The following is a 72089-nucleotide window of genomic DNA, read 5'->3' on the forward strand; positions in this document are numbered from 1 at the left end:
TGAACAGCAAGGTTTTCACTGTGTAGACAAAAGCTAGCCAAGACGTACAGGCATGCTATGAACTGGGGCATCCACAGAGAATTTCAGTATACTCTCTCTGCATAGCATTTATTACTGCATTTATTTATCACACTGAAAGAGGTGGGGAAGTAGAACCAGTATTCAAAGCCATATCCATAAGGACAAGTAATGCATATTAGCACTCAGAGCTAAATATTTAATAGACTAATAGAGAATAGGCTACTGATTATAAGGAATGATGTGTGTATCTGTCAACAGAGGTGGGGAGGTTACTTTCAAAATGTACTCTGTCACAGATAATTGATCGCCCGCTCAGAATTGAAATTGGTAAATTAATCCAAACTAAAGCTGCTACATATAGAATTGTTAAACATCAATGTATCAATGTCAAATTAAAACAATGTCAACAAATGAGACCATGGTCCAATGATTCGTAGGCTTTGGGCTCTATTTTGGTCAATAATGATCTCACATCAGTGGTCTTGATGCTATGTCCAAAATTAAGACTGCGTAGAACAATGTACTAATAGCTTATACTGAAGTAGAACCATACTGTAACTGTAGTAGGCTACATTACTGGTTCATTTGAACAAAACATGAAGAATAAGAGCAGCTTATGGAATTTATAAATGTCCTTTGTAACAGCAGTGTAGAGACTAAATATCTGCAAATGACATCTCAAAGACAGGATGCTGTTGAGAAATATTTGAGGCTCTCTTCAATTGTGCTAAAACAACATTGGAGAGCTTTGTGCAAAGAACATACAGGCACACTGTTCATTAATATTGGTATCCTATTTTATGGTTAAGTAGCCTATATTTGCATGCTATTGGTATTGTTATTTTTTTTTTTATTGGGAGTAGCCTACTCACGAGTCTCTCAGGGCCTGTGTACACCTAGCGTCTTTTTCAGACCGTTAAGCGCTGGGGAGCGCTGATCTCAGCGCACAATATACAAGGAAGCAGTGTGAAACTAACGTTAGTTCAGTGCGGTAATAGCTTGATAGCTGACAGCTACCATTAGCAAACAACACACACAGTGATTTAGCTCAACACTCACCAGAAATATTAAGTGTCTAGCCAATCTGCTCCCACAATTGAGCCTTTCTGTCTCTGTTGCAATAGTTTCTCCATATGATTAGTTGCCAGAAAAGGAGCACCCGACACCAGCGTCTTTCTGAAAAGTTCAAATATTTTCAGCTGGAAGCGCTGGGAGTCGGGCGCACAAAAACGCCGGAGCGCTCTGAAAATAGACGCTGGGCGCTGCTCACTTTCTCTAGACGGCCATGTGCGCCCGCATACGCTCTCCCCCCATTGGAAACAACTTAACACATTGAATGCCAGCCATGTTTTCATTCCTGTAGGTAAGTTGTGCCAGGGGTGTTTTTGACGATTCTGGCTCATTTTAGAACAGCCGAGGATTCTTTTCTGTTAAGAATTCATGAACATCAATCATCTAAAAATAACTAATAGAATGTGTGCTTTCTCTGTCTAAAAGAGTTAGTTTGCAGAGTTAGTAGTTATGTAGATATTAGCCGTTGAGTACAGCATGGTTTCAGCGTCTGGAAATTTATTCAGAGATAAATGGCTTTTTGTGAAACAGTCACTTTAACCATTCATTTTTGGCATCAGTAAGACCGTCAGACATTCTAAACAATAGTTTTGAACAGTAATTTCCTCCATAACAACAGGAAACACCCCTCTCATTCAAACTCCTCCCTCCGTGTGTCTTCTCCTCCTTCCTCCTGGCTCTAACAGCGGGCGTGTCAGAAGCGCGTTGCTGCTGCCTGCCTGCCTGTCTGCCTGTCGGGCAAGACGAGTCTGAAATGGATTACTGTAAAATCGCGTCGCCATTTCCTTGAATAGCTTGCTCCCGCGGTGTGTGTGTGTGTGTGTGTGTGTGTGTGTGTGTGTGTGTGTGTGTGTGTGTGTGTGTGTTCGCGCGTTGCTGCGCGGCTCTGGGGGGAAGGGATCTCTGTCCGTTCTGTGTGTGTGTGTCCGGGCTTCTGACTGTAAAATCGCCAAGCCATTTCCGCGGGAGGCGGCTGCTTTTGTGGCTTTTGGGTCCCGTGGCTGTGACTTCTCTCGGTCTCTGTCGCCACTTAGTGGTCGGTAAAATAGATTACACACATGCTCTTGCTCCAAATAGTTATCTCAAAGATGTAAAAGGGGTTGATTGATGTCCCACCGTCAAAAAAAAAAAATCTTTATGTAAGACGAGTTAGTCCGTCCTTGGCACTTAAGCGCTGGATTATGTAAGACGAGTTAGGTCGTCTATGGCACTTAATGAGTTAAAATAGACGCCAGAGCTGATGAAAAGACGCTAGGTGGACACAGGCCCTCAGGCTGCAGTAGTGTCGTTAAGTGAAGTTAACAAGCAGCTGGGTGCAAGCCGGTGCGAGCCGTGGCTCTCTCTCCCACCCCCGCTCTCATGTATCGTCTCTCTCTCTCTCTCTCTCTCTCTCCCTCTCTCTGTCTCTCGCTCTCTCTCTTTATCTCTCTCTCCCTCTCTATCTGCCTCGGTCTCTCGCGCTCAATCTCACGCAAATGCGGGACATCTACGGTAAATAGTTTATTATGTAGAAATAAAATAAAAAATAATCTGGCAACTAGGGGTTGCACGTGCATCCGGTGCACCAACGTATAATCGCCAGTGTGATCATGGACTTAATGTTGATGTTAATCAGAAAGTGCCACACTCTGTAACGTTAAGGTGTGTTTGACCTAATAGAAAGAAATATTATAGTGTTAGTGTTTCTGACTTCTGACTGGTTTAGCTGTGAAGCTAATGTTAGCTTAGCTGTGAAGCTATTGGAGCTTTGAATAACGTAGTTCAGGAGGAAACGTTCCTGTCACTGTGTGAAAATGAAAATGTCTAAAGTCCAGAGAAGCCTTGCCTCCAGTCTAGACATCCAGCAGCTGTTGGTTATGTTCCCGCTGAGCAGCAGGAGTGAAACTCCAGTCCGGACATTTCAGTTCCAGATGTAGCCTAACCTAGCTGTTAACATTACGGTAACGTTACGTCAATGCCATAACCCACTATCATTAATGTTATTATTATCTTTCTTATTATAGTATTACTGTAACAGGCATTTACGTGAGATTACCGTTAACGTTATTGCAATTCAGAAACTGACTGATAGACTGAGACCTGACATACCGTTAACAGCTTATATCATATCCCAACGTAAATACAGCTGAGATGGGTTACTGTACAGTCCTACATTAGTGCAGTAGTAGTTGGCAGTATTGGTTTTTGAATTCTAACAGGCTCATTGATTGTGTTTCTGACTTGGATTGTGGTTTGATTCATCAAAACTTTCAAAATCCTTTAGGGATGCACCGATATGAAAATTTTGGCCGATGCCGATAACCGATATTAACTCATTCATGGCCAGTTTAGGACTGCCAATATTTAGCACAGGCCAAAGATTTTCATAATTGTTGGTCATCTTTCAAGACCCACAGTAAATTATCTATTAGCACCAAAGTGATTTGCAATACCTCAAAATGAAGATGTACGTCTCTGGGTTCACCAGGAGAAAAAAAAGTGAGCTTTTAGCATGTTCTGTACTCTACTTATAGCCATTTATATACACCCTGTTTTCACCAAAAAGGTCTCTCGGAGAAGAGAAACAGCAGAAAAGGCAATTTTTGTAAAAGAGACAATCTCAGGCAGAACTCGCTCTCAATTCTTTTATTTTGAACTGTATTGACATCAGATATGTAAATATTATTCATTATGACACAAATGACAAAAAAAAAAATATATATATATATATATACAGTGTATATATACAGTGTATATATACAGTATATATATACATATATACATACATATATGAAGTGCTTTTTTTACATTCAACAACACAGTTTACTCAGTGTGAGTGAGTGTGCAGACAGACAGACAGACAGACACACAGACAGACACAGACAGACACACACACACACACACACACACACACACACACACACACAGAGAGAGAGTTCTGTCCACATCTGCTGCTGGATCGCACCTCCTTCCCCCGCAAATTAGCATAGGAGGGGAACACCAAACTGGTTTGAGATCAGCGTCTAGCCTCCTCTGCCTCTGCTCGTTTTCCTCCTCTCGTTCGGGCTGGGACGAATGCTGCGACACGACACAGGAACGGGTCCGGCTTGGCTTTGGGACCAGGCGCTGGAACCGGATCGATCATGTTCGTCACGGGTTTGACTAGGCAATCCAGGTTCGCCCTGCAGCAAGGCGAGCAGTGCAGCGCGCCGAGGGGCGTTTCAATGGCGTTTCTCCTCTCTACAAGGAAGCGCGTTTCTCTGTTTTTCCTCCTGCTCATTTCAAACAACAGCTGCGGTATGTGTTTGATCGCGTGTTGTCGGCTTGACTTTGAGGCTAGGGACCTGAAAACATGTCACAGGCTGGGGAAGTGTTTGAACTACGCGCTGCACTAATAAAAACAAAAACACGTCAAACACGTCTTTGGCGTGGATGGCTATTTCTGATAACACGTCAAAGACGTCTTTGGCGGTGAATGAGTTAACATTGCTGTTATCGCCGATAACCGATATTTACCGATGTCGATATGATCTGTATAAAACCACATTTTTATGATCATCACATTTTGTACATACTGAAAAACACATGTTAACACGTTCACTGCCGTGGACGAGTTATCTCGTCAAAAAAAAAAAAAAAAAAAATTTGGACGGTGGGACGTGGATCAAACCCTTTTACATCTCCTATAAATATATGGGAGCTATTGAATGTGTATAACCTATTTTACCGACCCACTAAGTGGCGACAGTGCTCTCCAGACTAGAGGAAGCCGAGCAAAAACACCAGGAAAAAGCGTGAGGAAGCCATTCTCATGAAAATAGTTTGGCGAAAACGCTTTCGCGCTGGCGCACAATGGTGGGCGATTCCAAAAATACACTGTGTGCAACACACTTTGAAACACCAGCAGAAAGCCCAGAATCGCACGCAGCTTCATCCCACCACACAACCGAAAACCCAGAAACGAACGAGCCCCATCCAGACTCGCCCGACGAGCGGCCGCCAGCAGCCAGGCAGCACAGATAGAGAGCAGAGACTCGCCTGTGACAAACGCTGCAAAGCCACCAGAGACACACCCACGGAGGGAGGAGTTTGAAGGAGAGGGGGGTGGGGGTGCTGTTATGGAGGAAATTACTGTTCAGAACTATATTGTTTAGATGTCTCACTGATGCCAAAAATAAATGGTTAAAGTGACTGTTCTGCCTGTTCTATCGAATCACGCACGCACACACACACACACACACACACACACACAATACAGTATACACACTTGCCCAAGGGCACCCATAATCACAGGCACGTGAGGTGGTTCTAAAAATCCATTTATCTCAAAACTCTCTGAAAATCTCTGAAACCATGCTGTATTCAACTGCTAATGCCTACATAACAGAACATGATAAAAAACTAACTCTTTTAGACAGAGAAAGCACACATTCTATTAGTTCTTTTGAGATATTTTGTGTTCACAAAGTCCTAGCAGAAAATAATCCTCGGCCCTTGAAAGATGAGCCAGAATCTTCAAAAAAAACCTTGGCAGAAGCTACCTACTGATTGGAAAAAACTGTTGGCAGTGAATGTGTTAACACTGAATTTGAAAAAGTTATGCATTTCTTTATTTATGATGGGGGGTACGGTGGCGCAGTCGGTAGCGCTGTCGCCTCACAGTCAGAAGGTCCTGAGTTTGATTCTCGCCTGGGACACTGTGGGTGCTGTGGTTTTGTTCCCCCCCATATCTTCAGTGCCTACTGCCCAGGTGGGGTATCTCGTCATAAGGGCCTTTCTCTCTGTGTGGAGTTTGCATGTTCTCCCCATGCTCCCCCAGGGGGTATATAACCCCCCCACTAAAAACATGCAGAAGATCAGATCGTCAACGTCATCCGACCAGTGACGACAACATCCGAAGTTGGTCCCCGGGCGCTGTACGAGAAAGCGACCACTGCTCCTGGCCTGCGCCCTGGAGGAAAGGACATGCCTGGATGGGTTAAATGCAGAGGACACTTTTCACCGGCCACCGTCAGCATGAGTGTGTTGTGGCCGCATGAATGTATTGTGGTGTTCGTGTGACAATAAAAGACGGGCTTGCCCGTTACGAGAGAGAGTTACGAGAGTTTTTATTTATTTGCAAAGCTTTTGGAAAAGCCCATAAATCATAGATTTACTGCATTATTTCATATCAATGTGAAGAATTTGGCTGATAATGATAACCGATATTAACATTGCAACATCTGACCGATACCGATATGACCGATATGTTAAAAAATGACTAACATCGGCCGATACCGATATGATTGCCGATATATCGTGCATCCCTACTGCTGTAGGCTACTGTCCAGTAACAGTGACATCAGGCGACAAGCTGAAATGTTAATTTTTCTACCAAATCTAGGTAAATAGTAGTGTCCCGTCTTGTCTGAGGTGAATGCAAGTGAACTCGTATTTGTCAATCCTGTCCAGACTGTCTTTTAATCAAATGTGTACAGTGTGTTCTACTTGAATACCATGTCTCTGTTCCCTCATTTATGTTTACAATGACAAATAATCTGTATGGTTTATCTGTTGGTATTTCCTTGGGTGATATTCCCTAGTTGTCACTCATTACCTAGACCTACCCTGCACTTTCTACAAATTGGGCTACATTTTCAATGGTAGTAAATCAAAGCCACATGTGAGATGTCACAAGTAATTTTATTAAAACACCAATCAAAATAAAATGCAAAGAGAAGTTTCCTTATTGGTGCTTTCACAAAAAATACTTACACAATGAGATTTTTCTAAAAATAAATAATCATCAATAATGTGGATATAAAGACTTGTGGGTAAAATGACATGATGACACCTGGTGCAGTTGCTGAACTTCGTTAGAGGACGTGGGAAAAGAAAAAAACCATTCCAATGCAGTCCACCTGAAGCTAATCCCCAAGGCCTTCTCAGCACCACGGCACGCTGTCACCCAAGATCCACACTGCTGTCGGAGTAAAATAAAAATGTTAATGTTGTTTCACGGGAGCTAGCTGGCCATATTTGTGTCCCAATATTTATATGCTTAGTATGTTATAATAGCTATAATGTAAATAACAGATACATCTTGGGTTCAACTTTTATTGTAGTTTCGTGTTAATTTAGCCTACCTCAACGTAACGTGAATGTGGGATGACTCTTCACTGCCTCACGGACCCGACCGGAGCAACGGGAACAGAGGTGGATGGCCTGGATGTAGCCCATAGCATGTTAGCTAGCTTGTTAGCAGTCTGACCTAGCTTCAGCTAGCTTGGGGAACTTCCACTGCGAGCTAAGGTGGGCGTGTTTGTCAGCACGCAAGCTCACCCCCATAGGCTATGCTAATCGGTGCTCATCCCACGCTCCCACAATCTGTCCATCTTTTATATGTCTATGGTTAGGACATGGTCGCCTGGCTCTCGGCCCACCTGCGGTACCTCCACAGCCCACCATCATTAGTTTAAGAGAATGATGTAGTCTACTGTGTCTTTGTTTCACTGGAATTGGCTGGAAAAACTCCACAAAGGTTTTGTGGACTAGAAAACGTCGCCCAACCTTCCACCGGCATTGGGGTGAGTCAGAGTAGATAATGACTGGATTTTCATTTTTGAGTGAACTTATCCTTTAAGAGTAAAAATACACTGTCTACAAAATGTAGTGCTACACCGCTAAACCTGGCAGCAATAATGCTCCACTCATTTTTTTTCATAATCAAAAAACACACACACACACACACACACACACACACACACACACACACACACACACACAGTGCTTCACCGACTTGAGTTCTGCCCCTGCATCTGACTGTGCCACTGCCAGTGAGGGAGGAGAAGCAATGGACTTTGAGACTGTCCTTTACAAATCTATTTCAGACCGTTTGGACTGGGTCTGCTTGACCATCCAGACACAGTTCATCTCCCAGGGCAGTGGGGGTTTAGGTTTCATTTCAATTCTCTCTCTTTTTTTATGTGTGGAGAATTCTGCAGGGCTCATAGGAGCAAGATTCACTGTGCAGGTAGGAGAAGAAAAGAAGCCATTGCTTGCGGCAGGGGAAACAGGGGACCTTTCATCATTTGGCTAAATACTCCATTTTCAGAGCTTGCTAGCTCCACAGTAACCGGGCGTTTCTAGAGTGTCCAGGGTGCCACCCCTGAAATCTAAAGAAAGTATCATATCAAGAAGAAGAAAAATATTGAGACGAGAGAACGAGTCAAATATCAGCAAAGCCAAAAAGACATCTGTGTTCACTTGATGGTACTCTTCTCTGCTTTTATTCAGTTCCCTCTGGGGCAGCCCAAGCTAAAACGACATGATTTATGGTAATGTAAAGTGCTTTCAATTACAATGTCCAGCAAATATCATAATTATGAGGGTGTGCAAAAAAGTATCTTGCATTATAAGTGTATGGGTGGCTGAGCCAACTGAATACCGTTTACCCACAGAGCTGCAGGATTGAATCTGACATGTAGTTGTGCTGCATGCCATGCTCTCTCCCTCTCTCACCCAAGACCAGATTTCTAGTTCATTCTCATTAATAATTTATTAATCTAGAGGCATATAATACAATCTACAAAAAAAAAAAATACTATAAAAGGTCACTCTTAAATTTGCATAATGCTATTGGCCTACAATCACTCAACATTTTTTCTTTGGATTTCCCCCCGTTTTCTTCCCAGTTGTACTTGGCCAATTCCCCCTGCTGGGGCTGTGGAGGTCGTTGCTTCACCCCCTCTGCTGATCTGGGGAGAGTTGTAGACTAGCACATGCTTCCTCCCATACATGTGCAGTCACCAGCCGCTTCTTTTCACCTGGCAGTGAGGAGTTTCACCGGCAGGACGTAGCCCAGTTCCCCCTCCCCTCAATTAAACTTTTGCCAAATCCACTCGGAAGAACTGCAAAAACTTATTTTCCGCAGAGAAACGCCGCTAGTGCGTACTCTTGTTCTTGTTTAATTGTTGTTATTGAGTCTATTTATGGCTATTACTAGTGTTAATGTTACCGCTCGTTGCTTCGAGAGAGATGCCATTACAGTTTGATTGGCGCCAGTTACATTACGACACAGTCTCTGATTGGCCCGGTTAGGTTACACAGTCCCTGATTGGCCCGGTTAGGTTACGCAGTCACTGATTGGCCCGGTCAGGTTACACAGTCCCTGATTGGCCCGGTTAGGTTACGCAGTCACTGATTGGCCCGGTTAGGTTACACAGTCCCTGATTGGCCCGGTTAGGTTACACAGTCCCTGATTGGCCCGGTTAGGTTACACAGGCCCTGATTGGCCCGGTTAGGTTACACAGGCCCTGATTGGCCCGGTTAGGTTACACAGTCCCTGATTGGCCCGGTTAGGTTACACAGTCACTGATTGGCCCGGTTAGGTTACACAGGCCCTGATTGGCCCGGTTAGGTTACACAGGCCCTGATTGGCCTGGTTAGGTTACACAGTCCCTGATTGGCCCGGTTAGGTTACACAGTCCCTGATTGGCCCGGTTAGGTTACGCAGTCACTGATTGGCCCGGTCAGGTTACACAGTCCCTGATTGGCCCGGTTAGGTTACGCAGTCACTGATTGGCCCGGTTAGGTTACACAGTCCCTGATTGGCCCGGTTAGGTTACACAGTCCCTGATTGGCCCGGTTAGGTTACACAGGCCCTGATTGGCCCGGTTAGGTTACACAGGCCCTGATTGGCCCGGTTAGGTTACACAGTCCCTGATTGGCCCGGTTAGGTTACACAGTCACTGATTGGCCGGGCTACATTGTAATTTCAGGAAATAGATGTGGGCGGCTGGAAGGTTGTGTGATCAGGATGGTCTTACAGGCTAACTGAATGCTCCCAGGAAGCTTTGATTGTGTGAAAAGCAGATTATTGTTGGTCTGGCAATACAAGGGTTAAATGTTAAAGGTCCCATTATGTTTGGTTTTTGTCTGTTTTAAACATTTGTCAGTGGTCTTTAAAATAAGGTCATGGATTATGTTTGGGTTTTGGAGACACCTCGATTTTTTTTCTTGTATTTATCCTCTGCAGCTCAGTATAGACCTTATTCGCTAACCCCGGACGGCGCCATATTGTTGACATACCGTCCTGCAGCTGACAACTATAGTAACGGCCTTATTGTCGTTTCTGTTCTATTACAAAATATCGATAGTGATGACAGCAATAAAAACCCCAGAGTTGTTGTTTGTATGCTGCCGTTAATGCCTGTAATAATAAACAAAAGAAAAAACGAGGTGAACAGACTTTGCTGTGAGGAGCTGTCAGAAAGTTTCACCTGTCTCTCCTAACTATCCACACCTCTCCTGTGCTGACGTATCCTCAGTCTCGCTCCCTTCACGTCGTGGACGGTAGAGATAGAAACAAACCACGGGGACTTTTTGCTGTCATTACTACAGCCATGTATAACGCAGGTCACCATCCGAACACAATTGGAACGATACAGGTAACGCTAACGGCGGCTAGCTTCCTATAAACGCTGCTCTCACATAGGTTGTCACTTAAGAGCTGAAGCGCTATGTCGAGAACATGGCGGCGGTGGGCGTGCCCATACGTGAGTGACGTCAATCGAATAAGGTCTATACTCAGTTTTGGCTGCAAAGGCCCTGCTCTGATTGGCCGATGAGGCACTCCGGTGAGGCGCCCCTCTGATTGGCCGCCTGATCTGTCATTTAAAGCAATCCAGCTGTGCCTGTATGCTGCCTATAGCTACCTTTAGCTAGCTGCACTGAGCTAAAGAGTCACAAAAAAAGAGTGTGAAAGTGAGACCGTTTGAAACAGATTCGGATTTAGAGGAAAATGAACAGTTGAGCGGACGCCATCGGCATTGCTGGTTGTCGGCATAGTGAGTTTCGGTGCGGTAAGTGTGTTTTTATCTTAGCTTTGGCTTGTGTAGCTAACGTTAGCTAGCATAGTAAGCTTGCACAACTACAGATTTCCTTGTCTGTCACGTATACTATCCTGGATGGTCTCTCTTGTCCGGAGGTACTCGCTTGACTAGGGGGGGTGGGGTGGCCTTGTATGTTGACACTGCTTTACAATGTAGACTGATTAAAAGCATGACAAATACTGTAGAAAATATTATGGAATGTCTAACAATTGAAATCACTGTAGAGAATTCCAAAAATATAGTTATTAGCTGTATATATGGAATGCCTGGATCCTGTATAGATACATTCAATGATCATTTAGCAGGTATTTTCGGCCACTTGAAAAACAACAAGGTGCAAATTGTATTTGGAGATATAAATATTGACTAAATACTAAACCCACATGGAAACATAAAAACAACAGATTTCATCAACTATGTATAGCAACCGTCTTTTTCCTGTAATCTTAAAACCAAGTAGAATAACACTAGACACAGCCACGCTGATAGACAACATATTTACCAATACACTTGAAACAGAAATAACTGCTGGGCTATTGATAAATGACATTACTGATGATCACCTTCCTGTCTTTGCGATCTTTCATCACTTCTTAAAAACAATAAAAGAAAGCACTATTAACTTTTGTAACTTGTCCCGACACAAAACACCAGAGGCCATCGCTGCTCTCAAGGTGGACCTTGGGAACCAAACCTGGAATGATGTTTATGCTAATAACGACCCAAATAAATCCTATTAGGCCTTCCTAACCACTCTACTAGTACTGTATGACAAACATTGCCCTATAAAAAAGATGACTAGAAAGAAGAATGATGTCGGAAAACCTTGGATTACCAAGGGAATTGAAAATGCTTGTAAAAAGAAAAATGTACTTTATAAATTGTTTCTAAAACACAGATCTAAGGAAACAGAAACTAAATACAAAACATATAAGAATTAATTAATACGTATAATTAGAACAAATAAAAGAGATTACCAAATGCTACTAGAACAGCATAGGAGCAATATTCAAGGAACCTGGAGAGTAATAAACACTATAATTAAAAAGGGCTCTGAAAAAGCAGAATACCCTAACTACTTCCTAAAAGATAAAACAATCAGAACAAACAAAAGAATTTGCTAATGAATTCAATAAGTACTTTACTAGTGTTGGTCCAAATTTAGCAAATGAGATTGTGGAGCCGAGAGATAAAAATGGCTTGGATTAAACTCTAATAAAACTTAACACTCATTCAATATTTATTAATGGCGTAATTGAAGAGGACATCATTGATATTGTTAATAAATTCAATAATAAAAAATCCACTGACTGGATGGAATTCGACATGTCACTTGTAAAAAATATAATAGAATCCATTTCAACTCCATTGACACACATCTGTAATCAATCCTTTCTAACCGGCATCTTCCCTACCAAAATGAAAACTGCAAAAGTCATTCCCATCTTCAAAAGTGGAGACAGACACCAATTCTCCAACTACAGACCGATCTCTCTACTCCCACAATTCTCAAAAATACTTGAAAAACTATTCATACAAAGGCTGGACAATTTCCTTAACAAACACAATATATTGACCGACCATCAGTATGGTTTCCGATCCAATAACAAGCTGGTCTACAACAGGTTTGACTCGGAACCCACCAGAGACTGTCCTGTTTCTGCCCCCTTTGCCCCACCCACCCTCGTCCCCTGCAGCCCCGACACAGCGGCTGACCCCCCTCTTTTGCCGGCTGCCCCCTCCACCTTCACAGTGGAGGAAGTGCGGGCGGAGCTGAAGAGACTGTGTCCGGGGAAAGCAGCTGGTCCAGACGGGGTGTGCCCTGGTCTACTGAAGACCTGCGCTGACCAACTGGCGGAGCCGCTTCAGAGCCTGTACAATGACAGCCTGCAGACGGGGAGGGTCCCGGTCTTGTGGAAAACATCTTGTCTCGTGCCGGTTCCCAAGGCGGGGCGGCCGGCCGAGCTCAATGACTACAGACCGGTGGCCCTCACGTCTCACATCATGAAGACGCTGGAGAGACTGCTTCTCCGCCGACTGAGACCGCAGACCCAACATGCCCATGACCCCCTGCAGTTCGGGTACCAGGAGTGTATGGGAGTGGACGACGCTGTCCTCTACATGTTACATCGAACCCAGAGAGCCGGGGAGCCGGGGAGTCATGTGAGGATCATGTTCTTTGACTTCTCAAGTGCATTTAATAACATACAACCACTCTTGCTGAGAGAGAAGATGATGAAGATGGGGGTGGCTCCCCTCTTCATCGTGTGGATCATAGACTACCTGACGGGACGTCCGCAGTTCGTCCGGCTGGGGAACTGCGTTTCGGAGACGGTGGTGAGCAGCACAGGGGCCCCTCAGGGGACTGTCTTTGCTCCCTACCTGTTCTCCCTGTACACGGCAGACTTTCAGTACAACTCGGAGTTCTGCCACGTCCAGAAATACTCTGATGACACAGCCATCGTGGCGTGTGTGCGGGGGGGGGGGGCAGGAGGCGGAGTACAGGGACCTGGTGGGCGCCTTTTGCGACTGGAGTGAGCGGAACGGCCTCCTCCTGAACACCACTAAGACCAAGGAGCTAATCGTGGACTTTCGCAGGACAAAGCCTCCTGTGGAACCGATCTGCATACGGGGCAGCAACATTGAGGTGGTGCAGACCTATAAGTACTTGGGTGTGCACCTGGACAACAAGTTAGACTGGTCCGCTAATGTGGATGCGATCTACAAGAAGGGCCAGAGCCGGCTGTTTTTCTTGCGGAGGCTCAGGTCCTTCGACATCTGTGTGGAGATGCTGCACATGTTTTACCAGTCGGTGGTGGCTAGCGCCCTTTTCTATGCTGCTGTCTGCTGGGGTGGCAGCATCACGGACAGAGACACCAGGCGATTAGACAAGCTGGTCAGGAAGGCTGGCTCGGTGCTGGGGAGGAGCCTGGACCCTCTGGGGACTGTGGTGGAGAGGTGCACGATGAGCAGGCTGTTGGCTATCATGGACAACGACACACACCCTATTCACCACATCCTGGAGGTTCAGAGCAGCGGCCGCAGCGGGCGGCTTATCTCCCTGCGCTCACGGACGGAGCGACACAGGAAGTCCTTCGTCCCCACGGCCATCAGGCTGTTTAATAAGTCTGTTGATGGCAGGAGATCGTCGGCACGCAGCAGGACTATAAGGTGAGACTGCGTGCCTCATGGGCGATGGGGACATGCGGGCTGGGGCCCGCCAGACCAGTAGTGACAGTAGGGGGGTCTGAGTGCTACTCAGACGCTGCTGTGGTCTAGGTATGGGCATTGTGCAATTTGATCTGACTAGATATGGGCACTGTGCAATTTTGGACAACTAGTATTTTTAGTATTTCAGTTACCGTTCAACTGTGTCTTAGTATTGTATGGGGGTCGGAGCGTCACTCAGATGCTGCTGTGGTCTAGATATGGGCATTGGGCAATTTGACTAGATTTGACTAGATATGGGCATTGTGCAATCTTGACAACTAGTATTTTTAGTATTTTAGTTACCGTTCAATTGTATCTTAGTATTGTGGTAACTTTTAAATCTTTCTTTTAATCTTTGAATTGGCTCTTACTTCTTAATCTTTAACTTGAAACCTGCCTGTCATGTTACTGTCTTGTACTGGCTGCATTGTTCTGTATTGTCATGTTTGTTGGTTTTTGTGCTATGTCATGTCTCATTTTCTCTTTGGACTGCGAGCTGCTATACTGAATACCTGAATTTCCTCACGGATTAATAAAGTACTTACCTACCTAATAGGTCCACCTCGATGGCAGTGTCCGAACTGGTTGAAGAAATCTCGACTGCAGTTGACAATAAATAATTCATGGTTGGGGTCTTCATCTATCTCAAAAAAGCTTTTGACACCATTGACCACAGCCTTTTAATGAAAAGAATTGAGCGATATAGCATCAGAGGAATAACCTCGACATGGTTACATAGCTACCTGGAAGACCGATTTCAATATGTCCATATGAACAATGTTGACTCAAATTTATTAAAAGTGACTCACGGTGTTCCACAAGGATCTGTATTGGGTCCAATATTGTTTATTTTGTATATAAATGATATTTGTGATGTGTCAAATCTGTTAAAATTTATTTTGTTTGCTGATGAGACCAGTATATATTGCTCTGGGAAACATCTGGAACAGCTCTTGATTGCAGTGGGAAGAGAGTTAAAAGTCCTTAAAAGCTGGTTCGATATCAATAAATTATCATTAAATCTGAGCAAAACAAAATTCATACTCTTTGGGAACTAAACTAAACTAAACTAAATTGGAAAGCACACATCAATAATATTAAATCCAAACTGGCCAAAACTACTGCAATCCTTTACAAGACAAAATAACTTTTAAACCAAAAATCATCTTATTTATTGTACTGCTCGCTCATAGTTCCATACATCAACTACTGTGTGGAAGTTTGGGGGAACACCTACAAAACAAATATTGATCCAATAATCAAGCTACAAAAGAGAGCCATGCGAATTGTTAACCATTCAAAATACTGCGACCCAACAAACCCACTCTTTATTAACCCATTGATACCTGATGCAGCATTTGCGTGTATATCCCTCATTTGTGTGTGTATCCCTTTAAGACCGCGAACCACGATACACACACAAATGCTGCATCAGGTATCAATGGGTTAAATTAAATACCCTTAAATTTGAAGATCTAGTTGACCTCAGAACCTCCATTATACTATACAAGGCACATACCGTAATAACCTTCTTCCCATCTGCATTCAGAAATTGTTTTCACCCCGAGTCAGCCGGTACGAACTAAGGGGAACCTGCATGTTCAAACAAATGAGAGTAAGAACAAACTTTAAAAGTAGATGTATCTCTGTCAAAGGTGTACAACTATGGAATAGTCTCTGCGATGAGTTAAAATTGTGCAATTCTATATGTAAATTAAAAAAAATGTTTAAAGGTCCCATTCTGTGCAAAAGCTGTTTTTACTTGTAAATGCATATATACTGCTGTCATCCCTCCCTGTAATGAGTGGTCACAAGCTCAGAACTGCCACAGTTGGATGTGTCCCTATCCAGCTTCCCCCTGCAGTCTCCTTCAAGCCACACCCCCAAACGCTCTGTTCCCCCAGACGGGGTATCGGGACGTCACGATGGTCCTCAAGCATACTGCGCGGGTCTCTCTCACACAAGCTATCTGCACCATTTTGTCTATAGCCACAAAATTAACACTTCTAGATGGGACTAGGACGGCTTTAGCTCAGGAGGTAGAGCGGGTCGGCCAATGACGCAAGGGCTGGCGGTTCGATCCCCGCTCCCTCCCAGCTGCTGTCGTTGTGTCCTTGGGCAAGACACTTAACCCCAAATTGCTCCCGATGGTGTGTAGGCACCCTGCGTGGCAGCCTGCCGCCATTGGTGTATGAATGGGTGAATGTAGACTATCTACTCATTGTAAAGCGCTTTGGATAAAAGCGCTATATAAATGCAGACCATTTACCATTTTACCATTTAGATGGAGCGACGCCAACTGTACGTGATCCAGCAACTGCGGAGGTGCATTCGGTAAGTCTAGGCATTTTGAGATGTCCTCTTTAGCGTAGCAACGTTAAATTAGCGATAGCGTTAGTTGTGGACACAACCCAGCGTGCTGGTCCACAGACGCTAATATGATTGGCCACTGGGAGCCTGGGGCGGGCTCTCCCTCAGCGGCCAATGGGAACTGTTAGTTCTGAATATATTATAGAAACAGACCATTCTTGGGACGCAACGAGATGAGGAAGGGACAACTCCGTCACAACAAATGGGGTTGCTATATTTTCGACAAATTAATCCAGAATCATGTTTTATGGACCAGAGACACACGTTTTTAAGAGGTTACAGCTGCACGAATTGGGACCTTTAAACTAAGAGCACTTAACAAATACAAAACCCTAGTACGATCAAGTACTTAAATGATGTCTTGGACTATTTTCAATAATGAAGACTACTTAACAGCTAACGCCCAGTTCACGTCATATCACAGTGCACGCCCCCTTTCTTTGAGGTTGTATAACCCATTCATTGTTAGGCTCGCTTTCTCTGATGTGGTCTCCTCACCCATTCACAGTTTGCCACACATGTGGCAATAACCAATAACCAATAACCAAACCATTCCTCTCCAGCTGATCCCAATCACCTAATCAGCGTAGTATATCAGGGTCCATGTTTTGTACTCTGTTTGCTATGTGCTGTGTATGTGCCATATGTCATTCTCAGTTGCTGATCATCATCCTGAAGCAGTTTTTGCCCCACCTCCTCCCCTGACCACCACCATCGTCATGACTCCTGATTGAAGAATTCCCTATGGGGGATTTCCTATCCTATTCTTCACTGACGACGCCCTCATCATCTCAGGAGAGCGTCATATCATGGAGTCATACGCCAAAATTAAATTGTTGTATCATTAAAGACTTGTTAAACTTTCTATAGTCTCTCATGATTGAAAAGCTATCATTAGGGCTAGGGATGTTCATTTTGAACAATTTCCATAATCAAAATTCTGGAAAATTAACAATCAATTATCGATTATCGATAGCGTAATAATAATATATATATATATATATATATATATATATATATATATATATATATTTTTTTTTACTCTGGTCTGGTAATAACGTTGCGCGTTCTCGGCCAGCTATAATGGAGATGCCGCTGTGTAGTAAGAATATCAGACACTAGCGCTGTGGCCAGGTAAACAAACATGTCAGGTTACATGATCTAAGGCAATCAGCGTCTTCCAGCTTAGCTGACAGCAGAGTCAAACCAGCCAGAAAACTAGAGACTATATGAAGCTCCACCTCACGTTAGTCGGCTGTGCAATGGAGTGGGGCGAGGAGGAACGAATTCCACCCAAACCTAGTCCGGGAAAAAAAAAAAAAAAAAAAAAAAAAAAATTGACGTGATCTAATTCATTCCTCAACGATCAATTATCGATTATCGATAATTGATGAACAACCCTAATTAGAGCTTCTACGATCTATTGCAAACTTTCCTTCTCGTTGTTTACTGATTCTTGCAACTATCTTATTTTTTGTTTTTTGATGTAATGACATGTAAAAAAGGGTAGGCATTCATAAGCTGCGGCTTCAGCCTACACCTTTTCGGTCTCCTATATGTAAACACACATTATTACTGTAATGCATTCATGTGAAACTGACAAATTGACTGAAATAAATTATTTATTACTTACTCAACTACACGTTTTATCATTTATGATGCCCATTCAGTGTCATTCAAAGCTGCGCAGCTACATGACACATCATTCAAAAGTGATCAAATATTGATCTCAACCTTTCATATAGGCCTAACGAGAAACACCAAGTCACAAATGCAACCCCAAAGATAGCAATAATCCTACCAGCCTATAATCAGCGGCCACACACACACACACACACACACACGCACACACACACACACACACACACGCACGCCAGTACGGATGGCTCGTCATCACTCGTCATCACACATGAAGATGTTTGATCCAGCATCCACAACAGCAATCAGATAAACAGGAGAGGAAGAGAGAGAGTGTGTGTGTGTGTGTGTGTGTGTGTGTGTGTGTGTGTGTGTGTGTGCCGTTGTGCACGGAGATTTGTGGTTTACGAGCTTCATTTAGAGCCAGATCAATAGAGACAGTCGGCGACATCATACGGCTAGCTTCCGCGTTCAAACTTGGCCGAGCAGCAGCCAGAGTGACTGACATATAATTTTGACCCGCCCACACACACACAGATAAACTAATGCCAGTAAGCCCACACAGAAATCAACCAATGCCAGGCAGGGTCGACACAGAGCCGCCGTGCCGACCCTGGCTCTGCCCAGGTGCCGTCTGAAATACACAATGTAGGCAATACGCATGCGCAGACTTGTATGAAGGCCTCGTTGGAGGGTAAGGTACTGCCTACCCTCAGTAGGCTACCTCTGTGAGGCCGGAGAGGTCGTTAGAGCCGGGAAGATGAGTGTTCGACTGCTTTGAAATGCACAGCAATAAAAGGTCAGGTACACAATAGATTTCAACAGATTTAAAATTAGTTTGACATTTTGAGCAAAAATAACACCAGGACCATAAAAAAAACATAGAATATTTAGGAAAAAGTATATATAAGCAAATAAAAAATTATAATTAATAATAAAATTAATAAAATAATACAATTTTCATTTTGATTGGATTATCACAGGGTACTGACCGCACATCACTGCACTGACTGCTCCCACTTTTCTTGAAAAATAGCTAAATCTTGCTTCACCCAAAATGTTATTCACATAAGACTATATCCTAACTAAATCATCAGCCCGAAAACCACCGAGAAGGGTCTGGCTGCAGACACACTGTAACCTCCACCCTCCGTAACTGACAGGAAGTCACGTGACCTCAGCAGCGGAAGTTTTGCGTTACCTCCAATCAGAGCCTCCAGTTCTCCAATGCCAACCGCCAAAACTCCAGTAGGTGGCGGTAATGCATTTTTTTATTTTTTTTTATTCAAACAGACAAGTGTACATTAGAACAGACATGTGCTCATGTAACCGATGTGTTAATTAGTTTATATTTCACCAATAATCCTTTTTCATTTTTGTCACTGTTTTGTTGTTTTTCATATGTACACCGTTTCTATACTATTTATTTTGGGGACTTTTAGTTTGTTAACTGTGATTTTGTTATGTGACCCTTGACACTTTGGCGATGTCACTTCCTGTTTTGTTCCGGTCTCGCGGGCTTTTCCTCAGCCTTGCTGAGGAGAGGTAAGGTTTTCCAACTAAGTGCTCCCACGATTAGCATGCTAAAATGCAGTAGGAACATAAGACAGGGACACAAGCTTTCGTGTACAAGTCGTTAATGCTGTTGTTTATTATCACAGAGTTTATTTCACTGTGTGGACGTATGTTTTATTGTGTACAGCTCTGAAGTAATGTGCTAACGATCTTAAGTTAGGTTTGACTGAAAGCACATCTATGGTTTCTCATGCGGTTCGCTGCTGTCCCCTTTCTCCTTAAAGGTGTCTGAATGAGAGCCAGGTCGAGTTGCTGTACTCATAGTAATCTGTTTGCACACAGGTATGTGAGCTCCCCATGTCATTTTGTGTTGTTCATTTCGATTTTATTTTCATTTACTTGGTGTATATTTGTTTATTTATGTTCCTGTTCACAGTTTAAGCTACTTATAAAATATAAAATATTGCCGCTGGTGGGTGGGGGGAAAACATTCTATTTGTAAATTGTAACTATACGATCATTGTCATAATGTATGTTGTTTTATTGTTTTATTTGAAGACTAGCTTTAGTGATCTGCAGAGCAAAGCGATTTACCCAGTTAACCGTCTGGCCATTTGACGTTGACCATCAGTTTTTATGTTGGTCAGAGGTAATTTTCTACTTAAGCTTGATGTCTTGGTCTGCAGTAGTTGTCCAGTTGCCAGAGGATAGGGTGACCAAAAATATCTTTAATTGGGACAGAGCACACAGTTATCCCTGGTCAAGAAAGGTGTCTGCAATATTTTCATTTTGTGATTTACATATGATTTTATGAATAGGCTACTCTACAGTGTAATGTAAGTACAGTCAAACAACTGTTTCAGATCCAAAAGGAACAATGGATGGAGGAGATTTGGAAGAAACCAAAGCTCAGAAATGATGTCCAAATTGACTGAGTGACTGTAAAATCTGTATATAATAACAATGTAGCATGGCAATAATGAAAATAAGTAGGTTAATGAGTGTGTGTGTGTGTGTGTGTGTGTGTGTGTGTGTGTGTGTGTGTGTGTGTGTGTGTGTGAGAAATAGAAATGCATCGTGGATCCTCTGGCTGGGCCCACGGGGCTGGTGATGCGGTTCGGGAGAGAGATGAGCCGCAGACAGCAGCGCTTGATCGTCAGCTACGGGGAGTGACCCCGATGCATCCATCCATAATAAAGGAAGGAAATGGAATCGGTTTACAGATCACCAAATACACACCTTTACAGTTTGGTTGTCCTCTGTGCCCAAAGTTCCGAACCACACGTAAACAAACGATAGCCTACAGCGTCACCTGGATAACCACACAGAAATATTTGTGTGTAGTGGTGGTGTTTCTTTTAACCCCCCCCCCCCGCCCCCATTAACTAACTGCCATGTATTCTTTATTGATGTTCTGAAATGTGAACTTTTTTAAACACTTAACTCATAACTGTCGTTTTTGTCTGTGTCATTCACCCCAAAAATGGTGTATATTTGTTTATTTATGTTCCTGTTCACAGTTTAAGCTACTTATAAAATATAAAATATTGCCGCTGGTGGGTGGGGGGAAAACATTCTATTTGTAAATTGTAACTATACGATCATTGTCATAATGTATGTTGTTTTATTGTTTTATTTGAAGACTAGCTTTAGTGATCTGCAGAGCAAAGCGATTTACCCAGTTAACCGTCTGGCCATTTGACGTTGACCATCAGTTTTTATGTTGGTCAGAGGTAATTTTCTACTTAAGCTTGATGTCTTGGTCTGCAGTAGTTGTCCAGTTGCCAGAGGATAGGGTGACCAAAAATATCTTTAATTGGGACAGAGCACACAGTTATCCCTGGTCAAGAAAGGTGTCTGCAATATTTTCATTTTGTGATTTACATATGATTTTATGAATAGGCTACTCTACAGTGTAATGTAAGTACAGTCAAACAACTGTTTCAGATCCAAAAGGAACAATGGATGGAGGAGATTTGGAAGAAACCAAAGCTCAGAAATGATGTCCAAATTGACTGAGTGACTGTAAAATCTGTATATAATAACAATGTAGCATGGCAATAATGAAAATAAGTAGGTTAATGAGTGTGTGTGTGTGTGTGTGTGTGTGTGTGTGTGTGTGTGTGTGTGTGTGTGTGTGTGTGTGTGTGTGTGTGTGTGTGTGTGTGTGAGAAATAGAAATGCATCGTGGATCCTCTGGCTGGGCCCACGGGGCTGGTGATGCGGTTCGGGAGAGAGATGAGCCGCAGACAGCAGCGCTTGATCGTCAGCTACGGGGAGTGACCCCGATGCATCCATCCATAATAAAGGAAGGAAATGGAATCGGTTTACAGATCACCAAATACACACCTTTACAGTTTGGTTGTCCTCTGTGCCCAAAGTTCCGAACCACACGTAAACAAACGATAGCCTACAGCGTCACCTGGATAACCACACAGAAATATTTGTGTGTAGTGGTGGTGTTTCTTTTAACCCCCCCCCCCCCCCCCCCCCCCGCCCCCATTAACTAACTGCCATGTATTCTTTATTGATGTTCTGAAATGTGAACTTTTTTAAACACTTAACTCATAACTGTCGTTTTTGTCTGTGTCATTCACCCCAAAAATGGTGTATATTTGTTTATTTATGTTCCTGTTCACAGTTTAAGCTACTTATAAAATATAAAATATTGCCGCTGGTGGGTGGGGGGAAAACATTCTATTTGTAAATTGTAACTATACGATCATTGTCATAATGTATGTTGTTTTATTGTTTTATTTGAAGACTAGCTTTAGTGATCTGCAGAGCAAAGCGATTTACCCAGTTAACCGTCTGGCCATTTGACGTTGACCATCAGTTTTTATGTTGGTCAGAGGTAATTTTCTACTTAAGCTTGATGTCTTGGTCTGCAGTAGTTGTCCAGTTGCCAGAGGATAGGGTGACCAAAAATATCTTTAATTGGGACAGAGCACACAGTTATCCCTGGTCAAGAAAGGTGTCTGCAATATTTTCATTTTGTGATTTACATATGATTTTATGAATAGGCTACTCTACAGTGTAATGTAAGTACAGTCAAACAACTGTTTCAGATCCAAAAGGAACAATGGATGGAGGAGATTTGGAAGAAACCAAAGCTCAGAAATGATGTCCAAATTGACTGAGTGACTGTAAAATCTGTATATAATAACAATGTAGCATGGCAATAATGAAAATAAGTAGGTTAATGAGTGTGTGTGTGTGTGTGTGTGTGTGTGTGTGTGTGTGTGTGTGTGTGTGTGTGTGTGTGTGTGTGTGTGTGTGTGTGTGTGTGTGTGTGTGAGAAATAGAAATGCATCGTGGATCCTCTGGCTGGGCCCACGGGGCTGGTGATGCGGTTCGGGAGAGAGATGAGCCGCAGACAGCAGCGCTTGATCGTCAGCTACGGGGAGTGACCCCGATGCATCCATCCATAATAAAGGAAGGAAATGGAATCGGTTTACAGATCACCAAATACACACCTTTACAGTTTGGTTGTCCTCTGTGCCCAAAGTTCCGAACCACACGTAAACAAACGATAGCCTACAGCGTCACCTGGATAACCACACAGAAATATTTGTGTGTAGTGGTGGTGTTTCTTTTAACCCCCCCCCCCCCCCCCCCCGCCCCCATTAACTAACTGCCATGTATTCTTTATTGATGTTCTGAAATGTGAACTTTTTTAAACACTTAACTCATAACTGTCGTTTTTGTCTGTGTCATTCACCCCAAAAATTCTGACAAGAGGATGCAATAGGTGTCATTGTGTGATTGTGTGTGTGTGTGTGTGTGTGTGTGTGTGTGTGTGTGTGTGTGTGTGTGTGTGTGTGTGTGTGTGTGTGTGTGTGTGTGTCTATATATAGCCTAGATATAGATATATATAGATACCAGTATTTAAATTGATTAAGGTGCTATGGGTAACATGTATGTAAAGGTGTGTGAGTAAATTTTCCTATTATATAGCCTATGTGTTATTGTGATTTAGTCATTTTCATTGGATACTATAATTTTTTATTGAGTAATTAAAAAAAATTGAAGGGTCCAATATGAATGTTCTATTTACACGTTTTGGACAGGGCGATGTGTAGTTGTGTCTGTCTCCATGGCGACCAATCATTCTGACTGTCACTTCTAGTTATATATCTTTACTTTAGAAATGCTATCCATAGCACATTTACTTGCTAACTTCTTAGTTGTATATATGTATAAAGCCTTTTAAATCCGTGTTACTTAAAAACAAGAAGAACTGCCGACGTCATGTAGGCTACTTCATTGGCAAAGTTGCATTTATATGTTCGTTGTGTCTGTTTAACTTCAATATGTCAATAAACATTAAAAAAATATGAACTTCCGCTGCCGAGGTGAGGTATGTCAATAAAGATTTAAAAAAACATGAACTTCCCCTGCGGAGGTCACATGACTTTAAAAAAGACGAACTTCCACTGCGGAGGTCACATGACTTTAAAAAAGACGAACTTCTGCTGCCGAGGTGTGTCAATAAAGATTAAAAAAAAAAAACATGAACTTCCGCTGCTGAGGTCACGTGACTTCCTGTCAGTTGCGGAGGGTGGAGGTTTCCCCAGTGGCTGCAGCCAGGTACTCTTGAAACCACCGGCCCACAGGCCACACACTGCCTAAAAAGCCACCGCAGAGTAGCAGCGAACCCCGTCACGCCGTCAATGCAGAGGATTGATTGACAGCTGCGGCCCATACAGACATCAGCTACGAGAGAGAGATCTCCAACATCTCTCTAACGAGCATTCACGTGAGAACACCCCGAGCCATTCACATACAGTCCATCAGCGAAAGACCCAACAAACAAATCAATCAAAAACACTCAGTCCATTTCCAACGCATGGAAGGAATAGCTACGCCAAACTCAATTTAAAATTGCGGCACTTTAAAGCCGGCAAAGCAGCATGAAAGTTTGATGAAACAATATTATAAAGCGCTGCTTGGCGGACCATTTACACGCCGAATTTACCAGGAGAGCCGAATAATCTCACCTTAATTGACTGACTTACTTGAACATCCGTCTGTCTCACCATGCAGCCCCCAGCCGTAACCTCGCGTCACAGCCTTTGTTTTAATACATGATCCAACCCTGGATCATCCATCAGCCTGTGCCAGCGCGTGCCGCGTGTGGTCTTGTTGCACCCTGCAGTCCCTCCAAGTAAAGCTCCAAATGCGTTCAGTTCACGTTGTTTGTTAATGCAACTAGCTAACTTTCTGCACAATAAAAAACGAATGGGAAAATGTAATGTGCTACCTATCTACCTATCAGTCATCACAGTGCCAGTCAGGCCAGGGATCTACTTCCTTGTTAGGTTCATGCTGGCGCCTCAATCTGAAACCCAGTTGAAGATGACATTTTATTGGACGAACACTTAAGTCAATCTTATGGTTGGTTGTTGATTGGTAGGGCAGGCTAAGGCTCATCTGTTGTGAATTGCATGTGTTTTTCGACCAATCATAGATTAGTATGCAGGGCCGCTGCTGGCCATTTGGGTGCCCTAAGCGTAATTGTTTTACTTTCAATAACTGTCAAACGAAAGACTGCAAATTCATTAATTATGAAGGATACTAGTGTATCTCACATTACATTACATGTGGCAAACAAACAATTGTTAGAATTACTGTACATGTCAGCAAACAAGCGATTGTTAAACTGTACATACAAGCAGGGGCGGACTGGGATCATAATTCAGGCCGGGCATTAGATACCAAGGAGGCCAGGCCGATACGGGTCGACGTGCGTGCCGGCGTCCGAAGGGCAGCGGCGAAAAATTTGGGCTGTTTGAAGCCCAATTTGGGCCGTTTGAAGCCCAATTTGGACCGTTTGAAGCCAGATTTGGGCTGTTTGAAGCCAGATTTGGGCCGTTTGAAGCCAGATTTGGGTCGTTTGAAGCCAGATTTGGGCCAGTTGAAGCCAGATTTGGGCCGGTTGAAGACAGATTTGGGCCGTTTGAAGCCCAATTTGGGCCGAGTTCAATTTTACAATGAGATGCACCCACTTTAACCCTGAATAAAGTAATAAAAACACTAGTAAACCAGTAGGCGGCGCCTGGCCTGCTGTTCAGTGAGTGGCCTGACTGAGGGCACCAAAAAAAAAAACACATGATGCCCTACGCAGTCTGCATACTCTGCGTAATGGGGTGCGGCGGGCCTGTTAGTATGAGATAAATTAGAAAGGAAATCTGCATGGCACCACACTGATCTTTCCATCAGTGCCCTACAGGTGTCACTGTTGAAGCATTTTAAGAATATCATGAATACCATGAATTTTATTAAGAAAAAACACATTTGATTGATATTTTATAAAAAAATATATATATATTATTATATAAAATCCCCAATCTCTTCTAAAAAATAAGGGAGGCTCATCCTCCCTTGCATACATTAATAACCTCCATTAGGTATATTTTCATTGATTTGACATCGCCAGCAGCAGGAAAACTCAAAAGGTAAATTAATAGGACGAATCAGTGTGACGTCACTTGCCACCCAGAAATGCGGAACTCCACGGCAGTTAATAGTATGAATTGTGCCAAACAAACGTTAATATCTCAAAAACTATACATGACATTGCTTATATTTTGACATTCTGAGTGAGAGCAGAAGTAGCTCAAGAGTTTGATTAGATTAGATTAGATTCTTTAATGACCACACAGCCAGGCTGGTGGAATTTGTTTTCAGTACAGTTCATACGTAAGCAATGGTCCAACATTAAACATCATAATACATACATAAAACACAATAACAGTACACAATACAGTCATAGCAGCAGTGATATGGGGGTTGTTACAGAGAGTTCAGTGTCCTTATAGCAGTGGGGAAGAAACTGTTGTTGTTGATGTATAATATATGCATGTCGTGTTAAGGTTGTGTGAACTGTCGCAGTTTTTAAAATGTAAACAGAGTTAACTGGCTAGAGTCAGGCATTCAAGCCTCGCACCACTTGGGCTCCGTAGGGTTCCATTGCCGTTGCCACCCAGTGACGCGGTTTGTTTACCAAAATGCTGCTCGGCTGATCCCTCGTTTAGCAGCTGGGAAGAGAATCATTTGTTTGAAAAAAGAGGGAAGTTCTGAAAGCTCCCCTCCCATCAAAGTTAATTTGCCAAGTCATACTCTTGACTTAATTAAAGTGACCTCTCATAGTGGTACTCACAACTCAATAGCCCGATTTCATAATTATTCTGTCTGGAATTGATCAGACAGTCTATTACTGAAATAGAGGGGAAAAGAGGGTAAGTGTCCAGTAGAGGAGAGAGAGAAAGATCCAAGCTCTCAGACATAGTTTTTACTGAAACCCTACCGGTACTTTTGTCCCAGACTAACTGGACATTAGGGGTGTTATCAATTAACATCATCGATGCAATGTGAAAACATATATATCGTCATCTTTAAGATGCACCTTTATTTTGAAATTCCCATGGCGTGTCTGTGTGTCACCATTTCCATCCAAGCTTTCTTTTCTTTATTCAAAATAATAGTTTTTCATTTAAATGTCTGGAAATCATATCAAACCATATTCTAGTTGATTTTTCTCAGTTGATATACATGTATGCTGATTGTGTTAAATGGGCATATTGTCTCATATCGATCGCAGGCCCATGAATGGAATTAAATCGTATCATGGCAGACTTTGTGATATCAACAAATATCGTATTGGTGTCCAAAGAATCTATGTAATATCATATTGTGATGAAACTTGTGATTCCCACCCCTACTGGACATAGGCTAATTGGTCATCTTAGCTTTAGTTTGGGAACAGGTCTCAAATTTTGTGGTCTGTGTGTAGAGTCTGACTTTTCAAAGAGATGCCTGTGTGTGTGTGTGTGTGTGTGTGTGTGTGTGTGTGTGTGTGTGTGTGTGTGTGTGTGTGTGTGTGTGTGTGTGTGTGTGTGTGTGTGTGTGTGTGTGTGTGTGTGTGTGTGTGTGTGTGTGTGTGTGCGCGCGTGCGTGCGTGCGTGCGCGCGTGCGTGCGTGCGTGTGTGTGTGGCCACACTGCCACACTGCTGACATCTTCTGCCAATGACCTAATAAGGTACTTGCCTTTGGTTTTCAAAAGGAGATTTGGTTTATTTTATTTTTTTACATTTAACTTTTTTTTATCTCTCTCTAATTTGGGGATCTAATTCCCTAGCCATTTCTCCTGTACAACAACAGATCAGTATCCAGCTCGAATCAGTTCAGCTCATTCCTGCAAAGCATGCCCGGAACTTGGGTGTCATGATTGATGACCATCTAACGGTTAGATGGTCATCAATCATTAGATTCTAACCTTTAAGGAGCTGCGAGCATGTGACTTTTGTTGCTCCGTCATGCCGAGGAAGATCAGACGCTATACATGTCACCGCCTGCCGCACATCTCCTATATAGTATAGCCAGAATGCAGCAGTGTAACCACCCCAAAAGAGCACATCACTCCACAGTTCATATCCCTCCACTGGCTCCCAGTCGCTGCCCACATCAAGTTCAAGTCCTTGATATTCGCCTACAAAGCAGCAACAAAAACGGCTCCGGCCTATACCTGAACTCACTCAAAGATGATGGGATTCAAGCAAGATGGCCCAATTTCAACTCACTTCCTGCCATTTTGTCATGTGGGTTTTGCCCATGGTTTTCTTAGGAGACTTTCAGCAGGTCTGAGTCAATGGTTGACCACGGCCATTTAGGAGACTAAGCTGCTAGCGCTTGTTAGAATTGGCAGAGCCTGCGGTGACCCATCTATAGTTATATAATATCTATGACTCACTCATTCAGGTCTACGCTCCCTCCCGCCCGCTACACTCTGCCATGGAGCGGCGCCTGGTGCTGCCACCAGGCCGAGGCCCTAAAGGGCAGTTTAAAGTACAGCGATTTATGATGGTCGCCACGGACCATGATCATATTCTATCATCGATGTCCCCTAGCCAGACTCTTCTCTTCTGTGCTTCCTCGGTGGTGGAACGAATTACCAAACTCCATTGGATCTGCAGAGTCCCTCTCAATCTTCTCACGTGATGGACTGTGGAGACTGTAGAGAGGGGGGGAAACTCTATCTGGCTCTATGCACTGCCTTTGACTAGAACCTCGCTTGTGTTGTATTAAAATCTCATGTGTTGGTCGCTTTGGATAAAAGTGCCAAAAGGGAAATTGTAATTGCAATTTTAATTGGTCCTATTAGCCTATTTCACTTCCCACCCAATTTTGGACCCATAATTAGTGTCTTGCTTGCACCTGTGTTACTTCCTGCCTTTTAGACACAAAATGGATGAATTGGGTGCGAAGTGAAATAGGCGAATTCCCTTGTAATTACTCATTAAACATACCAGCACACTCACATATTCACTCGTGCATACGTGTGCTTTCATTCATATAAGACATGTCAGCAAGCATGTGCGTTTGTGCATACCGGTATAATTGTGTGTAAGATAGATGGAGTTAATGGATTTAACTACAAAATTACAAAATCAGTATATCCGAAAATTGTAAACAGTTTTGCAGACATTAATTTAGTTTGACAGGTATTGAGAGTTGAATTGAGTTAAGTTGTGGACCAGTGATGTCATTTGTGCATGAGTGTTCCTTTAAGTTTCCTTTAAGTCAGGGGTGCCCAATGGGTAGATCATGATCTACCGGTAGATCTCGGGCCATCAATAAGTAGTAGCTCGCAAACAAAATCCAAAATGTATAGCTAACTCAGTGTCTACAGTATTTAATACGTCATTGGCAGTCAACCGTTGGATTATTTTTGACGTATTAATACGTCAATGGCAGTGAACGTGTTAACATGATTACAAACTGTTAAATAAATAATAGAATACTCTTAAAATGTGCTAAATATGTACTTGGGGGGGGGGGGTCAAGGGGAAAAGAAGTAGCTCGTGAGTAGTTTTATATTTTTTAAGTAGCTCTCATCCTAAAAAAGTTTGGGCACCCCTGCTTTAAGTGTTCCTTTAAAGAGCATGGTGCAGGTTAAAAAAATCTGAATTTATATTTTACTCCAAAAAGCCAAAGACCCCCCCCCCCCCCCCCCCCCCACACACACACACACACACACACACACACACACACACACACACAGGCCCCCAGGGTATAAATATGGAGGAAAAGGTGGAATTTTATAAATGGGTGTGTGACATAACAACAGGAGTGACATCACAAGAGGAGAATGTTCTGCTGGGGCTGACACAGGGATGCAGAGGAGAGTGAAAAAAGGTGACAGATACCAGGACAGACATAAAACCATTCAGAAATCCTCATATTTTGGGCTGAAAAATGTGACTGTCACCTAAAGGTGACTAGTTTGCATCCCTGTGACATCACAAGTGTTAGTTCCATGAAATTGACCAGTGCCCCCTGCTGGATACAACAACTAGTCTAAACGCAGCTATGTGTGATTGAAACGCCCCCCCAAAATCACATTGCTATATACCCCTGCAATGTGGTCTCCAACCTGCACCATGCTCTTTAAGATTTCGAGGGAACAGAATGGACTCAGCGGAAACTGATAGAAACTGTCAGAGCCAGCACTTGAGACACACATTGTTGCTCCCAAATATTGAAAGTATTCTGCACTTATACTTGTCAAAAGGAACAAAACTCATTTTGGCTGCTGTCTCCGAGTCCGGCGACTCTCAACCTTATAAAGATCCTTGTCAAGCAGCTCCAATCTGCATTCGGCCTGCAGTGTCAGGTGAGTCTCCACAAGAGGGCGCTGCTCCACAATTATTCACAACATGGTAAAGTTGAGATGGTGTTGCTAATTGGCTGTATCAATTCCCATAACTTTTTCTAATAGATCTATAATTGCAGTCTAGCAAAGAAGCTAAAATAGTAGAAAAATGAGGATTGAGTTTTGCGATGGGTTTCCCAAAAGCATATCCATACTGTGATTAAGCTTGTTCCATTAAAGTCAAAGGTAAAGGTAGCAAGATGAGACGCATTAAACGTTCTCCTTTGCTATCAACAAGAACTGCCTTCTCCTCTATCTCTCACTGCCTTGCTCTGTACTAAAAATAAACAGCTGCTGTTTTGTCTTGATCAAGGACTTTGTTTGTCTTGGGCTTATCTTTGGCTCAGATACCGGTATTAAATGTATTCCCAGGTCCAAGATAAACTGTGTTATCAAATCACATGTGAACAACAAAGATTTGTCTTTGTTGATGATCTGATACCGCTTTTAAACCTAAAGGCTACCGTTCTACACGTAGAATAAAAACAGGTGTGCCATTGTATAATGGTGCCAATGCTGCAATTTGGATAGATTTGCAAATTCTTTATCAAAGAAAACACTAATCGTGATTCAGTCTCGGCCTTGTTTTTGTCTCGATCTGACTGTACCCTGCCAGCTCATATCTGCCTGAGAGACCAGATAAAATAGTGCCTGCTAAAATAAAAGGCTGGAATAGAAAATAACAATAGAATAGAATAGAATAGAATAGAATAGAATAGAATAGAATAGAATAGAATAGAACTGAGCCTTTTTTCGAAGAGGAACTTGTTTCTACGTGCTTTTTTCCACCTTGTCTAGCGGGGGACCCCGCTCCCCTTTAGAATAGAATGTGGGATACTTTGTAGCCTACATAAAATAAGTGTGAGATAGCTTATGAGTATGAATGATGTAGGCTACTTGTAAATTAACTTGGTAAAGTAGCCTGACTTGTTTCCAGGAAAAGCATTTGCCCCCTTCTGAGAACTTCCCCTCATGCTAAATTACACCAGTTTAATCCTACTTAGCATAATGTGTTTAAATACTGCATTGACTGTGCACTATCACCCCAATTATGCAATTACAATTTCAGTGACGATGATTAAAATAAAATCCCCTTTAAAGTCAAAAACTCTCCCAGTGCCGTATGTAACGAATTACTGTTTCGGGGGTGAGTGTAACGTAACGTTCAGTGTTTTTGAAAAAGCACCATGTAACAAGTTGATACTTGATCCCCCCTGCAGCCCCCCTGGCTCAGCTGCTGTAGCAGGCAGCAGGCAGCAGCAGTGTGATTGATCAGACTGGGTGTGAATGGCTGCTCTCTAACAGCCAATGGCTGCGCACCGGATGCGAGATATCCGCTGCAACAACAAGCGCTCTGTTCCCCTCCAGCTTGACGCCATTTACAGCCCAAATCCCGACCTCCTCTCCGGAAAGAGGAAAAAACAAGCCCCAGAAAACACATTTGCAGCCCCTACAGAGCCTTCGGACTATATCGACGTAAAAACTACTTCTGCACCGGAGTTTTTGCTCATTCGCTTTCCCGTTTTTTCTTCCTCTCCAGGTTGCAAAGAGAAAAGTGGAGTGACTAAAGTTAGACCCCGGGCTTGATTTGGGGTTTTCTTTTTAATGCCTCGTGTTCTGTCGCAAAACATGGGATCTACTTCTTGGTGTTTGTTTTAATGAAACTGCCCCCGCCTGCTTGGAAACTTTCTCAATGGATTGTACCGATGGCTTTCCTGATTGATTTTTGAATAGGGAATAAACTTTCTCAATTTGGATTTATTTTTCCGAAAGGGGGGCTAAAGTGTTGAGAGGTGAGAGCACGGTAAGTGGAGCCTTTTGTAAAACCGAGAAAATTGGTAATCAGCTCAGCATTTTGCAGCTGTACTGCGGTAAACAGCCGCTCCATGAACAGAATATCAATTACGTTACTTCTTTAATGCGGCTCTATTTTCAACCAAAAAAGAAAAATAGTTGTAGCCTACTACCTAATTTTGCACGCATTTCTGTAACACTTCTTTATCTCATTTTCTCCATTTAGGTGTGCTGTTAGTAGCCTACGTCTGTTGTTGCATTCATATTTGTTCCATGGGTTGAACAGAAAATGCTGTCTTGATTTGGACAGACTTTGAACTTTTATAGCCTTGGGCTTTTGATGAAATATTCTTATTCCAGTATTGAAGGCAGGTGTTTTTTATTCCGCTATTTTAAAATGACGTGATAAACCTCAATATTTGGTCCTATTGCCCATACATTTGATTGGCTGTCTTACTATCTACATTATTAGGAAGGCATTGTGTCCAACTTGGCACATCGGTTTGGATGTGCGTGCGTGTGCACACACACACACACACACACGCACACTTCTCCCTTCCACACGCTGTCTTCTCTCTCTCTCACACACACACATACACCACACCTCTGCACATTCATTACAACTTCCTCAAACATGCTACACAAACCTAAAAGTCACAGTTTTGTGTCAGAAGCAACATGGAATACAATTCTTTATTTGGCCATGGTATGTTTGCACATACAAGGGATTTGACTTGGTGTGGTTGGTGCAGCTCGTTATGTTGGTTGGTGCAATCACCTTGTCATTTGTCTGCGTTTATAGGTCATAGCTTTTGCCCTTTTAAAATATATATCTTGTCATTTTCAAAGTACTGATGTCATGTTTTTAGTACTGAAAGTTATGCCTCTTTAAGTTGAGACTTCCCTGACCCCCCCACCAACATAGCTTGCATACAGTCAGGGATTGCAAACTAGTCACCCTTCGTGACAGTCACCTTTTTCATCCCAAAATAGGACGCTTAAATTAATGCTTTTTAGTGCTTTTGTGTCTGCCCTGGTAGATCTGTCACCTTCTGTCACCCAGACCGTGCACTTCCACCAGTAGCCTACTGTAACATCATCACTTCCAATTATAGCTATACTAATTTGATGAAAAGGACTTGTAATCAAAGTTTATTATACCAACATTTATATTTTTCATATTCAAATGCATTAATTCTTCCATTCAGATGACACCAGAAACATTGCTCTAGCTTTAAAACAGCCCGCTACAGCAATTAGATGTGTACATCATCACCCAAATATGTAATATTAATCAGATTAGTAATGTTGCATGAGCAATGTGCATCCTGGATATAGTTTGTTACAATAGCATTAGCTCAAATGCTAATGTTAAACTGTATGTGGATGGACAATGCTAACGCCATTAGCGCCATGTTCTGGGATGTAGGCCTACAGTAAAATAAAAACAGATTTGGGTGGTCTACTCTAACCTAACCAAAAATGTCCGCCTTGTAAAAAAAGACCCAGGGGCCACACTGAGTGAGGCCGGGGGCGGCCCGCGGGCAGCCAGTTGCTCACCCCTGATTTGGGTGGATCTCGTATAACGTAAATTCCCATGCATGTTCAAAGATAATGTTGCTTCATTTCCACCTATTCCCCCCGCCCTCGCTGACCTTGAAGGCACCACCCACACCTAATCTGGGCTCTTTCATGGTCTCCACTTTTATCTCGTCTCTCATCTTCTTTTCAAGAGCATCACAAGATCACATGTGTTCTGATGAGGAAGGTTGCTGCCCTGCTGGGGGCCATTTGTCATGCAAGAAGCCAAGGCAGTGAAGGCACCCCTGGCTTCCCATTGTCATTGAAAGGGTCACACCTCAACCCCCCCCCCCCCCCCCAAAGACAGCATTTGAAAGCTAATTAGCACTGGGAAGGAGTTTTAGTGGCTACTGTCAGTTATACCCAACTAATTTAACCCTGATATGCAGGTCAAAACAAAACGCTACACATTTTAATACATTCGGTGAGTGCATAACGAGCGTGTAGGGCCATATGATTTCCGCAAAATGGAAGAAACCGACGGAATCATGGAATTTGGTAATAAAAATGGAATCAACTCTAAAACATGGAATACTTCAGAAATTTCTGAAGTTGGTAAAAGTAGGCCTTATTATCAAAATAAGAAATAGATCTAATGATCGTAGTAACCTAAATGGTTTCATAATTGTAAAATAGGCCTAGAGAAATTATTCCGTTTTTGATTGGGGTGTTTTGAGAGGGGGGATCGGCCTTGCGTGGGACCCTTACTGCACCTCACAACTTAGTTTTCACCTTGAGAAACATGTCGAAGAGTCTGTCTGAGAGACCCAAGTCATCAAAAAATTAAAAAATATCACTCATAACCCCTAAATTAAAATTTAAACGGACAAAACTGAATTTGGAAAAAGTAAAACTGATTTCATATGGCTCTGGCGTATTCTTTTCATATTGTGAATTTTGCATCCTATTATGTAGATTTGAGTTTGCATTAACAGGGGACATAACTTTTTCAAGCTGGCAAATGATCTAAAATGTACACGTATGGCTGAGAAAGCTTACATCTTACTTACCTTCTAAGTTATTCTTCATTCAAAGGAAACTTTTAGAATCACTCTCGCCTTGTATTTGTTGCACCTGGCTGCGACCTGTCTATTTGACCCATATTAGTTTTCAGCAAGGTAGCCTATTCACCTCCGCAGCAACGCCATAGATAAAGCATGAACTTTGATCAGCAGGGCCCATATTCATACAGGCTTTCTGAGCACGGGAGTGTTGATATAAGGTCTCTCCTCTGTCCATACGAACATTCAAACTCAAACTCATCCACTGTGGCCATATTCGGCCCTTTTGTAAGAAACTTAAGATAAAGATTTGGTAAAGATTTGATAAGTCAAGTCCATTTTTATTAGTTGTGGAGTTTCCTTTCATAGCTGAACTGCCGTTATCACAGCGGACCAGGAAGTTTGCCTTCACAACTGGCACGGCAGCATCTATATTTAGGCATGTTATCAGTTGTAATTGACATGATACAGCTGTCACATTAGACATTTTGGCAAACAACTATGGCCAAACTCATGTTTTCATTTGTTCAGTGTGGCACTGACATGGATTCATATTCAAATCCCACTCTATTGTAGTATCATCCACAAACTGTAAAGGCGTCATCACCATGCACCAATGCCTCAAAAAGTTCTCCATATATCTCTGACCGTGTCGTAATAAAAATGTCCACCTCTCTCGGGAACTAAGCTGTATTTCTTATGCCTGCTTTACATAGTGGTGTTCATTTCCTGGTGATTTGCATGGAGTGGTTTGCATGGCTCGTCACACCTGGACTCATACAAATGTGTCCGTTTCTTTGGCAGGACTTCAGATGTGTCCCATGCCAGCCAGAGTGGCCCTGCAGTCCCACGATGGAGTCCAGAAGTCAGAGCGACAGCGACGGGGGAGGAGGACACCACGGCTGGCCGCCGTCATTGACCGGCTTGCTGGGCACGCCGCGTGACGATGGGAGAGCGCAGCCTCAGCCTCCCCACGCCCAGGATGGTCCGCCGGAGCCTGGACCGACCACGGGGCAGCCTCCCCCTGCTCCCGCAGTGCTATCCCTGGATCAGATTCGGATAACCCGGAATAGCAACGAGTATACGGACGGGCCCACGGTGGCCCAAAGGTCTCCTGCCTCGCAGCGGACTCAACAGAAGAGCGAGCTGGTCACGTCGCCGGCTCCGCGGACCAATGAGCAGCAGGAGACTCGGGACGAGAGGCCCAATAACCTCCGGAACTTGCTACCGTTGACCTCGCGCGGCGACGCGCCCACCTCCATCTCCCCGAGGGAAGGCGTGCTGCGGTCCTCCAGTGCCGAGGACTCCCAGAGTAGTGTCAGGACCAGCGTTGGCAGCACCTCTTCGAGCCAGAGGCTCCTCGGCAGCCCCGGCGAACAGATAATCAGAACCCAGCCGAAACGCTCGGACGTCAACCCGGACGAGTTAAAACCTCTGAACGATGCTTCCGGGGCCGTCGTCGCGGCGGCCGCGCCGGGGGGCGGGGGAGGGGACGGGCTGGCGGGCAAGCACTCGTACCGGTGCGAGGGCTGCGGCCGGTGCCGGTGCGCTGAGTGCAGTCGCCCGCGGGCGCTCCCCTCGTGCTGGACGTGCGGCCGGCGGTGCATGTGCTCGGCGCAGAGCGCGGTGGAGTACGGCACGTGCGTGTGCTGCGTCAAGGGGCTCTTCTACCACTGTTCCAGCGACGACGAGGACACGTGCGCGGACAAGCCCTTTTCGTGCGCGCAGTCGCACTGCTGCGTGCGCTGGGCCGCCGTGTCGCTCCTCTCCTGCCTCCTGCCCTGTATCCTCTGCTACCTCCCGGCTAAAGGCTGCCTCGCCGTGTGCCAGTGCTGCTACGACCGGGTCAGTCGACCCGGCTGTCGCTGCAAGGACACGAGCCCGGGCCACAGCGAGGCGGTCGACAAGCCCACGTAGACGGCGAGGGGAAGGGGCGTGGCTATGTTTTGGGCGTTTGTGTTGAAATGTAGAAGGATGGAAAGGTAATGCCTCCATGTTGACTGAATCGATCCACGTTTCAACCCCGTAGTTGAGAAGTTTGATTAGAAGACTGGTTTTTGCTTGTGATTTTTCATTTTCTTAATTTCCCACCTATGGTTCTGGTGTACCAGTTCTGGGCAAAGATATATTCAACAGTTGCCTCATATTGTCACCTTTTCAAAGTGACAGAATTTGTCCTTGAGGTGCATCCATTGCCAAATGTAAGCGCTCCACTTTATTCAAGTGTATGAAAACATATTCAACTACTGTTCTGTCCAGGTCACATCCTCCAAAAAGGATTTCTTCACTCAAGTGCCCAGATATTGTTATTGCAATGAGAGTCCCAATTGATAGCCCTTTTTTTTAACATTTAATACAACTTATATGCTAAGAACAGACTCTTGTTACTAACTGTATGTAAAATAGTAATTTCAAAAAAGTATGTAAATTAGAAAATTACTTTCTGAGAGATCTTTTATTTTTGTATATATAATAATAGTTCAACTGTGAAAAGGTTTTCTGCCATACCAGAGGCACCTTGTTAAATCCACACACACATATATATATATATATATGAATCAGTATATTTCATTCATACAATGTTGTACATTCACTGGAATGTATGTCAATCATTTTATGTAATTTACAAATGAAAAATCTTATCCCTTCTACTTGTAAATTGTACAGTCAGTGACCTTATAAGAAAACTTTATTTTCTAATTTCAAGTCAACATTGTTTAGTGTAAAGTTTAAAAAATATATATATATATTTATTTGAAGGTTTATTATTTTATAATAAAATATTTATTTTGAGAAAGCATTGTTAATATGCCACCCTTTTTGGGCTATTCTGTAGTTTCTCACTGCAAGGTTGAGGTGACCTGTAGGAGTGTCAAAGCTGGATGAATAGTTCATTATGAATTAGAAGACAAATATATTAACGTTTGAAATTAAACCACCTTGAAGTCTGACGGTTTCTTTTTTCCTGTTTATTTCTGCATTGCACTGTCCACCCTTGTGTACTTTTTTTTGGGGGGGGAGTATAGTAATTTTACAAACCTCAACTCAGAAGTGACATTCTGATTTAGCAGCCTGTATAGGCCCATTTCACAGCAACCGTTTTGAGGTGGTAAAGCAGGATATAAAGCAGCTGTAACCGATACATTTAATGATGGTTCCAAATGATGATTTTAGGTGTTCCAGTGCCAGGGCCCATCATCAATGTTATTGGTTACACCTGCTTTACCACCTCAAAATGGTTGCTATGAAATGGGCCTATACAGGCTGCTAAATCAGAATGTGCATGGTTATAGAGGTTAAATTAGCATGCTCTCAGAAACTTCCGGGGCGGGGGGGGGGTATTCAGATTTGACCCATCTACACATTGTCTATAGTTCTACTAGGAGCCATATGTTTAAAGTGACATTTTTCACTCATGTAAGTAAGTGAGGGTGTGAGTTTCCGATTTTATTTTTTCCACCACTCAGTAGTGGTTAGGGGGGAGGGGGCTTTAACTGAAGTTAAGGCCTGCGTTCAGTCCATGTCCTTCGTTATAATAGAATATGATGATGCTTGTCTTTAAACATCTTAGATGTTATCTGGTCAAGTTTCCACATGAAATATGTGACAGTCTGGTGAACGGGGTAACAAGCACCCAATCGTGAAACCGCACAAATCAAGATAAGATAGGTGGTTTTTTGAAAGAAAAAACAATAAATTTTTTCCATATTACGCAAGTTTGGATGTTGAACACACTCAATAACAAACAGTTTTAGCATCACTAAATACTTCGCTGTTAGCAAACTAAGCCTGTTCAGGCCAAAACCAAGCTTGTTCACCAACTTTCAGGGCTATCTTCACTGAATGTTGCTTTTAGGACAAACATTCAACTATTTACAGATGTCAAAGTATGATTTGAAAGCTTAAAATCTGTAAATATATATATATTGGAAACACTGGTTCTTGGTTGGATAATCCTCACAAATTCCTTTTATCTAAATTAAAATGGAATTCCACCTCAGACCAGAATTCTGTTGTGGTCTCAGTAATATGTGAACAGCTATACGTCTACCCCAAAGCTATAGAAAACGGCAAAGCAAAGTTCACTTTAATGTTGATATGGGAATAAAATGAACAACTATGATTACAGTATGGATACTTACACGGTCATGTTCACAGATATAGGCTACTGTAGATGGGATGCTTGGAACACATTTACATTCTGCTTAAACTAAGGGCAGACTTGAAGCTTTTTTGTTCTTTACATTTTACTCTAAACTCGGAACTCTGCAAGAGAAATGTCTCCAGGAGATCTGCAGCTCTGTGCTTCCATTTTGTCTCTGCAAGACAATCACTCCACGATGTTTACAGAGATCAAACAAGCAAACAAGGAAGCATTCACGTTCACCTCCGGCCCTCCAAGGGAAACATCTGGCTCTGGTAAAGCCGTGTATGTGTGTGTGTGTGTGTGTGTGTGTGTGTGCGCGCACACACACGCGCGTGTGTGCTCGTGTGCACATCTGTTTGCACGCACTACTCCAGGAAATGCTTACCATCTTTATTCTCTATCTCAGCTTTGAATTCACAGTCCTGGGATGCCTCCAAATGTGGGCAGCAACACTTTCTCATCTCCTATACAAATCAAGCGCTCCCACCTGCTTTTTTGCAGAGATCTAAAAAGGCATTCATGTTAAGCCTGCTATTAACACTTTGGCCCGGCTTCAAGTTCATTTTCATACGCGTTCCTTGGGATCCTGCGGATACTAGGCCCTTTTTCCGTGTTTTTCTTCTTCTTTTTTTATCAAAGCTTTCTTCGGGAATTCCTGGGTTTTGAATGTGGCTGCAGGCGAAACATAAGCCTGAAACATAAGCCCCTGACACTTGTTGACAGCGTGCGGAGGTGTTTGCGGCACGGTATGCATTCAGGGGCCGTGATTGACAAGTCCAGGCCCAACCTGCGCTCGCTTGTTTGTTATTCATCACCCGGGACTTTTGACTGACGGCTTCGCTTGACATGATTATCAACTTTCACCTATTTTAGGAGGAGATGGACACATAACGGGGAGGGGGGATAAGTATCCCATTTAGGGAGAAATAGGGAGTTGTGATCTTGGGTTTAGTTTTTATTATTATTACTATTATTATTTGATTTATTTTATCTTTCCCGTTGCAGGCCTCCTCTCTCCATTGTCTCAGCTGTGAATGAAGAGGGAAAGGCGGGTGGTGGTGGTGGTGGTGGTGGTGGAGGAGGAGGGGGGTTGTTAGGAAGAGGGACTGCAAAGGGTTAAAAGCATCACTTTGAATGACAAAGACCTAACAGTTTACCCCCGTATTCAGCCCGGCATGCATTCATCCTGTTCTCAATGGTTGGGGGGGAGTGGGGGGTCCTCTCCACTACCTGCTCCTACTTGGTATTCCCATAGAGAGATGCTGTCTTGTTGGGGGGTGGGGAGGGCAGGCAGACAGACTGGGTGTAGGCTGAGGGGAAAGCAGTCCTATCTGTGGCTCTCTGCAGCTCAAAGCCTCAGGAGATAGATTTCGACTACTTTGCGTAGGAGGGGGGGGGGGGGGGGGGGGGGGATTTCTGTGGCAAATGACACTCCCAATAGATCCCATTACATTTGACTTGGTATTTTACTTTTGTTTTGTTTTGTTATCCAGCCACTTGAGTGGGGTCTCTCCTTCGCTTGAGGTCTGCGTCTTGGCTGTGAGCGAGCCGCTTCAAATGAGCTTTTCTGCTAGTTTGGGTCTAAAAGTGTTTGGAAGTCCTTTGCTGTGTTGCCAGAAAAGCATATGGTCCTCCTTAGTTTCCCCAGGTCATTTCAGACTCGCTGTGCTTTGTTTGGATCTCACAAATGAGGGGTTTTCTTGGCAAGATGCTGTATAGCCTACCGCTTTCACAAAAAGCCTTAACCCCATGGTCGTTACAAACACTTTGTAAGTAAAAATGGGTATGTTTTAGCTGCTTAAACTCATACACAAATACTTTAAAGCAGTGGTTCTCAACGTCTGGTCCGGGCACCACCATGGGTCCTTGAGGGGGTTCCAGGGGGTCTCTCCAGCACTTAGTGAACTTCATTTTTTCCAAACACTACTTTCACAAATGTGTGTTGTGTTTAATGTGACCTATAGGTGAGCAACCCACCAGGTCAAATCTGTCTTATTGTGCAGACTTACTTGACCAACAAACTGATTCTGATAGGAGAGACTAGAGAGAGAATTTTGAATATCTTCAGATTTTGTGACTTATGTTACTGGGTAACAATGTCTTGTTTTTTGTAATTGCGAAGTGTTATATGTATGCTCTGGCAATGTATGATGCACCTTATAATGTCAATAAAGCCCTTTTGAATTATTTGAATTTGAGAGAGAGAGAGAGAGAGAGAGAGTTGGTGCAGGAGAGGATGAGAGAACAAGGAACACAAGAGCGGAGGGAGATTGTTTATCCACCCGGCAGTCCCAGTGACTTGGCAGCAGCCAGGAGGAGGAGGGGGGAAGGAGGGGATGTGAATTGAAAAAAAAAGGGCCCCAGTACGGCTCTCTTTGTTGGTTTTAGCTGCTGTGGCCCCTGCGGTTCATGGCGGCTGTGGGGCAGAGCGGCCTATTCACCCTGCTCACCAAGGCAGAACGCGGCACAGGAAGACAGGAAGGAAGCGAGGCTATTCTTCATGGACGCATTGTCTGTCTGTCTGATGGCCAGGCTTAAGCAATCAAACAGCACTGAGAGCGAGAGAGAGACAGAGAGAGAGAGAGAAGTGCGCCACCCTGTGAAAAATGGCACAATGGTTTAAAAAATCTGGATGATCAATATATAAAAAACTGTTTCCTGCAACGTCTTGTTTGCTGCAGAATTGCCCTTATCTTCAATCTTTGGTTACAAAACCTTACGGCTATAACGTCACATAATATTAAGAAGAAACGTTGGTGATCTCTGTAGACTAAACCTTACTGCTATAATGTCACATGATATTAAGAAGAAACGTTGGTGATCTCTGTAGACTAAACCTTACTGCTATATCTCTGTAGACTAAACCTGACTGCTATAACGTCACATGATATTAAGAAGAAACGTTGGTGATCTCTGTAGGGAAATTAGGTTGTTGCAGCAGCAAAGGTAATAGGATACAGGAGGGGGAAACACATTACATAAGCACAGAAATACGATAGAAATGCAGCAGAAATGGTAGAAATCATGTAAGCAATAAAACAATAACTAATAAAATAGAATGGAAGCATATGAATATAAACATTCTGCTGACACTACTCAAGTAGACTGCATGGTTTGGATTCATTTAGCTAAATTTGTATAATATGTAGGCCTATAGTAAAATATCTAAAAACGTACACTTTTTTTTAGTGCTTTTATTATATTATATTATTATTTTATATTATATTATATTTTGCACTTTGCTTGACATACAGTATTTTTAAGCCACTTTGAAAAGGTAGGCTGCTGTACGCTTTGTACTGTTAAGGGTGGAACACACCAACTTAACTTGACAGCACGAGCGTTGCCTCACTATGTCGGGGCCAAAAAATGCACTTGAACGACGGACAAATAGCACGTACGTTCTGTGCCTATGTGAGACCTCGGACTGCGGATATACAAACCAGATACATGAAACAAAGCTGTGTGCCTATTTCACACCATTCTCTTGCTCACCATGGTTTCATATTATAGCTACTTCTAATCTGTCTAATAAGTCTGATCAAAAGCAGTGAATGGCACTGGCGTTGTCAGCCCTTGCCTGGTCTTCAACATGTTGAATCGGCCGAAAAAGCCGATGACTAGTGCCAACGGTGCGGGACACGCTGCAAAAACCAGGGCCACGGATGGTCACCAACAGCCCCGACATTGCCAACCGCCGATTATGGTCTGTGTGTGTGAGGGGTTTTAGAGGCAGATGCAAAAGATAAACTGAAATACTGGAGAAACAAGACTATTAACTTTGAGATGATCTAGTTCTCGCAGCACGTAACCAAAAGTGATTTCACTCCTTTTCCTTTTCTCTACTGTGGTGTGTCAGCTTCCTGAAAACAGAGATTAGGACTTGGACTTGAGTCACACTTAAGTCACACGCATATAGTGACCTGAGACTTTACTTGAGACTCGTCCTCAAAGACTTGAGACTTGACTTGGACTTGAGATTTGGGACTTGTGAACAATCTTTATTTTTGTGTGTATTAACATTAAGGAAAGGTCTACTAATAATAATGTCAACGAATCAATGCTGATGCTGTATGCTAATAGATAAAGGAGTGAGGATAATACAGTAGGCTACATGCTTTGAATTCCTTAGTTTTAGCTATGCAGTGTTCTAAGCAGACCGGATGGCATCCAGCAGATGATACAACGCTCATCCGTAAGAGACTTGAGACTTGACTAGGACTTGTGACCAAAAACTTCAGACTTGTTTGTTTGTTTGTTTGTCAAGTTTATTTCAAATATGTATGTAAACAAAACAGAGACAATATACGGGGCCTTCAAAATGACACGTTAACAAGTCGATTGACATAGTATAGTGAAATAAAGATGAAGGGGTAACAAACAGACATATTCGAAAAGGAGTGAGAAGAAGTATAACTTATTAACTCCCACCCCTTTTCCACAATACTACATTATTATATTTATACTTTATAACAACACATACTATAGAAATATGTGAAAATCAGTGTAACACTACTGCATTCCTCTCCTCCTTGTACCTTGTGAAAATCATATTTTTGTACAATATTTTAACTTGACTTGGACTTGCCCCTCAAAGACTTGAGAGTTGACTTGGACTCTAGCTCAAAGACTTCAGACTTGACTTGAAGTCTTGAGACTTGATTTGGACTTGCAAAAAATGACGTGTGAGCATCTCTGGCTGAAAGAGACGAGTTGATGGTTTCAGTGTTTTCAGAATGGCACATGTTTTATGGAGAGACTAGGACAGAGTCAGTCAGATGTTCTTGCTGGTGCTAGATAAAGCCTGCTTACATAAAGGCACAAAACCCTGTTGGAAGACGTGCTTCTCATGTTTCAATGGAAAGTTCTGCTTTGAAATGGGATGAAAATACATTTTAAAAGCACGTTTTCTGTCCCTGTATGAATGCTGGTATAAGCATTTTCTCTCTGTATGAATGCTGGTATAAGTATTTTCTCTCTGTATGAATGCTGGTATAATCATTTTCTCTCTGTATGAATGCTGGTATAAGTATTTTCTCTCTGTATAAATGCTGGTATAAGTATTTTCTCTCTGTATGAATGCTGGTATAAGCATGTTCTCTCTGTATGAATGCTGGTATAAGTATTTTCTCTCTGTATGAATGCTGGTATAAGCATTTTCTCTCTGTATGAATACTGGTATAAGTATTTTCTGTCTGTATGAATGCTGGTATAAGTATTTTCTGTCTGTATGAATGCTGGTATAAGTATTTTCTGTCTGTATGAATGCTGGTATAAGTATTTTCTCTCTGTATGAATGCTGGTATAAGTATTTTCTCTCTGTATGAATGCTGGTATAAGTATCAAATTGTTCCCCAGCTGGTTGCTCAAAAGTCAGTTTTATAAATTCCTCATGGCCGCAGAGAGAGGATATGGCGCTGGATGGCCACAGAGCGTAGGTGTAAACAACGTCACCACACCTATTCTTCTTAGTGAATACGCTTTCTCAGAAGCCACACTTTCATTTCTGTTTTCTTTTTCTTTCTTTCTTTTTTCCGACGTGGGTGGTAGAGACTCGCTCGTGTCGAGAGCTCCAGGTTCAAGTGCAACATCCCCACCTGACTGTGGTTTGACTTTCCAGTGTGAGTGACTATATGGCTTGGTATATGACAGCAGCAAAGAGTACAGCAGAGACACCCACGCTGATATGAAGAGAACAGCAAACCTACTAACATTTTCAAGGATTCCTGAAAATCGTAGGTTTACAAATGTGTTCTGTTCGTATCAGCAGAATCACCAACGTTTCTCCCAAAAATTGACAAAGCACTTGACAATGAAAGCAACTTTTGTTCAATTACCAGGCAACTTTTGTCCGTTTTGAAGTTGAACTTTTTATGAACACGTGGCATTCACCTCTCTACGCCTCTACAACACGGCGAGGTGAATTACGAGGCACACCTGCAACCCCCCCGTTCTATCTCGGTGACAGCCCAACTACTGTTATGCCTTGAGGAGGAAGATTACAGTGCTGGGCAAGGCAGAGAGAGATGATAGAGAGACAGAGAGTGACAGAGAGAGAGAGACTAGAGAGTGTACCTGTCATAAAAGTTTAGAGGGTGCAGAGGAGATGGAGGGTGTGTGTGTGTGTGTGTGTGTGTGTGTGTGTGTGTGTGTGTGTGTGTGTGTGTGTGTGTGTGTGTGTGTGTGTGTGTGTGTGTGTGTGTGTGTGTGTGTGTGTGTGTGTGTGTGTGTGTGTGCGTGTGCGTGCGTGCGTGCGTATGTGGCAAGCCATTTGAACATTTAATAGCTGGACTGGATATGTATTGCGTTTCAGATATCCACAACATTATTCTTCCTATGACAATCAATGTCACTTGTGCCATTCATCTGTATGGGGTTTCTCAATACAGATATCTACAATTCACATTGCAGAGATATCTGCCACTAGTTGTAATTGCAGTTTCAGAGATCTACAATTAATTCTGACTTCATAATTCCAGTTCCAACCCGATCTCCCAAAAATTGTAAAATAGCAACATTTTGATTTCGGCTCCAAAATTGGTGGTAACGTTTTTTTCTGGGGGTCTCCAACCCCACGGACCCCTCTAACCTCTCCCAGACCCGAACTCTAAACCTAACCTCTCCCACCCCTCAACCCATTGAAAAAACATTGGTCCAAAACGTTGCTATTTAAAAAAAGAATCAACATTGTCCTTTTGATCTTAAATTAAGTTTTAACTCGTCAGATGTCTACATTGTCCTCTTGATCTTAAATTAAGTTTGAACTCATCAGGATGACGTTGTAGACATCTCAAAGTAGAATTACGAGTCATACTTCAGTTGCAGATATCTGCAATGAGAATTGTGTTTCTCTGCAAGTGAATTGTACAGTAGATATATCTGTAATGAGAAACCCCATACACATGAATGGCAAAGTGACATTATTTCAGGAAGAATGTCATCATGGATATCAGAAAAGTCCTTTTTGACTAGGAAGAATGACGTTATAGATTTCTTGAATGAAAATTCACGAGTCACAATGTAATTACGACTAGTCAAATTGACGTTGATATCTGTAATGTTAATTCCAGATAGTCCAACTTAGCTAGGCTATTACACGGCTTGCCATAGTGTGTGTGTGTGTGTGTGTGTGTGCGTGTGTGTGTGTGTGTGTGTGTGTGTGTGTGCGTGTGTGCTGATGTTCACTTAGGCGTGTGTATTCTCGCGTGTCTGCCTGCACACGCGTGTGTATCCGTTAGCGTAATCGCGCCTTTCGCCCAGACAATGAAGCCTGACTGGAGGCCTAAGCCTAATAACAGCACTTAACTTCAATCCACCACAGGAAGCTGGCTCATCTGCACGCGGGCACACACACACACACACACACACACATACACACACACACACACACACACACACACACACACACACACACACACACACACCTACACACACACACACACACACACACACACACACACACATACACACACACACACACACACACACACACACACACACACACACAGTCAGTGCGTTGCTGACAGCCAGTGGATATTTGTTGGCGACACCATGGCTGCTAGGTTCTTTACAGCTTAGCGGCCAATTGTTGTACACCCAGATACACACACACGCGCGCGCGCGCACACACACACACACACAGACACACACACACACACACACACACACACACACACACACACACACACACACACACACACACACACACAAGAGCTTAGAGCTTCAGTTGTGATCCTGAAAGGCAACCCTGATCCCTCTGCTACACAGTAGGACAGACAGACATAAAAAGAGGAATTAGTGCGGTCTGAGAGCTCACTATACCACATCCAATTTAGTGTGTGTGTGTGTGTGTGTGTGTGTGTGTGTGTGTGTTTTGTGCGCGTGCGTGCATGTGTATGTGTGTATTTGGGGTGGGGTGCTGGAGGAGGCATTTAGGTGTGTATCTGGATGTGGGAGTGTGTCTGTGTGTTTGTTGTGGGGAGATTTCATGCGCGCGAGCGTGTGCGTGTGTGTGATCACTGACAGACTTTGAATTATATATTAACGGGCGTCCGGGTAGTGTAGCAGTGGATTCCCTGCCTGTCAACACAAGGGTCACAGGTTTGAACCCCCGTGTTACCTCCAGGTTGGGCGGGCGTTCATACAGGCATAATTGGTCGTGTCTGCAGGTGCAAAGCCGGATTAACGGTATGTGTCCTCTGTCCTGGTTGCTGCACTAGTGCCTCCTCTGGTCGGTCGGGGCGACTGTTCGGGGGGAGGGGAACTGGGGGAATAGCCTCCCCCCGCGCTACGTCCTGCTGGTGAAATTCCTCGCTGTCAGGTGAGAAGAAGCAGCTGGCAACTGTGCATGTATCAGAGGAAGCATGTGGCAGCTAGTCTACAACTCTCCCCCGATCGGCAGAGGGGGTGGAGCAACAACCGAGACAGGCAGGTGGAATTGGCCAAGTACAATTGGGTAGAAAACAGGTGGGCCGGCAACCTGAAAAAACTTGATTAAAAAAACCGTGCTGTCTTGTAATCGTGAGTCTTGAAGTCATTGTGGTTTTCACACTGTATATGACTGAGTGGGCGACAGGGGGTCACACTTTCCACGATATTTCACCAGGGGGAGAATCCCCGACGAGTCTGTCTGGTCTCCAAACCACGTTTTGTCATGACAACACGTGAGAAGTACACTTTTTTGCAGTGGAAAACAAAGGAGAAAACACAAACGCAGCGTCGGATGCTCCAGCGCAGCGCAATGAGAGCACAAGTCAACAGGTACCAGAGCTGCCAGGCTGCTTAGTGTGAGAATGTTTGGAGTAAAGCAGCCGTCCTCCTGATGAAGCCTTAAGGGCTCATCATACTCGAGCAAGCTCCGTGGGGTGGAGCTCCGTGGGGTGGAGCTCCGTGGGGTGGAGCTCTGCGAGTCACCGTGCGGACCTCGCGCTGGGGCAGATGCTTTTATACTCAGAAGTGATCAGCCAAGTGATCAGCATGTTATTGTACAATGGTAATAGTGAGAACAGCCCGTGAAAAGTCACAACCCAGCAAGCAACATTACGTCATGATAACGTTGTGATGACGTCTTTCAGTGACGTCCAGGACGTGGCCAGATCACATGTCGGTTTGGGGATGATTTAGACGTCTACACGGGAAAGTCAAGCTGACGTCGAAATATGACCATTACCATGAATGGGCATGTTCACTTATTCTGCTATGTACACAGTGTATATTCAGCAGCTTTATACATAAACCTATAATTATGTCCAGATTAACAATTTATGCTACATTTTCAAAAAATGTAATACTGCCATGGTGGCTATTCTACCACTAGGCTATCTGTTCACTGAACATTCTGCTGTATGTTGGAGTAATATAGCCTACCGTTTCAAAACATGGACCCCTTGTTATTTTTATATCGGTATAACATCCAGGGAGTCGGGACAGTTTTAATAAAAACGAAAGCGAATTTAATTCAAACCTTAATCTGGAACTTGTTTTTTATTTAAAACGTTGGCGTCAAGTCTTTGTGGATCGCACATCACAGTGTAACCGTTTAAAATCTGTGTAAGCAGAACCCCGAAACACATTAACGCACAATGCTACAGCATGCAACTTCCAACTCAAATGTATAGTTTACGCCTCGCAGTGTATTTTCTCTCTTTCAAAACAACTACTTGCACAACTCCACTACTTCCTGAAATGAGTAGGGCATCTTGGTTTCCTGTCCTACACTATTGGATGAACTGTCAGGTGTGCCTGATCACTGTTGTGACTGCAGCAGTCAGGCACACCTGACATTAATCAGTTCATCCAATAGTGTAGGACAGGAAACCAAGATGCCCTACTCATTTCAGGAAGTAGTGGAGTTGTGCAAGTAGTCTGCCCCCCTTGGTTACTGTTGCTACGTAAGGCAAGCTGCGCGGAAAAATTGCATTCTCAATGATATCAGTGCGAGACATTCCCAAGGAAATAGCGGCAAATTTCTGGAGTAACAGCTCTAAAATATCAGAGAGAAGTAGGCAAAAAGGACTACAATATGCTTGTGAGAGCTACATTCATAATATCATTTGTTGGCGAAGTACTGTGAATGAAAAGATCGTTAAAATTGAAGGAAAAGCTCACCGGTCCCAATGCAAGCGCGAGGCACCCCACGTCTTCACAATACAAGTCCAGGACAAACATATCAACAACAATGCTCTTGCACAGCAGGGTAAGTCAATAACGGTGTATTGTTTTATTTTAAGCTAACGTTCAGTCATGACTCTCTATTATTTACGTTAGTAACTTGTAGTAGAGTTATCTGTTCAGATTTATTTTCATGCATCCAAAATGGCGCTACTAACCTTTTGTTTGGATGCCTTTTGTTTTGATCACTACCTAGCTTTTAGCACCTCTGTTCATCCTTGCTGTGATTGTTTTTAGTTTGTATATTTAGGGTGTCAGCCCATTGCCAGCTAAACTAAATTATCCCCTTTTTCCATGTGTTTAAAGTGCGCCAGGATATTGCTCCCACATCATGGGTTTGATCCATACATTGGACCTCATAAAGGCACAAGAGGACAGCTCAACTCAACCGTCAACACATCCTGCACAAGTTTGCCACAACAATGGCACAAGCCAAGGGGTGCTAAAATAAAAGGATTCCCCCGCAATTCATCTCCTCGTAGTCCCACCTCCACGAATAAACAGTTTGTTAATCAGCGCAGATTGTCCAGTGTCCACATGCAAGTGCTGATCACTCGGATTTTGGATAAAAAATAGCCCAGGCGGAGAAATACGTGATTGATTGCAACCATTTAGTTATCCTCATGGATATTTCAGTGGTGAGTGAAATTAGTTGGATAGTGATACAGTGATAATCTGGGCCAGATCTGACTCGTCATGATATGACTTGAGCTGGCCCCGATTGGGCTCTCTCGATTCGTCCGGGTCCGTCCGTGCTTGCTGCTGGGAATGAAACTCTATTATGTGCAGTACTGAGTGCGCTTTCACTCTCAAACGACCGTAGCCTACATCAGCACATGAATGAATCACCAAACTTGTTTTTACTGAAAGCCGTTTCAGTTCTCAGCCCTGATAGCCTACTGTGTGCTGCTTTTAATCTCTCTCAAACATGCTCTCAACACAACACATTTACTTGGTGAAATGACTAAAAACGAACAGTTGCAAATCAAAGTTTAGCCTACCACATGGGTCAAGAAATGTGGTGAAAACACAGCTCAGTGTTCAGGGCTCAGTGGCTTGAAAGCGGCCATGTTTGGAGAGAAGCCGTGCGGAGTTCGCGCTGTGAGAAAAATCTTCAGGTACACGGTGGGCGCCCAACCACGGCCAACACATTTACGTCATTTGAAGCATCCGGCCCTCGCTCCACCCCCGCGCCCTTCATGGCATGGTGAGCATAAAGCAGCCTTTAAGGGCTCATTATACTCGAGCAAGGCTCCGTGAGGCGGAGCTCCGTGAGTCACCACGCGCTGGGGCAAATGCTTTTATATTCAGAATGGCAGCCAAGTGATCAGCATGTTAGTGTACAATGGTAATAGTGAGAACAGCCCGTGAAAAGTCGCAATGAAATGCTATTATGTGCAGTACTGAGTGCGCTTTCACTCTCAAACGACCGTATATCAGCACAGGGGAAATGTTACATGATCTCTTCTGATTCTAAATATAACTGAATCGCTTTGTTTGACCAAGTAAAACTATTTCTTATAAGCATTTTACAGAATGTCTATGGAAAAATGAATAGCTCACCAGCCACCACTTGCCCGTAGCCATCCAATCACAATCAATCATGAGACTTAATCTTCTTTGGAAACTATTTATATTTCATTCTGATTGGTCTTAGGTTTGTGTCATAGTTCTGTGGAGCCCGACATGAGCCCGACCAAAAAAAAGAAAAAAGAAAAGAAAATCAAGGGCCCTTCATGCTGAGGGCCCCTGCCCACGTTGCCCATATGGTAGGTCCGGCCCAGTGTCGAGGACGAGCAGTGCAGCAAAACGTATAACTCTCTCTCCAGAGAAAACAGCGTTGGACATTTAGCTTCTGATTTTTTTTAAGAGCTCCAAAAACTGTCACAGAGTTTGAGATCAGGGCTCGTATTGTATAATCTGAACTTGTCTTAAGCGTTTAGGTTCTAGTAAGGGAATACTTTACATTCAGCACTTCCATAACTTCAATGTGTCACCAAACAGAGCTTGCAGACATGCAACAGTCACAGTTTCTCATTTGATGCCTCCAAAATATTGAGGATCAAGTCTGTTGAAGCGTTAAGCCATCATTCTTGTCGTTCGCGTAGATGTCACTTTTTTCAAAGAGTGTACAATCGTCTCATCTTGTTCCAGATGGGTGTAGTAATCTCTTGTAATCTATTGCAAATAGTCTTATCTTTGGCGATGATGAGTCACATGGCGTGCCATCATATCATCGGGTTACTACGATGTCACGTTTCAACAGTAATAACATGCTACCACGCAGCACTCCGCCCACGCAGCACTCTGCCCACGCAACACCGTGCCAATGCCTCCGCCCTGAATAGTTTCATTGAGACCCGGATCAAATTATTCAAATAACGGCTTCGGGACGAGGGAGAGGACATTTGCAAGTCAAATCCACACGGACATAACTGGTGCTCTGAAGAATATGAGAGTAACAGACTAGAACACACACACACACACAGACACACAGACACACACACACACACGAGTGCGCGTGCACACACACACATACACACCGACCATGCACTCTGTAAATCTACTGAGAGACAGCGAGAGAGAGCAAGAGAGACAGATCGTGTGAAACTGCAGTGCAAGCCTATTGAAGGAAATGATCAGATCGACCTGTGTGCAATTCAGCTCCATTAAAAAGTGATTCCCCCTTTATAAGATTCGAGCTTAATGATGCAAAGGGTATTTTGGGGGCAGCTGGGGTTAAAGAATAGGCTGACCGAGATCCGCTGCTTTAACTGAAATGTGCTATAAAATGTTGAACACCGAAGGACATCAGTTTGATGGAACTCAAGTGTCTTGCAAGTGTGTCTTTCTTTGTGCAAGTGATATTTTCATTTTTTCCTTTTTCTTTTTTGAATCAATGTAGAAGTAAGGATGCCTGCCATGGTGCACAAATCGAGCCTAGCGTTAGCTCGGGCAGGCCACGGTGTCAAGCTCAGCTCACAAACCCAGTCCGTGTCAGCTGATCTCAAACCCCGCCCACATCAGCTGATGGCTCAGCTGATTTCCTCCAATGCATTCAATTGGCACTCTCTTATTGAAAGCTGCTTCCGTTCAGTCCGTCTAACCTTTCTGCTTCCTCTGCAAGTCGCTTGCAACCCACCTCCACCCCAGCTCCTCCTTATATGGTGTGTCAGACTTAAACAATGTCATTTCTGTTCTCATTGACTATGTTTACATGTTTTGCAATGATCCGACTATTGACCTTAATCTAAATAAGACGATTTCATGTAACACCGTAACGTTACACAAACTCGAGGTTGGGCGGCTGTGGCTCAGGAGGTAGAGCGGGTCGTCCACTAATCAGAAGGTCGGTGGTTCGATCCCCGGCTCTTCCAGTCCGCATGTCGAAGTGACCTTGGGCAAGACACTGAACCCCGAATTGCTCCCGATAGCTGTGTTAGCACCCTGCGTGGCAGCTGGTCGCCTTCGGTGTGTGAATGGGTGAATGTAGGCACATTGTAAAGCGCTTTGGATAAAAGCGCTATATAAATGCAGTCCATTTACCATTTACCATTTACCATTCACACAAACACGCAAAGGGACTCACAGGCTATACACACTGACCTCCTGAATTCAACATGAAACCCTTTCTGTCATGTTGCACCGTGTTAATGACACGATGTTGAGACTTCTTTTTACCAGTGGCAGCCATCTTTTGTTCTGTAAACAAGTTGGCAATACTAGCTGTGAGCTAGAGCATGTGTCGTCAAATAGCTTGACTGTACGTCGCAAAATGCTGCAAAACTCTGATGGGATGTCATATAAGGTGTTATAAGGTGTAATAAGGTGTTTGCATATCTACAGCGTACTTAAATAATGTGACTAAGATCGGAATCCACCACATCTTAATTCAACTATTGCTTACTCCGACTCTGACCTTATTGCCGGTTAAGGTAATCATAAAATTCTGTTTAGATGGCAGTGTGACAGTGTATTATTCCAATTATTGTCTTAACTCATTCATGGCCAGTTTAGGACTGCCAATATTTAGCACAGGCCAAAGATTTTCATAATTGTTGGTCATCTTTCAAGACCCACAGTAAATTATCTATTAGCACCAGAGTGATTTGCAATACCTCAAAATGAAGATGTACGTCTCTGGGTTCACCAGGGAAAAAAAAGTGAGCTTTTAGCATGTTCTGTACTCTACTTATATCCATTTATATACACCCTGTTTTCACCCAAAAGGTCTCTCTGAGATGACAAACAGGAGAAAAGGCAATTTCTGTAAAATACACATTCTCAGGCAGAACTTGCTCTCAATTCTTTTATTTTGAACTGTATTGACATCAGACATGTAAATACTATTCGTTATGACACAAATGAAAAAAAAAAAATATATATATATATATATATATATATATACACATGAAGTGCTTTTTTTTTACATTCAACAATACAGCAGTGTGAGTGAGTGTGCAGACAGACACACAGACAGACAGACAGACAGACAGACAGACAGACAGACACACACACACACACACACACACACACACACACACACGATCCCCCTTCGTTGCGTGATTTCTAACCCCACATAGGATAAGCAATAACCACGCCCTGTGGCGCCGGGATTGGCCAGGAGCAACACTGGAGGGCACGCAGCCCAGCGATTTCATGAACCAACTGAATAGCTCTTGAGAACGGACAGCGGGCTGCTGTGACTGCCGCTTCTTAGCTGTTCGTGTGTTTATTTTGTTTTGTTCTGGTCCACCCGTCCTCGTCCATGTCTCCCTGTCCTATCCTCCCTGCTATTTGATCGTTCCCGTTTTCCCCTCGGCTATTCAACACGTCCTCACCGCCCTCTGATCGATCATTTCCTCATTCCTCCGATGATCAAACGCATCTCTGGATTACTTTCTCCCGTTTTCTCCCGGCTGGCACACAGGAAAGCGACCAGCTCCTGCAGCGCGCCGAGGGGCGTTTCAATGGCGTTTCTCCTGTCTGCACAAGGAAGCGTTTATGCGTTTTCTGCTTTTCCTCCTGCTCAATTTCAAAACAACAGCTGCGGTATGTGTTTGTTCACGTGTTGTCTTAGATGCTAGGGACCTGATACTATGTCACAGGCTGAGGAAGTGTTTGAACTACGCGCTGCAGTAATAAAAACAAAAACACGTCAAACACGTCATTGGCCCTCTGGGCTATTCCTGATAACACGTCAAAGACGTCATTGGCCCTGAATGAGTTAATCGGGTTAATATCAGAATATGCAGTCCATGTAAAAATACCAGTGGGCAATTCAGCCTCCCTCTGTTTGAAGCTATTGCGGAAATTGTATTATTTCGAATGGCCAGTGGGGGGCGACGTGGGTACTGCAGAAACAAAATCGGTACACTATAAATACATCGGATGAATCTGAACAGCAATACTTCCGACCAGTGAGAGGCAGCAATGTGCCGCAAGGCATCTAGTCTGCCAGAAAGCTATTAGAAGAAGCAGAAGAAGAAGCTCGCCAGATAGCTCGCTAGAAAATTATCAAGTGTTTTAATAATGTTAGACACACGTAACTGTATAGATCCCCGTTATGCGGTCAGTCGATCAAAATAACGCATATTTTGAAATCGGATTTACTTTGTGTAGGCTTAGCAGCAGCTAACAGGCTGGAAGGCTCACACCATGGATGTATTAAAAGAACACAAGCCAGGCGGACGGTCGGCTGGGCTGCACACATTGATAGCGAGACTGCATCTGCAGTACCAGGATTTCCCACAATGCTCCAGGAAAATACATTCATCCAATCAAACATTACCAGGAAGCAGGATCAAGGTGACGTCACGCTCAGTCTGTCCAGATATGTCAATGAAACATACTCATTGTTGCCGGCTCTGTTCTGTACCTGGGGGGTCTTTGCTCCCTGCCTTATAGCACAGACACACTATACACAATGGTCAAAGTCGTCAGATCACTGTTCTGTCTTGAAGTCATTGTGGTTTTCACACTATATGACTGAGCTGCAACAGGGAATCACTCTTAACAAGATAGTTCACCATTACAATCCACGACAAGTCTGCCTGGTCTCTAAACCAAGTTCTCTGGGGTGCTGCCTCACCATCTGCTACTCTTCCATGAACCAGTAGTCTCTTAAAACACATGCGTTAGCAAATGCTCCCGCTTACCCGTCTGTACTTCGTGGAGGGGAATGTTGGTCAAAATGGATGTAAGGCGGGACATCTGCTCATTTCTCAGCTGCCTCGGTTTTGTTTACATGTGTAAACAAATGTTTACACATGTAAATGTTTACATCAACTAGTGAACCAGTGATGTCACTAGTTCACGGAACAGCAGCAGATCCTGTGCCGGTTATTCAAACTACAGATGATACTCAATCATTTTTGTATGCCCCCGTCATGCATTTCATTCTGTGATTCTGCGATTTACATGAAATTACGAAGTCCACGGGCCAATCACGGACTGGCCTCGTAGTTGACAATGTAACCGGCCAATCAGAGACGCCACTGGCAAAACAGTATGGTGGCTCCCAAAGCAATGAGCGGTAACGAAGACGATGGGATTTCAAGCAAGACGGCCCAACTTCAACTCACTTCCTGTCATTTGGGCACGTGGGTTTTGCCCATGGCTTTCCACGGACACGGCCACAACGAGATTTTCGCCAGGTCTGAGTCTATTGGAGTCAATGGGAAAAGTCAACGTGATCTCAGATTATGACAGATCCCTTAGACCCCATATTCATTAAAGTAAATATTTGGCCCATTCTCCGAAGCCACATATCTTCTGAATATTCTGACACTAAAATGGCATTTTTCAGACCGACAGATCAGGAGAAAATTAAACTTGTTCAAGACCTGTCTCTATCTCAGCAACACACTGTCGCGAGATTTGGCAACAGGAACTTATGTTAGCGGCCAGGGAGCAATTAGCTAAAGCTAAATGTGAAGTTTGTTGATGTACTAGCTAAATCTGTGGCTAATTTTCTTTTTTAATTGAATATCTTAGTTTCAACTGTATTGAGCTAACAAAGCATAGTGTTTATATGTGTGGTTTGTGGGGAACTCACAATCTCTATTTCAAGTTAGCTTGCTAGGTCAGCACTAACCCCTGCTTTAAGAAGAAAAAAAGTGTCAAGTTAAGTACTCCCACCCACTGAAATCTATGTGGACAGAGTTTAAAGGAATTATATTCAACAAGTGCAGTGGCCGTAGTGCAGTGCCCGTCTTCCCCCCCGGATTGGTTGAGTTTCTCTTAGTTGAAATTGGCTAAAGCTGTGTTCACACAGAGATATTTATTTTTCGCTCTGTCGCTTGATTCAACCCTTTGGAATCGCTCTGTCGCTCTGTTTAAATCGCTCATCAACAGGCACACGAATTGACGGACATGTGGGGGCTATAACGTTGCGCAATGTAACTCACAATTGCTCACAATGTAACTCTGGACAAGCTACCATCGGAGGCGGTCGCATTTCTCCTTGTCTCCCACTCCTACTCCCTTCCCTTCTCCCTCCCTATCCCTCTGCTTCTGCTACCCGGAGCCAATCTTGCATTTGTCTCTTCGAAACTACAAATATGGATTATATGGCTGGTCTCTCAACGCAATCAACAAAATCGCCCCCTTCTCCCCCCCCCCCCCCCCCCCCCCCCCCACCCCAGCCCTCTGCCCAGACGGGACCTTCGCCGCGGGATACGGGAAGACAGCAGTCATTGACCCTAGGCTGCACGTCACGATAAACGAGATGAGCAGGGCAGTGAGTACTCGGACTGTTGCGATTTCTGATCTGAATCGTAAAAATTGATTACTTCTGGGAGATATCACTGCCGCTGCGCCGAAGTGTTTAAAACTGAGGACCAGGACTGACTCGTGTGAGGAATGTTGTTGATCGCTGCACCCACCGGGGAAAACCAAAACAACTGATTTAATCTGCCCCCCCCCCCCCACCTGCTATAGCCGTCAAGGACACTAGCAGCAAAACTCTCCAGAAGCCTCGAGTGCAACCTGCGCTCCAACATTCACCCCCCCCCGCCCTGTCATCTGACGCCTGACTTTTGAACTGAATAGACCGAGGCCATCTCCACAGCAACGCTGTGTTTCAGCTGGAGGGGGCTCAGACCTACACACACACACACTCATGGACCCTAAGGACTCATAGGCCAACACACATGGTCACGCACGCACTCCCCCAACCCCCCCCCCTCCCGCCCCCCTCCCCTAAACCCCCCCCCCCCCCCCCGCCTTCAGCAACTTCCCCCTGCTTTCGCAACACCCCCCCCTCATCCCCCCCTTCCCTCCCACGAACCAAGCTGGCGCTGACATGGCAGCATAGGTGTAGTGCCGGTAGAACGCGGGGGAACGGCGTTCCTATACTTCTTCAAGGGCTGTTTTGTGTGTGTCAGTGTGTGTGTGCATGTCCAGCCAATAAAACGAGTGAAACTTGGCAACGTTGTCATTCGTCCTATATTTAAGGTGGGCTGAATTATTCACACAGCATCAACTCGCGGCTTGAAGAAAGAAGGAAACATTCCACCTTAACTATATTTAAGGTGGGCTGAATGATTCACACAGCATCAACTCGTGGCTTGAAGGAAAAGGAAACATTCCACCTTAACTAGCTACAGCGCGGGGAAAAACCTCAGTTTAATAAAAGCTATACGGAAACATACTGGCTTTTTCAGCATCAAAATATTTTTTTTTCCACCAGTACCTCACTATAACAAGTAAAGATGAAAAAGGCAGCCAAACATCCTTTCATTTTTCGGACCAGCTGCTAAAAAGGTACGTTTACAAGCATGAAGAAACAATGTTAAAAGCGTGTTTAATTTGCATCGCCAGAATTCGCCACAAAATTTTAAAAATGCCGGCCGCCGTGCCAAATGATCAATGCCTTGTGCAACTTGTGTGATCGCTGGTTGAGAGATTGTTTAGCTGTTTGTGTTGATAACTGACTCTGCTCTGCTGTGCCCATATGCGTATTTTAGTTTCAGAGCTGCAAATGTCACGGGCTTCTGCAGTGTTTATAGAGGACACAAGTTAGTCGTGTGTCAGTGACAGTGGTTTGCTGCACTTGAGGAATCCGTGAGTTTGCTCGTTTAATTCGTTGATATAAGCGATTGCCCGCCCCGAACGATTAATAATAGGCTGCGTGAACGTTAGCATGTGTGCGTGCGCGGGGGGGGGGGGGGGGGGGGGGGGGGGGGGGGGGCTTTGTTGGGACCTGTGCGTGTGCAGGTGTTCCCCATATAGGTGCGTTCCCCCACTTCTCTAGATAGCACTACACCTCTGCATGGCAGCCTCCTTGGTGTCGTGGTGTGGGTTGTCTTTGCTGGTAATCCTGTACATTTACAACAAATGTATTTGTATTGTATAATATTGACTCTCAATCAACTCTCTACTACTTAAAACCTTTTGGATTTTCACCCTGGACACTCGAGCCCCAAGAGGGCTGAACGAAGATTTTGACTTGCGGCCATTTTTGTAGTCATTTGTAGTCCTTTTGCAGGTGTGCTTGTAGGTGTGCTTTTGTGCTTTTGTGTGTGCTAATCTCATTATGTCCACATTGTAGTGAATATTGCTCTGTCTAGTATCTCTGTCCTGTGTCATTTTCTTCACAGCTGTGGTATCTTCATATACTTTTTTACTACTACCACAATTTTAAAGTAGTAGAGACCACCTTGTAATAGTTCACATCACACTTTCTTCTTAAATATTACATTTCATTATGACGGTTTATGCCTGATAACCCCAGTTTATGTGATATTCAAGTTGTTCTGAATACTTTCATTATTGTCCTTTGAGACAATTATGTTTTGATATTGCCAGTTGCCATTTGATTATGTGAACAAGTGCACTGTATGTTTAACTTTATGTATCACATGATGTGTCAGGTGACCCCTGTGAGGGTACTTAAGGGGTGTGTCCCTACACTTCATTTATGTCTGAGGAAGGGCCTTGCCCGAAACGTCACTTTTTTGTGGTCAAATAAATATTTGGGAGCAGCTGCCAGTGTGCGGACTCTATTTTTTATTATTTATTACTTATAATATTGAAGTGTGCCTTTATTACTCTTCAAATTAGTAATAATGTGATTTCTGAGTTATTTCATTTAAATGCTTTGTCCAATCCAAATTGCTGACGCTGTTCTATGGCGTCCCGGTTTTGCTCTCCGAATCTGAGAGGGAACCAAGCAGAATTTCGCTCGTGATACTTGTACCATGTAGTGACAATAAAGTTTATCTCATCTCATCTCATCTCATGTCATGATGTTTGTCCACTACGAGCCACCGTAGTTGTTTACAAGCTAAGCCTATCAGCGTGCTCCTAACGCGAGCTCCATACCGGTAGTACAGACTTCACTTCATGTCAGCTGTCAGCCTGTCAATGCGGTTTGTTGCCACACAATAAACCAGCGGTTTGTTCCAAGCCAGTGTGATCCTTGACTCACTCTCACACGGCAGCCAATCAGCGTTGAACAGCGAGCGACTGATGCCAGCGTAATTTCGCTCGAGTTGGGATATTTAATCAGCGATTTTTCTCCCGGGCGAATATACGCTCAATCGCTCGTTTGCATTGACTTTGTATGTAAACTCGATGCCAACGAAAAACTTTAATAGGTCGGTGTGAACGCAGCTTAAGTGGGTGGCGGTGTATGTGGCAGTATCAGTCACGATTGTGATGTCATCAGTGATGTCAGTTGAGCAATTGTGATGTCATCAGTGATGTCCCTTGACCAATTGTGATATCATCAGTGATGTCACTTGAGCAACTGTGATGTAGGATAAACTGATGGCGCACAGTTGCACGATGGCGCATAGGTGGGTGGGCGGTGTGTCTGTCTCTGTCATGATTTTGGGAGCCCGCAGAGCGGACGATTTCCATAACTGCAGCCATGGCGCATCTTCTCATTGTCTCCACCCTAGGATTTGACACTGCACTTTCTGGGGTCCCCAGCAGTGCACCTGCCAAGTTTGAAGTCGATCGGACCAACAGTGATTTATGACCTCATCAGTGATGTCATAGCAGCATAAGCTGTGATTGGTCTATGTAAGATGATGTCATAGCAGCATGAGCTGTGATTGATCTATGTAAAATATCGCTGTGGTTGCTTTTTTCAACACTGCATGCACTCTGTCAGGTCCCCTAAGCACACTCCCCAAGTTTCAAGTTTCAGACTAACGGTTATTGAGATAGAGTGCTTTTTTGTGTTGCCAGTAGGTGGCGCTATGATGAAATGCACGAAATTCGGCACTGCACTCTGTTGTGTTCCCATGAGTGCACTCCCCAAGTTTGAAGTTGATCGGACAAACGGTTCTCGATATAAACCGCTTTTTGTGTTGTCAGTAGGTGGTGCTATGACTACAACAGTATTCCAATTTCATTGTGTTGGATCGCTTGGCAAAGTCGATAAGCGGCGGACAGCAGCGACAAGGGGAGGGTCCAGTTTGAAATTGACTAACTGAAGATGGAAATACAGCAAGACAGCCAATCACGCTGCAGCACCAAGCGACCAGCAGGCAACAGCAAGCGTCTAGTTTGTCAGTTTGAAGTTTGAAGTTGACTGTTTACTACTGTTTATTTTATGCTATGTGTGTTCTGTGAGCGAGCTACTGTAACCTGTCCCAATTTCCCCCCGGGGATCATTAAAGTCTTTCTGATTCTGATTCTGATTCTGAAGTTGATACGAATGGTTCTCAAGATACATCAGTGATGTCACAATGCCTCCTTGTGTGTGTGCCAACTTATGACATCACTGATGACATCATCAGTGTGTGTGTGTGTGTGCCCTCTTTTGACATCACTGATGACATCATCAGTCTTATGCCATGACTGATGACATCATCAGTGATGTCACAATGCCTCCTTTTGTGTGTGTGTGTGTGTGTGTGTGTGTGTGTGTGTGTGTGTGTGTGTGTGTGTGTGTGTGTGTGTGTGTGTGTGTGTGTGTGTGTGTGTGTGGCCTTATGTGGGTCGGATTTCCCTGGGAATCTGCTGCATTGCTTTACAGTACGTCACAAAGGAAGGTTGTTTTATGGTACAAAACGAGAAGAGGGCGCTGTTCCTGTTCTTCCAGTGCAAATGTGCTAAAGCTTTCAAAGTTTTGGGTTTCTGTTCTGGCAATGGCAGATGGAGGAACGAGTGAAATGCCAACCACTTCCAGTGTTCTTATCGCCTTCAGTTAAGTGAAAAGAAAAACATAGAAACACTAACAATACCACACAACACTGAGATAGAGGCTAGCAGTTGCCACCATGTTCTCATTTGTTTAATTATAGCAAGGTGCCACAATGAATTTGACAATGTGATGTGTACATTTTAAATGCTATATAATGTACACAAATGTTCCTGAATTTGGATCAAATCGGCCCAAATTATAACAAAGGCAATTGATGTTCAAATCATATTTGGGGCTTAACCCTTATGAAAATTCATACAAAATTAAGTTCCCGTTGATTTGATTTGTGCAAAAGGGTTAAGATGATGTTATAATGTGCTTCCCACATGAAGACTGAGAGGCAAGGTTCTTTTCTCATCCTCTCTCTGTGCTGGAGGAAATTGATCTCTTGAGTCTGTCAGGCAGCTATGAGAGCGCTGCGAGCCACAGCCTCTTGTTACCGTTCACAGGTGCGGCACACTGACAAGCCGATGATGACAGCCAAGCCAAGGAGTGTGTGTGTGTGTGTGTGTGTGTGTGTGTGTGTGTGTGTGTGTGTGTGCATGCGTGCGCTCGCGCGCACACCAAATACAGTGTGTGTGTTTTACGCAGCCCGAAGACAGAAATTTGTCAATGGCTGGAGAGATTGTCAGCATACCTGGGATTCCACCAGATTCCAAACAACCAGTGACAAGACAGGAGAGAGACACAGACAGAGAGAGAGAGAGAGCAAGGGAAAGAGATAGAATGCGAGAGGGAGAGAGGCTTTCTGCCAAAGGTATCCACTCTGCCATGAACACAGGTGCAATATTTCACAAGATAAAGGCTCCTCTGTTTAGAGGAACATGCTGCTTTAGAGCCGTAGTACATGGGGAGTATTCAGAAGCAATGGGGACGTGCAGTATTGCCTTTAGTAGGAATGCTGGTGTGTACTAATTATAGTGGATAGCAATGGGGGCTATTGGGAACAGAGCTGAAATGAAAAGCCACAGGTGATCCTAACCAACACAACTGCTTACATATTGCTGTAAAAAGTTGCTGGGTGTTGAAAATTAATCAAACGCTTAACTGCACTGATGAGATAAACCACTTTTTGTGATGCCAGTAGGTGGCGCTATGACTATGCGCGTGTCCGAACTGCATGAAATTCAGCACTGCATTCCGTCAGGTTCCCAACTGCAGACTCCTCAAGTTTGAAGTCGATTGGACAAACTTTTTTCTCAAAATTCTCACAGTAACTGGGAATTATGACTTTAATCTCAGAATTCTGATTTAAAGTTATAATCTCAAAGATTTTCATCTAAAAAAAAGTCACTCACAATGTTGATTGAGGCTATGGTCCTTTGATGGAAGCCTTTGCTTCAAGCCAATTACCACTCATCGCCATAGGTGTCACCCAAGAGAACAAAACTGAAATCTTAGAGATTATCACTTTAAACTCAGAAAGAAACAAACCTGCATGTGGCCCTAATCATCTTCGGTAGTATTAACTTGTGTGTGGTGTAAAAAGAAAAAAAAATCAGGTGACCCTATTTGAATTCCAGGCCTATCACAACACTGCGACATGATTAGTGAAGTCATAAATCACCGATGATGTCACTGATGATGTCATAGAAATTGTGACTCATCAGTGATGTCATAAATCCTTCCCTGCTGAGGTTATACATTGGACAACTCTTGCTCATAGCCCAGCAAATAAAGCCTGAACCAGTTGCAACAACATAGAGCATCAACCAAGCCCAAGTCACCGAGTGTCTTGTTTTTTCTTGTGCTTTTACTTACTCTTGTAAAAATGGCGTGTGTTCACTATAAGTTTCCTTCCAAACTGGAGTACAACACAGTTACTTTTGATGGGGCCCATATCACGCTCAGCGAGCTTAAACGGCAAATTATGGCTCGTGAGCGTCTCAAGGCCAAACACTGCGACCTGCAGATCACCAATGCACAAACTCTGCAAGAGTACACTGGTGATGAAGCCCACATCCCTAAACACTCTTCTGTGATCGTCCGGCGCACTCCGGTTGGTGGCGTAAAACCTCCAGGCAGGATGTTCATTATAGATCGTTCTCTCAAAGCTCTGGTGAGATCTTCCAGACCCACAGATTCATCCCCTTTGTCACTGGACCAACTCTCCAAGACTGCTAACCTGGCTGACGCAAATGCATCAGAGGAGGACAAGATTAGAGCCGTGATCTCTCAGTCCAACCATGACTATGATCCTATATATTACTCCAAGAAGTCACTTGGACCTCCTGCAAACTATATGTGCTTCCGCTGTGGAAAGGCTGGCCACTATATACAGCAATGTCCCATGCTAATGGATAAAAGTGTGGAGGGTCCTAAGCCTCTGAAGGTTAGTAAGGGCATTCCTCGGAGCTTCATGATGAAAGCAGACCCGGGCGCCAAGGGAGCCATGTTAACCAGCACTGGAGAATATGCTATTCCCACTATTGATGCGGAGGCGTATGCGCTAGGAAAGAAGGAGCGTCCGCCGTTCGTTCCTCATGACCAGTCCTCTGAGGATGAGTCTGACCCAATCCCCAATGACCTGCTCTGTCCAATCTGCAATGACCTGATGACTGATGCTGTGGCCATACCCTGCTGTGGGAACAGTTACTGTGATGAGTGTATCAGGACCACCTTGCTGGACTCAGAGCACATCTGCTTCACTTGCAAACAGTCTGATGTTTCACCCGATAACCTCATTGCCAACAATTCTCTTCGACAGGCTGTCAAAAACTTTAAGAACAAGACCACCAAACATGGGCGCAAGCAGCTGTACCAAGCAGCCCCGCTCCTACCCCGCACTCAGTTACTCAAGACTCCGCCCTGCAGACAGCAAGACCCGCTAATCGCCAACATCTCGCACCCTCCTGCTCTCAGCACACCCGCCACCACTGCCCCTCCAGCACTGGTCCCGCCTACTCAGCCTGCGGCTCCTCCCGCTGTTGAGAGACAAGAAGTTTTGCGAGCACCTGTGCCTTCCCTTCAACACCATTCTACCATGCACTCAGCTAGTCAGAGTGAACCCCTTCCACCAGGTGAGACTGAGCCGGAGCCTAATGTGACACCAGCCTCTTCTGGAACCACTAACAGTGGACACCAGGTGAGCCACCAGGGTTACCATGTACCTGTGATTGGACATCCACCGCCATCAGGTTACCAGCCAAGGCTGCACCACATTCACAGAGGGGGAGGCAGACACTGGAACAAGCCGTACAGACCTCAAGGAGAACATCCTCCCACTCTCCTCCAGACACCTCCTGGTCCTGCCCCTCCAGTCTATCTAGCGCCTTCCCTGTACCCACTACCTCCACAGTCCTTTGTGCCTCCCTACTTCTCTGCCCCCTGCTATGTCCCACCACCTCCAGTCAGTTACCAGGCCCAGCCTGTCTTTGTCCCTGGAACACCAGGGGTCAACCCTCCCTGGGTTCCCCCTGGTGCCCAGCCCCCTCTTGGCCCGCTGCCCCCCTCCTTCTCCCAGCCCCCCCTTTCCAAGGAAGATTTCTACAGGCAGCGGCACCACCATCAGGACAAAGTTACCTCCAAACTGGACGAGTACACTAAAGACTTCCACAAAGAGGTTATGAAATACAGGAATGCACCACAGAGACGAAGACGGTCCTATTCTAGGTCCAGGTCATACACTCGATCCAGATGCAGGTCTTCTTACTCTTATGCCCCCAGTCGGTCCCATTCACGCTCCGGTGGCAGGTCTTACCCACGCTGCTCACGTACACGCTGCTCAGGTACACGTTCTCCTTCAAGGTCTTATGGGTATCAGCGCTCAGGCTCACCACGATCTCCCCCATATTTGGGAGGAGGTTGGGAGGGAAGTGAAGGAGGAGGAGGAGCCTACAGGTCCAGGTCACGGTCTCACTTTCCTGGTGGATACTGGAGCCACAGCCCTGGTGGCAGAAAACCACCTCGAGAGCCATCGCCCTACAGACTGAAGGGTCAATGTCGCGAGTCCTCACCCTCTTCCTCTGTCGCTAAACCCTTAACGATGACCCAGGCCAGACCAGAGGGTCCCCCCAACTCAGCCACCCTGAAGAAGAAGGGGAAAAGCTCTACTGTGAGGACTGCACTGCTCAAGACCCCTCCACTGTCCGACCGGATCCTGCCTCTCCCTCATCCCACTCGACATGACGGCCCTCGATCCACCCCTGACATTTGGGGGAGACAAGGTCTCCCCCAGAGTGGCCGTCTTCACCTCCCCCACCAACATGGACTCCCATTCATCCACCGCCCCAACTCCCCGATGGACAAACACAGGAGTATACTGAGGCCTCCAGCTGGCAAGCTGAGGAGAATAGAAGGGACGGTGGGTGGAGGTGTTGTCCTGTCTCATCCACTGATGCCTCTTAAGCCCCAGCTCCAGAGAATACCACCTCCCTCAGAGAGGACAGGCCTTCTTTCCATTACAGGGAGCTGTGAGATGGGCAGAGAAGAGGCAGACCGAGGGTCCATCAGACCTCTCATGGACCTTCAGATCAAGAGGCAAATTCAAGTCAATCCGTCAGGGGTGAAGCCTCTGGCCCCGAGGAAGATCAAACTGAACAGAGAGCTGTGGAGGAAGGGCAGCGTGCAGACGCCACCCTCGGGCAGAGCACCCGCAGTGCCCGAGAAGACGAGCTCCACCTCAGACCGATCCTCTTCCGACAGCACCTCCGGAGGAGACATACCCACCAGAACACCTGAGGGAACTGGAAGGAGATCAGTATCTAATCTAGAGTCTAATAACGACAACACTCTGTGTATACACATTTCAGCCTGACAACATGGCATTCAACAATTACATGTTTAAAACATTGTTACAAATTTTACATTTGCATTGTACTGTATATACTGTACAGTACACCCACCTAATACACAATTTTAGGCCATCCTGGTAGCATATGACTTATTCATAAAATAAAAATACAACAAAATATAAATAATATAAATATATATTACAACTTGTCCATTTTTATATGTCTAAGTGTGAATTTTACCAGCATCAGCTATGTTTTGCAAATGACTTAAGATATTTGTATTCCTTGCTTATAATTCAGATATACATGTTGAACATGATTACTAATGATGGATTAATGAGATTCTAACATCAATAATATAAGAAGCAATAAATACTCAATGTTTAAGCATGTTTCCAAAATGTTTTGTGTTTGTGTTCTTAACATTTATATTGTAAAGGACATGCATCTAGTGTCAACTCCATGCAATATGTTCATGAATAAAAACTTCATACTAATTAATAATTAACTAACTGCTTGTAAATGGGTTATAGATTAAAGTTATAATAAATTGTTGAGGATGTGGATTTTGTTCTAATAAAGATCCCTGTACATAAAAGGCAATAAAGGCCTGTACCGAAGTAGCCTATTTGGTCCAAACGGTATAGTGGAATAGGATGGGAGGGGTCTTCCAGAACTAAGCTCCATCTTTGAGATTCACTGAAAGCCACTGGACAGAGATTGTCTTACTGCTGCAAAACCGTTTTGGGGAAACAGCACCCTCGAACACCCCCCCCCCCCCCCCCCAAAAAAAAGAAAAAAAGAAAAGACACTCACTTAACATGTCATTTCACTGAGAGACGTCTAAGAAGTAGCGCTGCTGGATCGGAGCCAAAGGAAACAGAATTCCTTCAGTTTGGAATGTCTTCTTGATTAATACAGAAAACAGAGTCTTGCTTGAGCTCATTTGGTGTGTAAGTATGGCACTTGCTTGCTAGTTAAGTTGCCTTTCAAAATATCTAGGCCTGTCTGCATTGATGGTGGCAGGATTGACCATTTAAGGCAGATGCACCCTGGAGGAGCTCTTAAACTAATGAATTACCAAGAATAGGCTTTCCAGTTCGATTGTCAATATTGGAGATCTTTGAGAAAGTCAAAGAGAAAATATGAGAATGTATAACAACCATGAATTAATCTGTTTTCTAGAAGGTTTGGTGTGGAATTTGGTTTGGTGTGGAATTTCTGTTAAAACTACCGTATTCAAAAAACAACAAAAGCAAGGCACTTCCACCTCCTCTGATGTCTCAACCAGAGTCACACTAGATCGACTTTGTGTCACCGAATATTCAAAGCAAGGGTCAAAATCGATGCACAAGTCTCCGAGGTCTCTTGAACACAACGCCATTCCTATTGATTTCCCTCTGCCCATGCTGACACTAACACTAGATGAATATAACACATAATTCACATGGGAGAGTGCCCAGTGGCGTGCACAGACATTTAGGGGGGCAGGTGCTTGGGCACCACCTGGGGTCTACTGTATCTATGCACGTCCCTGAGAGTGCCTGTCCTTGGGAATTGTAGGCTATGTGATCTGTACGCGTGTGTGCATGCAAGTATATGCATGTGTGTTATAGATAGTTGTGTGGTGGGCTGTTATAGATAGTTGTGTGGTGGGCTGCGCAGACAACAAATGTACAAAATCGCCAATTAAAGTTTTTTTATACTCCCGAGCAAAACAAGGAAGCCATTGACAATTGGCGAGAATAAAAATTTGGATAGCTGTCAAGGAAGTAAGTTGGACTGTTCAACTTCCGTATATATGATCTTTGTGTGCAACACACGACCATACACGCGACATAGGAGAATGCCAGGATTGGGGGGGGGGGGGGGGTTGTTTCCCCCCGCTTTGGGTGTGGTTTCTGAATGATGACGCGCTCCGCAGTGTCTCTATACATCAAGTGAGAAGTAGGGTAATTTCCCCATTGAAGTATATGCAATCAGAGTTCTCTTTGCAGCCATAAGCCCTATTCGCACGGGACTAGTATTACCTGGGGACCTCATGTGATTTAGAAATTACCCCCCGACGTCTGTGTTTCTGGGGGTGCATTCACACGGGATAAGCGAAGTCTGTGTTTTACTCGAATTTACTGACATCCCTGTGGAGTTGCAGCCTCCAGCTGGCTGGATAAAGTAAGCAGCAGAATCATTTGGACTTCTGATCAGAATTTTTCAGAATAAAAGCTTTTGTACAAACTTGATAAAATACACAAATTGAACTGATGTCTCACAAATTGTACATACCCTTGGAAAAGGTTATATTGCATTTAGTTACATATCCTTTGATATTGTAGTGCTGAAGAATTCTTGTACCAAAACTACATTAGGCTTGCTCCTATCACTCAGAATTAAACAGGCCAATTTCAAAAATTGTGTTTCAAGAAATAACAGACTGTGTCTACTTTGTATTTGTTCTACTGGCCTGTTTTCATTCAAACATTAAACTTGAGGTTCCTCTTATTGTTCTTATGTTTCGTTAGATTACCTACTTTTTTTTTGTCGTCGTGATTTTATTTTGAAGGCAAAATCACTAAACCGGAAGGAAAGTGAAACTGCTGCTAGCTGCTGCGTGCATAGATAACCAGCGTGCATGGATCCATCTCACACCGTCAGGGTGACAGGAATAGGCTCTTTATGGGAAAAGTTATGTTTTATTAACAAAAACATCACTCACATAAGGCACAATGGGAGAATAACCAGGAACATTGTGGGAGAATGTGCAGACAGTGCCACTAAAACTTTCAGTTACAATTGCCAACGCACCCTCCATAATTCTCGACCGCAAAAGAGACAGAAAATGGCACACAAACGACCCTAAATCACAGAGATGCCGATTCGCACGGGACTAATGTTATCAGAGGATCTCTTTGTTTGCCGAAATATGGTAGGTAATTTGCGGTGGAATTACTTGGCAAATTACGGACAGAGGTCCCCAGATAATACTTATCCCGTGCGAATAGGGCTATAGACTGTATAAACGGGTCGGGTGAGTTATATAAAAAAAAATCACCTGTACAGTTGCCATAAACAGTGAAATTAGATAAGAGACCAAGGGCCCTATCGTCGTACGGCGCTATCGTTTGCGCTATCGTCTGCCTCCACCATCCAGTTTTGTGCTGGGATGATGCAGGTGTAGGCCCAGGCGTGTCCGTGGGCCTCTAGCCTATCACCTGTCTCGCGCAAGTGTCATTTATCGCTCTGGCAAGATACCGTCGGTATGTTCAGAGCGCAAAGAGAGGTCTGGGCGTTGCCCGTTCCAAAATAGGCGTTCCAGCGCAATGTGTTAGAAAGAATCACCTTGGGTGCTCTCAATTTTAACGCCAGGAAATAGCTGGTCTTAGCGCAAACGCAGACGTACGCCTGAGCGCAGACAGGCTCCACATCTCCGTGCAGTGCAGGAAATTCTTGCTTGGATCCATTTACGCACGGCATGAATGTCACTCTCCACTCGTGCCTGCACACACTCTTCTCTCCTCGGAAAGCCACGTTGATTTTCAACTATTATTAATGAATACACAGGACAAGATGTTACTATCCCTTGTGCCAACATCCGAGGAAAAACACATTTAGAAGCCCAATCCAGAATAAAACAAGCTAACAGGCTAACAAACTAATAAACAAGACACAAATCACCAGTTACCTACCCTAGCCAACAGCAGTATGAAGCATGTCATTGGGGTTTTCAAGTGGGCACCTTCCTTCACCGACGTTTCGTTAAGTTAGGCCCACGACACCTCAAGAAGGCTTAACGGTGTAATCCAGCATCCTGGAAACACCCCCCTCCATGCTACCACCGCACAACTGCATATTACCTCACTATCTAAGCCTAGCTATCCAGGTCGGTTCGGTATGACATTCCTGACTACACCACCACTGTCAATGATTCAGCCCTGTTGATGCGGACCGTCAATCATGACCAACAACAAACAATCCCTAACTACACCACCACTGTCAATGATTCAGCCCTGTTGATGCGGACCGTTAATCATGACCAACAACAAACAATCAATCTGACCTTAGCGAGCTCCCCAGCTAGCATGTTTCCTCCTTATCCACAGCCATTCACTTGCTCGTTCTGCTGCCTGAGACATGTTGCTAACCGCAAGTTTCAGGCTCCGTCCCCGAATGCCCAACTCAGTTAGTAAGGCAATAACGGACTTTGCCTCTGCTGCCATTTCAGCATACCTAGCTTTCTTGCGCTCATAAGCCTCCTCAACTCGATCTTCCCACGGGACTGTGAGTTCGATAAAATAAACTCTCTTCTCTACCTCAGACCACAGTAACAAGTCCGGACGTAGCCGGGTGCTAACTATATATGCTGGGATGACTAGCTGTTCATTCAAGTCAACCCTCATTTCCCAGGCTCCACCTACACTTAGCTGCCCTAACTTGTGCCTGACCTTAATTGGTCTAATATTTTCTCCCTCACGTACAAATTTGATCTGTCTAGTCTCTTTGCTAGCAACTAGAGAATTTACTTCTAGCCGCTTTTCCTCAACTGCAGCTGCCAAACATTTCAACACCTGGTTGTGACGCCAGGTGTATCGCCCCTGGGAGAGACTGACCTTACACCCTGACAGTATATGCCTCAGTGTACATACACTAGAACACAACGGGCAGGCACCATCCTCGCCCAACCACTGATTTAAGTTCTGGGGAGACGGCAGCACATCATAAGTAGCCCCTAGAATAAATCTAATTCTGCTGGCCTCCATGCTCCACAACTCTCTCCACTTCAACTTTCTCTTCTCTACACTCTCCCAGTTCACCCACTGTCCTTGCTTTGCCTGCGACACTGCCTTAGTACATCTTACTGCCTCCTCTTGCCTATGTACTTCTTCAACTACCATCTTCCTCTTTTCTATTACTGATGCCTTGTTCCACACAGGTTTCCCTATGCACAACCCTAAGCCTCCACGCCCATGCTGCACCTGACCACTACATTGCAGAAAAAACACACCTTGATTTAAAAATGAGAATTTGTTTGTCATGGTTTTATTAGGCTACATAATTCCCGACCATACAGGTTTGTGGTGTGAGGTAACAATAGATTGCTTTTGAGAAAGTTGTGACAGTGTTGTGCCAAGCTGCCTCTCCCCACCCTGGCCGGGCCCAAAACACCCAGGGCACCGACCCACACCCACCCCACCACCAAGCCTGCATACCCGTCCAGCTCCCACCTTCTCGGGGTAGACCCCCCTCCAGACTCCCGCCCCGCCAGACCCTCGTTCCCCTAATCCAATTCAAAACGCATCATTTTTTTGCACGGGCAGTACAGTGACTCTTTCCGTACAGTACTCTTTCCCTGCAATAGACTACTTGCACAACTCCCCTACTTCCTGAAATGAGTAGTGCATCTTGGTTTCCTGCTGCAGTCACAACAACAGTGATCAGGCACACCTGATTAATCAGTTCATCCAATAGTGTAGGACAGGAAACCAAGATGCCCTACTCATTTCAGGAAGTAGTGGAGTTGTGCAAGTAGTCTATTGCACGCATGCGACCAGCTTCTCCACAGCGCGGATGGCGTGACCACAGTCAATAGCTTAACCAGAGTGGACAATTCTGACACAGGCTATTGAAATAGGCTAGAAGTAAAATCTCACACATTCCTACCCTATTAAAGAAACAAATATTTTTAGATGTGTAGACCTACGTTATAGCCTATATGAACGAAACATCTAATTACAGTAAGCGCACGCTTTGGGACATCACTGCGTAATTGCACGGTGGCCCTCTCTATCTTCCCTCTCTCTTTTCTCCCTCTCTTTCTCTCCGTTTCTCTGCTTGCTCTCAGCAAGAAAGAAGGCAGTGATGCTGTGGCTTTTAAGGGGAGTGATCTCCTTGTGAATCCTGTAGGGGCATAAACACGCCTGGAGCTTTGCGCCGAGATGACGTAAAACGCAGCGGGCCGACACGCCCACAATTAGGGCTTTGCGCGGCGCTATTCCAGCGCAAAACGGGCGCTAACGCAAAAATACCGGCGTTGCGAAGATAGGGCCCCAAAACCATTTTGTATCTTGTATTTTGTTTGTACCAGGCTGTCAGCATGTTTATTTCTGCTGTAAAGTCAG

The 72089-nt window shown here is 44.2% G+C and overlaps 2 protein-coding genes across 3 annotated transcripts; both read left to right on the forward strand.

The window, feature by feature from the left end:
- Window positions 1-31979: 31979 nt before the first annotated feature.
- Window positions 31980-37699, forward strand: spry2 (sprouty RTK signaling antagonist 2). 2 transcript variants are annotated; one of them, XM_083633745.1, is made up of 2 exons: window positions 31980-32194; window positions 35571-37699. In XM_083633745.1, exon 2 carries the CDS (start codon window positions 35619-35621, stop codon window positions 36681-36683), a length of 1065 nt encoding a protein of 354 aa, XP_083489871.1. In that variant the 5' UTR covers window positions 31980-32194; window positions 35571-35618; the 3' UTR covers window positions 36684-37699. The 2 variants fall into 2 exon arrangements, with proteins under 2 accessions (XP_083489871.1, XP_083489872.1); XM_083633746.1 differs by having other exon boundaries at window positions 31980-32183.
- A 25315-nt stretch (window positions 37700-63014) lies between these two features.
- Window positions 63015-65999, forward strand: LOC310773016 (E3 ubiquitin-protein ligase RBBP6-like; the record flags this gene model as incomplete). The annotated part of the gene is made up of 1 exon (XM_083632944.1): window positions 63015-65999. One exon carries the CDS (start codon window positions 63015-63017, stop codon window positions 65997-65999), a length of 2985 nt encoding a protein of 994 aa, XP_083489070.1.
- Window positions 66000-72089: the final 6090 nt, after the last annotated feature.

This window comes from Poromitra crassiceps (assembly GCF_964638095.1).
Source record: "Poromitra crassiceps genome assembly, chromosome: 3".
Taxonomy (NCBI): Eukaryota; Metazoa; Chordata; class Actinopteri; order Beryciformes; family Melamphaidae; genus Poromitra; species Poromitra crassiceps.

What these genes read in the sequence shown, in the direction of transcription:
- spry2 (XM_083633745.1), top strand. Translation starts at nt 35,619, where the DNA reads ATGGAGTCCAGAAGTCAGAGCGACAGCGACGGGGGAGGAGGACACCAC.